This window comes from Temnothorax americanus, unplaced genomic scaffold, assembly GCF_048541705.1.
Source record: "Temnothorax americanus isolate GAGA-0224 unplaced genomic scaffold, ASM4854170v1 Scaffold26, whole genome shotgun sequence".
NCBI lineage: Eukaryota > Metazoa > Arthropoda > Insecta > Hymenoptera > Formicidae > Temnothorax > Temnothorax americanus.
This window is the reverse complement of record NW_027509401.1, coordinates 2,665,161-2,723,155: the sequence shown is the minus strand read 5'-3', so window position 1 is coordinate 2,723,155 and position 57,995 is coordinate 2,665,161. Positions and strand designations below refer to the sequence as shown.

Sequence of the window (57,995 nt, the reverse complement as noted above, 5' to 3'; positions counted from 1 at the left end):
GGAAAAAAATCGCGCGTCTATTGATATCAATAAATCAATCCTATTTACGTAATCATAATTTCTCAATCAAATTTCTTGTTTGAAAACTCGCGGCTTGCCTTCCTACTTGAAGATAATCGCAAGTGCGAAAATTAAAGCTGAGAACTTCAGACGTGTTCAGGCGTTATTAATAAACATGTTCCAGAACGGGATTGCATTTTTTGTATAGGTATAGATATATACCGCGATGTGATGTAAACACATATGAGATCTCATTAATTATTCAAATCAGCCTCTTATTTAAAAACCTGCTTTTTCTACTTAAAGACAATTGCAAAACGCAAAAATTCCAGCTGACAATTCCAGGCGCGTTCCGCGCGTTAATTAACAATTATACTCCAAACTCCAAGGCGAGAGCACGTCGCGAATTATGGATGATGGAAACACACCGAGCGTGCAGGACGTCTGTCAATTGGAGCGGCAAATCCGTGAAAAGTTCTACGAGTTGCAAAGCGACGCGGTGAATAATACGACGGTCTATATTGATTAACACTCGAAGCGCGCTTAACCCTTTATTGCGCCCAGCGCGTGTATCTGTGCATGTTCTTAAATCAATTCACGAAGTAATATCGATGAATACGCGAAGGTTTAAATATTGCAGGATACCTGGATTATATTTGGAGCGTATTTCTAAGGACGACTTCGACTGAACTGCGGTTAACTTAATTAACGATTAATGAGCAATACTTGTACTAGTTCGTCCATGTGGATAGAATAATTAATTTTTTATTGTTTAATACTCGGAAAGAAAGAAGAGGAAATTAAATTGAGGACCCAACGAATTACATGGTTAGAAATGTTGCCGGTTGAATTAATCATTGATTAAGTTAATCGGAATTTGGTCGACGTCACCCTCTGAGTCACGATGATAGAATGTGTACCGACATAGATAGAATGTTTATTTAATATGAAAAAAAAGACAGATTAGAGATTAGAGACAACGAATTAAACCGTTACATTAGTTAGAATTATGCTAATTAATTATAATTAACTCTAATGTATTGATTAAAAATTTTGTTGGAAGCAATTGTGCTAGTGAAATTACCGATTAAATTAATCAAAGCTTGATGCGAAGTCATCTTCAATTACGAAAATTACGCACAGTTGTTTATCTCAGCAAAAGTGTTTTGTTATTCTTTATTTTGAAATTCATAAATAATTCACAAGTGCGTTGATTCTCAAGTGCTGCACACACATTAAAAGATTCTTAATCCTTTTCTCAAATCGAGAGATTTTTAGTAATAATGCTACAACAAAAATTACTCATCTTTTAAAGAAAAGAAATAATTAAGTACTTTTTCTCTACACACAGTGGCTGGTTTGATTGTCAATTATATCATATAAATCATGTAAATTTCGAGGGTAGGATATCCTGCAGACGATGCAGAAGGAACTTCTGGAAGCTCGTCACGCTTTATACAGCACGGAGTTAGAGTTGGAAAAAGAGCGCGGTGTCTCGCACGAATTAAGGATGCGTCTAAGAGCGGTCACGGAGGTGGTGAACGAGTCGCAGCAGCAGCAAACGAAAAATCAGGTCGAGAACGTTGAGCTGCGAGTCAAATACGAGGCGATGGCGAAACAACACGAGTCCCTGATGAGTCAAGCCGCGGCCGCGAAGGTGCACGAGGCCGAGTGTACAATCAAAATTCGGCGCTTAGAGGAGAACCTGCGTCAGAGGGACGCGAGTAACAAGAGAATGGAACAAGCGTTAGAGAATCTCGAACGTGACAGTTCGCGCGTTATTACCGCTATCGATCAGTACGTTTGACCTCGTCGTGAATAAGCCTGTCGAATATTCGCCGTGCTCGACCTTTTATACGCAGCAATTAAATGAAACACTTAATAGTTATACGATATTATTTTACACAGAATCTTAATCTTATACATGCGACTTTTTTCTAATCTTATAACTTATCACAATTTTAATAATAGATTTTCTCTGATCGGTTTTTCTACAACAATAATTTTAATAACAAAGCGAAAATTTAATCTTGTAACTCAATAATTCATCATTGACCTTTTAGTAAAATCGCGAAACTTCAAGAGGAGCATCAACACCTCCAGAAATCCTGCGAAGAGATCATTACCTTCAATCAACGCTTACAAACCGTCGGCCTATGCACGCACGCGATACATCAAAAGAATAAAGCAAAAATCAAAGATTTGGAACATAAGCTAGCTTCAATGACAATCAACAACGCAGGCCCTATGGAAGAATCCGTAAATTATGACACACATCCGAAGATAGAAAAATTATCTTTGCCATCCACATCAAGAACAACAGGATAGGATTTTATCAATAAATATACTGACACGTGTTATGTACAGGATTAATAAAAAATGTATTATAATAATCGTTTGTATATTTAAGTATAAGTTGAACAAGTTTTGATGGTAAAAATGCAAACTTGCAAGATGCACATCACGACAACCAGCGAACGAAATATATTTGTTTATTCTTTTTTCTTCTTTTACTGCAGATCCCTGTAAATGATCCCTATTTCTATATGCAAAGTAAATCCGCCGGAAGATAAGCTTCGCGTACTCATTGCTCGTTCCACTCTTTTTCTTTTTTTTAGACCTAATAAAAATTCTATGACTATCCGTGATATAACAAAATTGTCTCTATAAAGTTCTTGTTCAATTCGTCACAAGGCATTTTAGTTACGTCAATTAATGCTCTAGTACACTTTACGTTTTTCCGTTAATTTTGTGAAAAAGCTATATCTGCTTAGTAACAGTATAAAAACGATCGTGATACCTATACTGCTTAATCTTATTTTTTTTCTTATTTTTAGTCATTGTATGTGATGTTGTACGGCGTGATGTATGTTTCTACATACATATATATACTTTTAAAGACACATGGTCCTCCGATAAGAGAAACACACACGATGTAAATCAGGTTGAAATATGAATTACAGAATTTCGTGCATAAGAAGTTGTATACTTCATCCCATTGCCATAAAAATTAAGTAACACGTACTTTTACACTTAATAGTGATTTTTCGATAAAAAAAAATCAACCATTATACCCTTGATATAAGAAAACCAGAGGAGAAGTTCATTGTGTGTTTAATATATCACATCTGACCTGATTCAATAAATTACACCAGTAAACTTCTTAAGAAACACGATAAGATATAGATCACATTATTAGATCCCGGACAACTTAAATTATCACGGAACTATCTCACCTAAGTCCATTTAATTATATTGATTAACAAGTAGAATATTTGCGTAACAAACTCTGTAGCTGTGGCATTATTAACTAAAACGACACGCACTTTCTTCTCTATAATAAAATGTTTTAATACTTTCTCCTCTGAGGGTTTCTTCGGCAAAAAAAATATACATTCATGCAAATAATTTCTGAGTCTTTAATACGATGCGATAACGTTTCATTGTCAAGGAATAAACCCACTATATCCGATACTTGGGATGTAAAAAGTTCCACAGAACATCGGTTTTGTTCGACGAAATGAACATAAGTAAATAATGATAGTAAATAGATGCGCCTCCTTGAACAGTTGAAAATATTTGGGGGGTCAGAGTATAGTACAACGGGCGAGCCAACTAGGTGGCTTCCTCTGTGGTTCTGAAGCTTTCAACTGATGGCCGCCGCCTTTCGGTGGATTCGATGCCTCCTGCGTAAAACAAGACACGGTATTAACAGAATGCGTGACGCAACTTAAGCAGGTATATTTAGTGCACAAAATCTCATCATAGTCTCACGCCATTTTTGGTACACTTTGCTCATCACCAGACAGTGTTATTTGTTACTCCGTCTAGCAATTAAGATAGTGCGCCCATCATGCGTATTATCATTGTGATTTGTATTTGTTCAGTTATTAGAAATATTCATCACAAAGTTAATTATGAATAACATAATATAACATAAACCCAAACGTTAAGCAAGTTTACAATTAATGCAATAATGCAAAAATGACACATTCTCAAGCAAGACATATAGATCGAAATTAATCAGAGGTATGAAGAATATTTGAGGCAACGAATGTTGTTTGAGTTAATACATTTGATTAGCATAAAGTCGCAATATTCTTTTAGTAGACATTTGCTTGCACGTATGATATTGTTAAAATACATTAAACGGACCACAGATGATATATGATACAAGATGCAATAATCATCACGAAATAATAGTGTTAGTTGTTACGTTATAGATATAGAATTCGAGATACATAATTAAGGGATTACATACCTTTCACAGGGTCAGAAAAATCAATTTTTTAATTATATATTTTTTTTCGATAGAGTACTATCCTAAAAGTATTCCCTGAAATTTTCATTGAAAAATTTACGAAATAAAATTCATAAAAAAAAAACAAAGTTATAGCCCGGAAAAGTTTCACAAAAATAACGAAAATAATTCTGCACGCGACGAAGGATGAGCGGACGATGTGCAAAGAGCAAAAAAAGATAATGAGGAGACTTCTACATCAAAAGAAGGAGGTATTTTATGGCCCAGCCATCAACGATGCTGTGTAAAGTAAAAAAAAAAATGTATTCAACAATTTATCCACAGCATGCATCTGTAACACGTAAAACTTTAAACAATGTTTTTCTCTTTAAACTTTAAACAATGTTTTGAAAATCGATACCAGAAATATCTCGGAGACTAGTGGACCGATTTGCATGCAATTTTTTACAGCTACTCTCAATACAATAATCGAGTGCTTGCCACAGAATTTTTTTTTCAATTTATGGCTGTTTTTTAAGAAATAAATAAATAAAAGAAAACCGATTTTTAGATCAAAATCGCATTTTTCATTAGAAATCGCTGCCATTTTTCGAAAAATCAATATTTTCGGTTAGATATTCTCAAAAGACTACTCTGCAAGACACGTATTTTCATTTTTTAATAAAACAATTTTAGCCACAATAAAAATTCATTAATTTGAATCTAGTTTTAGGCCTGTAAAAGGTATGTAATCCCTTAACTAAAAACGGTGTACGAAGAAAGTTACCTTCTGCCAAGATAGACCAGCACCAAACACAGAGAAACAGAGACAGGAAACAGAGAAACAGTGGTTATTTCATAGAACACGTAAGAAAAAATGTTCATAAGTGAGAACTAATATACATATGTGTGAATAAGCACATTTTTTTCCCCTAATTTATATTAATCTAATTATTAACCTGTCGATTTTAGACGTGGAAGGCTTTACACGTTGAAATATAGATTACAGCATATCTCAATTACACAGAAATATGAATTCCGATTACAAAATAATCTATATTTGGACAATCAATATCTGTAATCTCCTTGAAGTATATACGGTATGATTCATGTTTCCTCACCAGTTTCTTTTCCATTTTTGCTTTGATATCGCGCGCCAAAGTATAAAAAGCCTCTTCCACATTGATACTAGATTTCGCCGAGGTTTCCATAAACTTAATGCCGTACTCCACAGCCAGTTGCTCGCCCCTTTCCTTAGTCACTTGCCTCTTGTCTGTAAGCTCACACTTATTGCCTAACAACATTTTCTCCACGTCCGCCGACGCGTTCTCCTCTATATTACGAATCCAGTTCTTTATGTTTTCAAAACTTTTGTCATTTGTAACGTCGTACACCAACATGATTCCCATCGCGCCACGATAGTACGCCGTGGTGATGGTGCGAAACCTCTCTTGTCCAGCGGTGTCCCTACACAAGCGCAAATACATTCGCTGTGTCGCGTATCGTAAAGATCCAGCTCGACTTTACGAATCTAAATTGCACTCGAATTAATCAGCAGGTGGAGGAGAGAAGGAACATGAAGTATATTTACCATATTTGTAGCTTGATTTTCTTCCCGTCCAATTCGATGGTACGGATCTTAAAGTCAATGCCTGAAAAAACGTACAACACGAGACGATGAGTCAATAATTCGGAGCATTCCCCGAGGATGCGTGGAAAAGTGGATACAAGCGCGTGGCGCGGGATGAATCACGTTACTGTAATCGGCATAATGTGCTCTTTGTCCATTATCGAGTGGCAGAGTGGCACACGTTTTCTCGAGACACACCCCGGCCCGCGCCTTGCGAGCCCCAGCGGATTAATAAAGCGCGCAAACCGCCGCAAACGAAGCGGCGATGTCAAGGGGGGGGGGATAGGTGGGGAGACGGGGAGACACCGGAACGTACCGATGGTCGAGATGAAGGTGGTGTTGAACGCGTCCTCGGAGAACCGGAACAGGACGCAGGTCTTGCCGACGCCGGAGTCGCCGATCAGCAGCAGCTTGAATAAATAATCGTACGTCTTTGCCATTGTCGTCGCGATGATGGCACGGGCACGTCGCGGCCGAGCAGGCCGAGCTTCGCCGAGCGATGATTATCGCTCCCCCCCCCACGATCTTCCCGGGCGATCCTCGCGCGGACGATGCTTCCTGGCGTTCGTGACGGGGCCCCAACGAACTTGCAAGACCAGCTGGCCGAGTCTCTCCGTCTCTCTCCCTCTCTCTCTCTATCACCCTCTACCTCTCTCTCTCTCTCTTTCTCTTCCTCTCCGCTCGCCAACGAAGGAAGATATCTAACCGTCTCGTCCGCGAGACATTTGACGAAGCGCGTTCTCCTTCCTTCGGTGCTCCCTCGCTCGTTCTCTTTCCGTCTCTCCTGATGTCTCTCCTTCTCTGTCCGCTCCGGAGTCCGGACTCTCTCGATGGATGTCGACTCTTCGTGCACGATGACAGCACCGCGACGGGCGGTGACGCGTGGCTTCTTAAGCGCGCGTGGGACCCGCGGGAGAAGGGGGCACACTTGCGCGTACTCTTGCACCACGCTCGCGACCGCGCGACCGCGAATTAACAAAGCGGATTAATCGCGCAAAACATCTGTCACAAAAAGCGGTACATAATACAGACGTGTCATACGGACCGCGACTGGGACCGACGCGATTTCGCCCTCGTGTTGTGGCCACCTTGGCTACCCGCGCGCGCGTGCGCGCCCGGTCGGTGTTTGTACATACCTGTGCACGCGCACGCAACACGTGTCTCGTCGCCGCGGCGATATCGGCACCGCGATCAATGAGATCGATTGAAATCGCGAGGGGGGATAATCCGATAATCCTTAAATTTGAAATCTTTAATGTCCATCTCTACCAATGTAGATTAACTTTAATCTCGGTTTAACTTACTTTTTTATCTTCTTTTAGTTTTAGGAATTAGAAAGAGATAAAAGGTAAGTTTTGAACCGAGATTAAAGACCGAGATCTGCATTGACAGAGATGAACGTAAGTCTGATTTTAAATCCAGTCTTGATTCAAGATTATATCTGTCCAACAAAATAATTATATGACGTCTCAAGATCGCACTTAAAAGTCTTAAATATAAAATCGGACGGTGAATACCATCCCAAGAGTACCGCCCAAATAAGATTCCACACAAAAATGAAGGAAAAGGAAATAAGATTCCTCTTCCATCCCGCTTCTTTCCATAGTAGCAGGAAGTAATGTATTAGAGACACGTCTGACAAGATAGAAAGAAATTTTATTGAAATGATACATTAACTTTACCCTCCTACTATTCTTCCAAATTATATCGAATTTTCTCTTTTTCCTAATGTGAAATATATGTACAAATCATGGACTACGTTGGCACGTCACTATTAAATCGGGTTTAATAACATCAGTAATAACATCAGTATATAGTTATAACTGATACAAAATATATAATGGACTATATATGTTTACACAGCGGCTTACAATCTAGTTTAATAACTACCGTATACTATTTAATCCAAAATTTTTAATCAAAAGAAGAAAAATTTTAGATGCGATAGTACACGGTAGTTATTAAACCGGATTATAAGCCGCTATGTGTAAACGTAATCATAAATGCTTGTTAAAGGCAGTTTTATTTACATCAGTTATTACTCTACACCCGTTGACGAAGAGATGTCGACTTATAAATCTGGTTTTAAAGAATTGTGTAAACGCTAAAATAAAATTGTGAAAAATGTATGTTGTATTTTTTTAACAAAATCAAGATTTCTTTGGAGATAAAATAACGTCTCTTTTTTAGAAAGTTATAACTACAAATGTTACTACTCGATTAATGATGACATGTAAACTTAGTCATGAGCTCGATAATCTTGCTCGGTCAGAGCTCCCAGCCCAGAGCTCTTAGAAAAGCTTAAAGTAAAGCTAGTATTATTTTGAATTTTCCTTTTCTTAACACGAAACATTTCGGATATAAATCATGTAGGTTTCACAATAGTATTGTTCTCAGAGCCATTATTTAAAAAAAACATTAGCTTGTAAAGTCGAGTTCGAGTCTTAATCAAAATTTATTCTGATCTCTCGCATCGTGATTCTTTAAAATCGATTAATCTTTCTGTATTACAATGGAGGGATCGATTGGACAGATCGCCGTAATATCCACTTCAATGACCTTAATCCTCTATCCGACAAGAAAAAAAAAGCGACTGGCCTTCACGTCCTTCCCGTGTCGAAATAATTTTTCGGTGATGGCTTTCTCTGGTCGCGTTATCTTTCACAGTCAAAGATACTCTCAAGGCTAATAAAAAAAAGCTATGGTTCTGTCATTACTAGGTAACTTTCATCGAACATCCTGTACATATATATGTATGTATATATACACGAAGAAACTTTCAGAAATAATTTCCAAGTTACGTTCTCCAAGATTACGAGAAGTAATTTTACAGTTTATACAAATCATCCAAGAAAGCCATAGCATTTTTATTAGTTATAATCTTGATACGAGCTTATCTGGCAATACTCTGTTTACAGCAAATATTAAGTATAGAAATAAATCGAACTACATTGCTTGTGAATTATCTATAAATGAAAAATTAGTCGTCAGTTCAGAAACCGACTAACTTATTAAAATCTTAATACACTACAAATGATCAGTGATTTAATATGACTTAAGAATAACTCACAAAAATATCAAATAATGCTTATCTTACGAATTATCTTATTTTGTTAACTGTTAAATCATTTGTTGTCCCTGTGTATAAATTAATAATTCAAGGGTTTTTACTCCATTTCGAGATGTAAAATTTCTCCAAAGAGATATACTTTTGTGAAAGATCTTAGTGTTTTTATCCTTACTGTTCATACTTAAAAAACAACAAACAGAAAAGAAAATTATAGTTAAAAGATTATAGTTAAAAGCAGACTTATGTGAAAACATAAATTTGTACAAACACATGTTAAAGGAATATCCACTAATTTTCTTAATTCCACTAATTTTCATTTATGGTAATAAACCCGTTATATGTATAGAAAACACATTCCCCTTAGGAGAAAAAAGGACAGCATATGATACACGCGTTTCTTAATATTTACATGAACATAATTAAACAAAATATTCGAAGTGTTCCTTGAAATTCTTCCCTCCCCAACATTTTCAAGTTAATATATTAGTAAAAACGGTTTCATATTTCAAGAGAGAGAAAAACTTATGCGATAAACTACATCAACAAAAAAAAAAAAGATCGAGGTACATGCTATATATAATACAGCATGGATCTTTACGATTTTACATTGCGAGCTTTCATTTGCAGTTCGAATCGTCGATTTGTTCGTACACCCTTCAGCATCATCCGCGTTTCATGTTGCTGTTTTTGCCTGCAAATATTCATATCTCGTTTAAAATTTTATATTAAATTATCTTTAAGTTTTACAATCTATATATATGGTGTATATATATATATATATATATATATATATATATATATAGATAAGAGCAGTATCTTGCGAATAAATTGACCTGTAAAACTTATGAAATATTTTTCTCAAGATAAATCTGATGTACCTTGAAAAACCTGGTTGTTTTTTCAACATAATGTTCGTAGCTTCTGGTTTTTTCAACTTAAACCCAAATCTATTGTGAATACCGTCCCTTGTGTCGGTTGGTAATAATTTCTTCTCTTCCGTTTCCACATCTGCTTTTAGCGATTTTACCGCTGTCTTCGTAGAAACAAGTTCTAGAAAAACAATTTAAAATTTTAGCATTTATAAGAATCCCCAAGGCATGCAGAATAAAAAATATTAGAAAATTACTGAACGCTAGGTGTCTGCCGTGTCTGGCTTCCAAACGTTTCTTTGCATCCACGAGCGATTCTGACTTGGCAAACATCTGTTCATGTATTCTCGAGAAATTTGGTACTTTCTTCGTAGATGATTTTTTTTCTGTAAGTAAATCCGCGTGTGTTATATTACATTATAAAATAAAATCGAAATAAATGTGGAATGTAAGCGATTTTTGGTTTTGTTTTACCTGATTTCTTTTCAGTTGATGCGAAGGTTTTTGGTGTGACTTGAACTCTACTCAATTGAGCTCTCGGTGTGCCTCCGTGGTTTCTTGGACTTGATCTCTTGAAAGGAGAAAATAGCGAGTTCTGAGTAAGCTTTGGAGTTTCAACCTTTTTCGATTTAGATACTGAATTCATAATATTGCTTCTATTTCGTGGATCAACATCATGTGAAATACTTGATCGCGATCCGTTCAACTTGTTAACTGATTTTCGTGCGCTGCCTCCGCCAGATGTTCCAACTGCAAAGCGCACTTTAGCTTTCTTCGCATTATCTTTCGAGCTTAAATTCGCCTCTGTTGAGGTGCGCTTCTTAATCATTTGTCGCAAACTTATTGTTTGCGGTTGTTCCAGTTCATAGGTGTTGTCTTTGTTGCTTTCCTGCTTCTTTTCCATCGTATTATCCTTGTCGTAAGTAGCGTTTCGTCTCGTGACGTTCGAAAGAAGAGATTGACTAGTATCATTAATTTCTTTATCAAACAGAGAAGGTCTAGATACATTTTTAATGTCAGTATTTTTATCCATTGTGTTAGACAGCTGCGCGTTAGATTGACTCCTATGTCTTAGTTTAGTATTGAGAGACGTGTTATTTACAGAAGCAACAGAAGTATCAGATACCAAACTCGTGTCCATTAATGTCACTTTTCCCTCTTGTGGAGTGGACGACATTAAAGGTATTGACGTATTATATTTAATTCTTGGTGATACTCTATTAGTATTACTAGATCGTGATTTTTCCATACTACTGTTCCTTAATTTAGAGCTGGAATTTCGCTTAGGAGACATACTTACAGAAGCTTTTTTGATTGGTGTTAATACCTCGGAACTGCTCCCTCCTCTGATTGAGGGAGATCTCACTTTGATAAAAGTATCTGATCGAGTTTTGCTAGCAACTATATTTTCTTGTTTCAAATTTTCAGGCGATAGCTTCTCCAACAGCACGATCGGTTCCGCCAGCACATCTTTTATTTGCGAAGGCGTCAACGTGTTTGTTAACTTTGAATTTAATAAACGACGTTTGACTGACGATAAATTCTTTCCCTTGGATAAAGGAGACTTTTTTATACGAATTCTAGGCGAGCTGGTATTAAGATTTGACGAAGTACCAGGGCTACTAGGAGACGTTTTTGACGGGCTCTTTTTCACCCGGGATAGAGTTAACAACTTCAGTTTGCGCGATTTCGATTTCTTCGATTTTGGAGATTTTAGTACTATTTTCGGAGATTTCGAGAATCTACGCACAGTTGCCTTTAAATTTATATCAGACTTCTCGCGCTTCTTTTTTTCTATCGGTGATATCAATGTGCTTTTATCAGATCCGGAACTATTATTCGGGCTGTCCTTCTTGCTCTTTCGTGATTTTGTAGCATGAGAATCGCTCTCCGGTTTTTCCAAACTCTCCTCAGTATCCTCGCCAGTGGCAGCAAGAGATAATTTTCTTGGGCTCTTAAACAGCTTTGGTATAGCTATCGAATGCGTCTTTGGAGAGCCTAAAGAGATCGGGGATTTCTTAGGCGTCTTCTTAGATCTGTGAGGCGTAAGACTGAGCTTCGGAGGTGTACTTTTGGGAGTGACTATGATGGGTGATATTTTTGCAGAAATCTTCTGTTGTAACTTTCCATTAGGTATTTTCTCTGAATCCAGATCTTTTGAGCCATTCAACTGAAGAAAGTTGTGCCTGACGAGTTCCACCGTCGTGACATTGTCGCAATATTTGTCTCTCAAGATTCTGATTGCCTCATTGTCCACTTTCTGGTCCACATCTTCAGTTTCCACTTTGTTCAAATAAAGCCTCCGACGAGAAGTTTTCTTCTTTGCGGACTTTTTGAACGTTACCTCCGCATCAGGCGATTCCTTCTTGGCGCTTTGCTTAGCAGCTTCCATATCGCTCTTACCAGACTTCTCCTTCCTCTGCGACTGCCTGACTTTCTGCGCCGACTTAGCCACATCCTGGCTCACGTTATTTATTCTTTGCGCCTTGGATCTAGTGGAAACAGCAGACTGTTCCGCCGCTGCTGCAAAGTAACGGGATACTTAACAATTTACGGATTACTTTACTCGAGGGACTACAACCAAGCTCTACAATTAACTTATTAAAAAAATACTTGCTAGAATATTTTTAACAAGAATAGAATTATTAATTAATTATTGTTTGAAGGTAGGTTAGGAATGTTGGAGAGGAAAATCAGGAATGACAAATTATACAGTAAAAAAAATCGAATAAACAATCCTGCCGGTCAAGTTAACCGGAGCTTGGTCAAAGTCGCCCAAAATGATAAGAGTCACTTAAATAACTTCCTCGATCGATTCGATAAGCGTTAGCGTCTCGAGTCTCGAGTTCTCGAAACACGCACGCGACAAAACACAAAATATACGTCGAGGGTGGCTATATAACCTTGCACCCGGAATGAAAGGGGATCAACAGGACGCCTCGTTTCTCTCACCTGCGCGAGTCCGTCTGGGCGACATTCGTCCTGATCTCCGCTCACCGCTCACGATTGGTCTGCCCGGCGTCGCGTCGCGATCGCACCTCGGAACACTCCGGCGCCGCCGATTTTTGCGCTCTTCCGCCTCTCGCCGACGATTGTGTTTGCGATGTGCGGTGTCTAATTCAACTTGAACGTGGCTCAATGATGCCTTGGGCACGAAGCCAGCTTGGCCGTGCTTGCGCGCCCATTTCGCTGCGCCAATCGCGTCGCCCCGGCGGCACCCACGCGTCGGACGCGCGCGCCCCGATTGGCTGGAGATTTCAAACGGCAACGTAACCGACGCCGGCTGGAGACGGACATGTTAACTCGAGCGACGAATCGCTGATTGGCTGACGGTCACGATTCACGATGTTTCATCGTGATGTGTATTTCTCGTTGTTACGTTAAAGCCGAATTTAAAACCTTCCGCAGGGATTATCCGTTGCATTGTAACAATTAAAAAACAATTGTTTTAGGAGGAAAAAGGGAAGACCCGACCGCTTTGCGTTTTGGCAGCTTGATTGAAAACGCGCCTTAAAGGCTCGGCGACCGTGACACGTCCGGTGACGTATGCAGCATTTCCGGATACTGGCTCCCTCGTTCCTGTTTTCGCAGCTGTACTGTACAGCTGTACTACGTTGAGTACGTTGCTCTTTTTGCACCTAAAATGAGATAGATAATTAGGGACAGAAGGAGAGAATGAGAGATAATTGGTGATAATTGGAATTGGAGAACGAAAGAGAAAAGAGATGAGGAACCCAAGAAGTTTAGCAAAGTTTAGTTTACGAGGAGCAAAACACTCGTTTCTCTAACTTCTTGTGGCTTCTACCTTTTGCTCTTGAAATGAGACAGATATACAATTAATCGGTGGAGAAAAAGAGATGAAGTTCTACCGCCGAAGAATGCATAATGCATCTTTATGTATAAACAAATTTAACAAATTTCTTCCTACACACATGAAAGGAACAGCTGCAATATTGCTGCATTATATCGTTCGCAGTATGACAAATAGAACCGATTTGTAATATATAATACAATAAACTTTATGCGAAACAATTTGTAATAAATGAAACTTTTAGATACTTAATTTTTTTAATTGAAAGAATTAAATTTTCGAGAAAATGAAATAGGAATTTCTTTAGTTGACTCTGAGAATCGGATGCGATGTTGAAAGAGTTGCTAGAAACTTTGTTATGAGAATAATTAGCACTACGCTTTTTTATAACGACGATTTCGAGACTGGAGGTTAAGCAGGATCTGCGGTTTACCGGTTTACTCCCAAACACGGTATCAAACGATAACATCATACATCATAGAGCGTGGGAGTACACGAGGATACGTGGTGTTACGATGAAAAACTGATTTCCACTTGAGAGCGGAGCAACCAAATTCATTGTGCAACGTAGCCGCAGTAAGGTTTTATAGAAATGTGAGTGCAATGTATTAACAAATCTGGAAACTGTGCACAAGTAAAAGATTTTTTTTATTAACTGTACTGACACTGTGAATTTGGAGAAGAATTTTGCAAAAGACTCGTATCCGTTTTTCTGCTGCTGTTATTTATGCATAAAAATAAATTTGAAGCTGATCCTTTATTCCTATTTACTTGGTGCTGCATGTTAAAGCAAATATTAACGGAGCAATAACATGAAATAGAACTTAACTCTGTATTGTACGGTGTATATTTAATATCTGCATATAAAAGTATCTAAAGTTATATTTGTACTTGTTGCAGGTATAAAGTTATTGCTGCTCTCTTTATTATTGTTTCTGTAACACGGGGAGAAGATTATTATGAGATTCTTGGTATAAGCAGATCCGCTGGTCAGGATGAGATTCGGAAGGCTTTTAAGAAGCTGGCCATCGTCCACCATCCTGACAAAAATAGTGTACGTGGGATTATATATAAAGTGCCAATATACCATCGTTTGTCCGCTATGTCGCTAATAATATTTTAATACTTCAGGACGATCCAGATGCTCATGATAAGTTTGTTCGATTAACAACGGCCTATGAGACGTTGAAAGATAATGACTTAAGGAAAAAATACGATCTTTATGGAGAAGATGGTCTTAATAACTCTCACAAGAAACCAACCTATCACTCTTGGAGTTACTATCAAAACAGTTTTATATACGATGACGACGAACATGTTATCAATTTGGAGAGAAGTGATTATTGTGAGTATATAATTTTTTCTGTACCTGTTTTTCTGTTGACCCTGTCATTAAGTACGAAACGAAATATATTGATATTAATATGCTTGATATATTAATATGAGTTATTAAGAATTAATAATTAAAATGTGTGATTAAAGTTTTGCACGTATACTTTTGTACAGATGAAAGTGTTGTTAACTCTGACTCAAGTTGGTTTGTAAACTTCTATTCTCCGATGTGCAGCCACTGTCATCACTTAGCACCGACTTGGAAAGAAGTTGCTAAGTTACTTGATGGTGTCGTGAAAATTGCAGCGGTCAATTGTGAATACAATAGCCAATTGTGTCATCAAGTGGGAATACGTGCCTATCCTACATTGCTCTATTTCCAAAAGGTATATATAAATATATACGGAAAAAATGTGCAATTTCTCATTAGTATCGTATTATATAATATATCTTTTGAATATTATATATATATATATATATATATATATATATATATATATATAATCTGCACATAATTTGATATTTCCATATAGTTAAATCAACTGATAATACTAACTCAATTCTTTGTCTCGAAGAATTCACAGCATGGGGAGCATTATAGAGGAGAAAAAACGCAGGCGGCCATTACACGTTTTGCATTAGACGGACTAAATAGCCACGTACCTGAAATAAGTGAATCGCAGTGGGAGCTGTTCTTACGCGGCAAGAACATTGTCCAAAGACCTATGTTAATTTTTATATGTGGTGATCAACAGAACTGTTTTACTTCCGATGAAAGGCTTATTGTAGCGGCTACATTCGTAAGTGACGTGATTTTATTGAGATACGTTTTTAATTTACTTTTTTAAATTTAGTTTTTAAGATACCGCGATTGTTAAATAGCATTATAACACGGTTCTTTTAGGATAAATTGATTGATGTAAGGGTGTTTGCGTGCGAAAGTGGCAATTGTCATGATAAGATGTCTTATAATGTACACGCGGTCTACTTACCGATATATAATGCATCTTCTTGGGAGCCTATATTCCTTGATAACATATCTAATATAAATACATTGATAGAAAAGCTCTTGGACCAATTGCCCAGTCCACAAGAGTTATTTGACAATGATTTTGAGGTAAACAAAATGTTATAATTTGTTGGTATTTGTATATATATTACTATTAATAATATATTAAATATATTATTAATTATTACATTACAATATTATTAATTTGTAAATGTCATTTGTCATTTGTTAGTACATATACTTACTGTATACAATTCCTGTTTTTTTTTTTTTTTTTTTTAATTTTTATCAGGAATATTTTTTATGGTTTACAGCATATTAGGAAAACGAAGTCCAACGTTGCCTGGCTTGTATGCTTTTACATTGGCGACACGGCAAATTTGCGAGATTTGAATTTGCAAATGAAGAAGTTTTCAGCCAGTGGTGTTAATCTAGGTAATATTTCTGTGATCCGTTGATGGGGATCTGATACCGAATATAAAATATTTTTACACAGTATGAAGTATTATCTTGTTAGGCAAAATGAATTGTGGCAGAAACGGGCAGCTCTGTTCTAAACTGGGTATAAATCGCTATCCAATCTGGGGCATGCTTAAGCCTAGCGGAGCTTTTGAATTGAATCATGGAAAAAATATCAATAACGATATTATTAAGTTCGTACAAATTAGTGTGAAAGCTACAAACGTTTGGGCTCTCTCTTCAGAAGAAGCGTTATCGATATTACAAAGAAATCATGGTATTATATTGTAAACGCGAATCACACTTTCGGTTTTACAATGCTGGATACTAACTCTAGCAAAATGTTATAGCAGATGAAGTATGGTTCCTAGATTGGTTTTCACCGTGGTGTCCACCTTGTATACAGTTTCTGTCTGAACTTCGGAGAGCGTCGTTAGAATTTGATGCATCAGTAATTCGTTTTGGTACCATTGATTGTACCGTTCATAAAACGCTGTGTCATCAATACAACATACAGTATTATCCTACCTCAATGCTCATAAATGGTAGCAATACACATCAATTCACGTTACCAAAGACAGCTGCGAATGTTATTCAATTCATTAATGAGAAAAGAAATCCATCAGGTAAGATATAATATATAAGATAATTACATTAGTGTATTTTCGCATATTTCATTATACCTGATTGTTTCATACAGTTATAGAACTGACGTCGGAAAACTTTTATCATAAATTGGCGAAAAAGAAAAGTAAAGTTATATGGATCGTTGATTATTTTGCGCCATGGTGTGGACCGTGTCAAAGATTAGCACCCGAATGGATGGCCGTTGCGAAGTCGCTGAGCAGTTTGTCGTTTGTAAACGTTGCCAGTGTAGATTGCGAGGCTGAGGCTTCCTTATGCGCGTCGCAAGGAGTGCGTTCTTACCCCAACATTAGAATGTATCCATTAGGAAGCGAGGGTCTAAATACAATCGCGTAAGTTACAACTTTTTGCAATGTTCAATCATGCATTCATGATTAATGTAACAAATATCAATGCATTCATCGTGCATCTTTATCATTTACGCAGCTTGTACAATGGGCAACGAGATTCGTTATCTATATTAACATGGATAACAACATTCTTCCCAAAGAAAGTCCATGATTTGAATTCTTCCGACTATCAGAAGCTGTTGAATAGCAACAAGCACATATGGCTCGTCGATTTTTATTTACCACAATGCTGGCATTGTCAAAAGATGGAACCTGAGTTTGCAATTGCTGCTCAGGTAAATGCCACTTTATTATAATCAATTTACAATCTAAAATTTATTTGACAGTAGCCAGATCGATTATAAATCCTACTTTAATTTCAGTTGCTGGAGAAAGTTAAATTTGGAAGAATTAATTGTAACTTCTATGCGCATGAATGCGCACATATAAAAGTATTCCCGACACTAATGTTATATAATTCTAAGCAGAAAAAACAAAACAGATACGATGGTATCAAAATTTCTGCGGTAACGGCTGAGGTAATCAAGGATGACATTTTGGAGATTATTAATTCTCACACGAAACATGACGAACTATAATAGACAAAGTGCTTAAATTGAATTTAAGGCTTTTATTTTATCATGAATTCTTTTTTTGCAATATACGGATAATTTTTTTCACATGCCATCATGCAGATTTGATATATAAATTGGTAAATACAATTTCTCTTTTCAATACGTGAGTTAATGATTAGTTATACTTAGCCTCTTTATATAAGAGGCTTAATAAGCTCTTTTTGCTGTAAATGTAGGATATATATGGACTAAATTATGCATCTATTTATTAAAGCAACATATATATAATGCATATTTCACAAATCTATACTATCAAATGAATCATGGCATAGGAAAAACTAATCTATTTCAATACATATAAGAAAGAAATTCATCAGATGACTTCTTGCATCTGATACCACAATTTATTTTACTGAATTGTTGCAACGGTTGAGGAAACGGAAGCCTCAACAAATTTTAGTAATGTACTTATCTGTAATTGATATGTTACTCGACTACTGCAACTAATGTTTGCCGTTTACCCCGACGCGGTCCATTCTTCCAAAAGGAACCAAGAAAAAACCAGACCAGAAATAATTTTGGTCCCATTGTGATACTTTTTATACATTTATGTACATAGCAATTAATAAAATCTCTATGAACAAATTAATAAGACCTGGAATTTCAAATATAATATTTGTCGGAGGTTTTGTTTATTTAGTAAGAGAAACACGGATATCTCATTTATTTTATTTATTAACATGAGATAAACCAAAGTTTTTCTTTTTAAATATTTCTGTTATTTTTAAGACAATATATTAAAAAATAAGTTTCTGTAATTCTCTCTTTATAAATGCATTAACATTTAACTCGATGAAATCTAATGAGTTCTTTCTAAAAATAGTGTCTACAAGTATAATTATTACATAAATATAAGAGTTAATACAGAGATAAATACATTCTATAAAAGACGCTGCACCATTACGATTTCGTGCGTATTTGTTGCTGTGTATTTAAATAAAATATATAATATATATCCAAATATTTTATATATAAAATATTTTACATTTTATATATATATATATATATACACATATAGATATTTAAAACTATTCAGTTTCAAGATATAAATATATAAATGAATAAAATATCGAATATTAAAAGTGTCTAAATGTGCCGTGCTTCTTTTTGTAAATTCTCCTCTCTTCTCGTTTATTAATTACTCTAATATTTGTTCAACATAACTTTTATTTTTGCCAACTGTGATTAAACGGATCTATTTAAAGATGGAATGTGTTAATCGAAGAAAAATAATGCAACAACATTACATGCATAGCATTTCGAAACTGTTGACAAATAAACTTAAGTTACACTTTATATATTATTTATGTCAAAAATAATCTTGTTTTGATTAATATTATCTTTTAATATAAATTTGAGGTGAATATTCTTCCGAATAGAGTACAAGTAGTTTTTAATACAAATGTACTTTCTGATATCACATAAACTCGCGGCATGCGAAGGCAGTGCTAATAGAAAAATGCAATTAAGAAATCAATAGTTATGTTATAGCCGGTTTTACAACAGCGTATATAATTAAAGTATAATAAATACATAACTGTTCTAACATTTCGGCTTCTTTCACGATTCATGAAATAGGAAAGAGAAGCTCATTAATATCAAAAGGTTTTATAAATAGAATTTGCCAATCATATAAGTTTTGCTAGTTTCTTAATATTGCACATGTGTGTTATATTTTTATTTGTAACATTGTATCTTTGGTCGATGTCGCAGAAAAGATTAAATCTAACAGTTACGAATCTGACAAGATTTCATTATATAATGGATATGCAATAAACATAGACTGCACTGTAAATTAATTTAAACGAATAAAAAAAATTAAGTTAACAATTGTTAACTAGATAACAGGTATTGCGTATTGCTATCTATTGATAAATAAACGACAAAAATTTCAAAAGTTTTGAGAATATTTTGATCAAGTTGATTAAGTTCTATTCCCACAGAACTCAAAGACGAAACATTCCAATATATAAAATAAAATAAATACCGTTAACTGTTAATAAAAGTGAATTATTAAAGTTTAGGTTAATCCTTTTTTTTTTAAATATGCATAATCTATATTTTTCCAGTCTTTTATCTTCTTCTATATTTCCACATTATCTATCTTCAATTTATCTTTTCTTTTTGTACAGGATATTCCAAAAAGATTTGACTCAATTTTGGAAACATATTAAGTATTAACTTTAAATGTACTGGTTTTGATCATTTGTATTGGTTCGTATAATAAATTTTTTGTTCTATAGAAAGTATTTTCATTAAATTTTAAGTTCATTTAAGCTTATCTCGTCCTGAGAACACGTTTCTAAAGTTAGAATGTATCTCTCGAAAATATCTTGTAAAATATACTTCAAAAAAATCTATTTGCCTTAGTGTGTATCGCACTGCAGTCTCTTATTCGTTAATCAGCGACATTTTGTAATTCAGGACACACACATACATATATAAAAGAATTTCGAAGTTATAAAGCATAAATATAATTTCAAAATCAAAATTCTTGTATCGATATAACAACTTGATATATCTTAAAAAGAAACAAATGTTCTAAATTATTTTTTATACTAATATGTCAGTATAAGTATCATATACTATGTGTATAATTTTGTATATGTATAATCTCCATACATTTCGGAAATACATTATTTGAAAAATACCGATATATCTTTATCGGTGTCAATTGCTAGTTATATTATGCTTTATGCTGGGTATATTATGCTTTAAAATTGCAAATATATATGTCCCCTGGCCTTGATACATTATCAATGTAACATAGTATACACATAATATGATACAGCTGTAAAAGTATAATTTTATAATTCTCGTTCGATCTGTTAACCGCACGCGCGCACGATTAATAAAGTCGTGCTAATTAATAGCCACCATCTCATGATCCTAAACGTGTGTTAACCATTTGCGAAATATGATAAATTATAATACACAAATCGTATATTATGTGTCGCGTTTCGATGGCGGTATTAAATGTTCTGGAAGCTCAGCCGGTAGATCGTATCCTTCGAGCTTTACATTAATTAGATGCATGGCTAAGGCAAATTCGTCAGAATCTAAGAATCCATCTTTATTAACATCTGAAAGCTTCCAGATCTTTCCGAGCACGCTGTTCGGCAATTTGGACTTGACCATTTCTGATTTGGCCGCTGGCAATACAAAATTATGCATCAATTAGAATATTTTATTTTAAGAAGGGTAAATATATAGTCTGTAAAAATTTATCAGTCTTACCTGCTCCCGTAATTTTTCCATCTTGTGGGCCAAGCGATTCGAAGATGCTATCATATTTATACCTTTCCTTATTGACAATCCATTCTGGTTCACCTGCACCCGCATCGATTCCTTCTCCTCTTTTGTATCCAAATGGACTAACTTGATCTTCTACACCTTCAAATGCTCCTCCTTATTAAAAAAAAAATTAAACGAGTAAAAAAAATATATATAATACACACACATAATCTTTTCTATAAATTTAAAATACAAGTACTATATCATATAGTTTCTCACATTAATTTGTTTTAATTAATTAAATTTATTTGTCCTTTATATATATATATATCAAAAGTTTCCTAGAAAACTTGAGTAATTTTTTTTTAAGTATTTAAATTCAAGATTATAAAACGATTTAAATGTACAAAATGTTGACAATACCTTTAATAAGTGGTTCCGAAACGGTGGTGGTTTCTTCATGCGGTATCATAGCCATAAGCTTCGCGATATCTTCAGCGAGCATTTTGTCAACCACTTCTAATAACTTAGGCTTCAGGGGATTAAATTTATTAAAATCGTGATGCGCTAAGCTCTCTTGCATCTTCTTTAGATCTGGAAAATCACCAGGTGAGATCTGTTGCTCTCGTTGAATTTGATCATAAATCTGGCCCAAATTTTTTATCAGCTCTTTCTTCTTGTTATCCTTGCCGAACATACTCGGCATGTCTTTCCGCAAAGCACTTATTATATACGCGTGCACCTGTAAATTGATATAGAATTATAGAACATAAGAGTTTTTCTACCATATCTAGTCCAAGATTTTTAATCGTAGAAAAATTAACGCAGATTCTTTGCTTCATATATGTACCTTTGCTAAACGCGCTCGTTTAATTAAGTCATTAAGTTTCCTTAACGCGGCATTTTTTGGAAGCGACTGCATGTCCTTGAACAAATCTTGCTCTTCGTCTTCAAATAATCTAAAAGAACATCCACGCACAACGTTCAAACATAAAATATAGAGATAATTAATAAAATAAATGATACAAAAACACTCACCTTCTATTAACATCGTATCTTAACGGCTGATCCCAAAACGAGCCAATGTAGACCCTAGCCACTTCTGGAGTTTGCAACACCTTCCCCAACGACCACATTAAAGCACCATATACTCTCATGAGCTGCTGATGGTCTATCATATCAGCTTTGTTAAGAACAATTCTAATTTTATCATCATGACCACGTAAGGCCTCAATGGATCTACGGAATTCATCTGATATATCGAGCTTATGAGCATCGAACAACAAGATAATCCTATCTACTCGTTCGGCGAACCATTCTAAAACACCGGTAAAGTCGTAGCCTCTGTCAACCTGAAGAAAACACATTATTTAGCATTAACTATATTTGTCACAGGCAAATATATATATTTGCGAAAGCACAGAGCTACGCAAAAGCAATATACTTACTCGTTGCTTCTCACCAGACAATATACCAGGTGTATCCACTATAGATATGCCCTTCAAAACAGGCGACGCTACGGTCGAACACTGAAATCTGTTCAAAAACGCATTGCCGAATTTTGAGAGCGGCCTGAACTGTTTGTTCGGATCTACGACCAAGGCGTTTCCAGGAATGACCCCTTCTTTCTCATCGTACATGACCGCTATAAACCGATCCGTAGTAGGCTCCGGTCCGATCCTGATGCCAGGAAACTCCCTCTCCAGCAGATATTTGATAAACGTGGTTTTGCCGGTGGAATACTGCCCGACCAAGAGGATCATTGGCTTCGCGTCGAAGTCCGGATCGTCCAGCTGCGGCGAATGAAAGTCATGGAACTGATAGTACTGCTCCAGCGGCAGCAACTTGGACTTGTATATCCTCTTGAGGCCTTCGGTGACATTTTCGAAGAGATCCTGCTTGTTGTTCTCCTCGCGATTTAGCCAGCTGAACATGTTGGCGATCTGCGGACAAAGGTTTGCGAGTTCTACATTCCTTCTGGTGGACTCGTCATCGCGCACATTCGCGCACGCCCTGAATTCTGAGGCCAAGGTTGCATTTAGCGTCAAGTAACGTCGCGTCCTGTTAATTACGTTTCCCTCATTTAAGCCGGATTACGAGGCTAACAATTAACAATTCTAGATCGGTCGTTCCGCGCTGGAGCGCGGCCTACAAAGGTTAAGGTTATCAGATCGATTATATCGAACCGCTCCGCCTCCAAATGCCACGCTTGTGAGAGACGTGTCTCTTCGAGGCAGGCTGAAAGAATTTGGAAAGGATATCGCGTGGAGAGAGAGAGAAAGAGAGAGAGAGAGAACGTCGTCTCTGCCCGCTGAAAAACTCGGTCAGGTCTTGATCCAGAAAGCGACTTTTGCTACCACCTTCTCTGCCGATATCTCGTTCGGCACCACCTCCTTTCCTTCCGTGACTGGGACCTTAGACGAGACACTCGAAGCGCGTGACGAGGAGCGAAGTGCGAAAATGCAAGAAGTGTGAAAAGGAGCACGTGGACGGGGCCCCGGGCCCCGGGGAGGAGGACAGGGGACAGGGGGAGGCAGGGAGGGGAAGGAGAACTGGACGAGCACCAACCTTTGCTTGGATTATTCGCCGGTCAAGGATGAGCGGGCGCGCTTGACAGAGCGCGACGGACGCGAGGACGATCGCGGACTAGCGGGCTAACGGGAGACACGACGCACGACGACGAGGTGGCCCGCCGCCGACGTGACGTATGCGCGGTTGCGCGGCCCGACCGATCGCGGAAGATCGCCAGCGAGAGAGCGAGGCGAGGAGCGACGCGGACTTCCGGGGCGGACGTGGTGGCGGTGGCGGGTGGCGGTGGCCGGTGACGCGCAAACGGCGGCGGTAGAAGGCGGCAGGCGCGCGTCGCGAACGGCTCTCTCGGGAGCCTCGGGAGAGAGCGAGCGATAAATCTGGAAACTGATGCGGATGTATCCTCGAGAAGATGGGCGGCGCGCGACCGTTGGCGCGGCACGACTCTACGGGTTCCACAGGTTGTCGACGAGTGACAACAACCACCGACACCACCGTACGGCATTGAGCTCATTGTCAGTGCCGACAACTGACAATTGTCAAAGCGCGAACGAGGGAGCGGGAGGGAGAGGGGGCGGAAAAGAATGCTGACTGGAAGACGCACGAAACATGATTCACGGATTATGAGCCGTTCTCGTAAATGTTTTGAACACAAATTTAGTTAAATTGTTTATGAATAAATAAATTGATTGACATAACTGAGTTTATTGAATAGAGATGAGATAAATATATAGGAAAATGTGTGAAGAAGGATGGTTTGATTCAAATATTTATTTTAATTGACTTGCTGTCTTTTTCTTGTTCTAAAAATTAGAAAGAGATACAAAGTTACAGAAACGAACATTTCTAATTGTGCGATTTAAATCGCCAATCTCGAGAGAACAAACGTTCGAGATATACATCTCGTTAATCGTTTCATTGCGATTTTGATCAGTTGCCGAACGCGCGAGGCTCACGGCTCACGCGCGGCAAGTTCAGGTCGATGGTCGAGATCGACAGTTTCATAATTTCGCGGTCGAACGCGCGTGCTTTGTCGGTGCAGGGACCGCAGGGGGCAGGGGGACGTCTCGCTTCGCGCCGAGGACAAACGGGAAATGCAGGAGCAGCCGGACGCGGAGAGGAAACGTCGACGAAATACGAGTTGGTATCGTCTATACTTGATCTCCATTATCTATTTTCTCTCGTATTTTTTTTGTCCCCACTGTCGAACGCGACGACGCGACGACACGGTACGCTGATGGGATCGCGGTGAGAGCTCGATCGACAGAGCTCTCGATCCGCTTTCAGATTTTCACGATTTTCGTCGGATTCTTATCCAACTTTTGCGATTTTCGCGTTGCGAAACGCGCTCGCAAACACGCAAACGTGCATTCATGCGATATTCCCGGCATTTCTGCATCTTGTATGTACTCCTTGCGTGCGTTCCCGCGCGAAGTTGGGTGCTCTCGGTTACCACGCGAAGCTGCCGAGTTCGATTATTTTTCAAATTTCGTCGTCTCGGAGTTGCAATGTCGCAAACGGGAGTCGCGTAATGGCCGTCGAGAGGGAAAGACTCGGTTCGCGAAAGTTGCTCGTCGTTTTCGTCGTCGGTCAACGTGAGGGATGCCGAGGATCGCGGGGACGCATCAAGGTACGATAGATATCGTTCTTAATCAAAGAGTTACGTCGAGATCTGTCTGCTCTTCGAAGAAAAAAAATCGAGCGTTTATCAAATATATGTATATACTTAATTTATAACATATTATTGTCGTGTGTATATATATATATATATATATATATATATATATATATATAATTTATTATATGTATATATGCGCTAGAGAGAGAGAGAGAGAGAGAGATAAATATAAAAAATATTAGATAATTAAATTATTTATATATTGGGCACCTCGCGCGCGCGCGCGCGCGTCCAAAAGGGATTATGCTTCAAAAGCGCCAAATAAATAATGCTTCCTCTCTTCCCCTGTTTCCTCTTCGTTTTCATTTTCATCTGCCATTAATGAAGGGAGCTCTAATTCATTAGTAAATGAAGCTCTCATATTATCTTCTATTATCGTAGTTGTTAAAGCACATTAAAAATTAAGAAGACGCTAATGGCAAGCTAATAGCTCCGTATCCAAAGAAATTGATAGGTTTAATAATTAAAATTGACTTATTATTTCATTGCTTATTAATTTAAGAAATTAGCTTATCACTTCTTTTTCTTTCGCTACGTATGGGTGTAGAATGATTGCGCGACGAGTCAATGAGTCATTAAAGCGGGAAAACGTTGATGGCTACATCCACGCAATCATTTATTTCTTGACATTTGTTTAACGAGAAAATAGATCCGCGGCATCGGGAAAACATAGGAGGGCGTCACTCCCACGAACAGTGAGTTATGTAACGCTGTAATAGTCGACGAATGACAGTGACATAACGGAGGCGTAATGTTGACAATGCGAATGCGCGGCCATTCCATGAGACAATCGATAACTATGACCTTCCCTCATGCAAGCCCGATCGAATCGCGAAACGTTGAATCGCGAGCGATCAACGTGCGGCGGATTCGCGCGAATAAAATCTAAATCGTTGAATGGTGAGTCACGAAAAACGATAAGCCTATAAGCTTTCCGTCTTATCTTTCCTGTTAAATGCACGGCATTGAATCTACCGCAGCCCTTGACTCAGACTGACCTAAAAATGAAATATTGCGGAAGCAGCGTTAAAATTAATTATAGGCGATAACTCGCGTAACTCAGAAAAAAAATTGCAATTGCTATTGATTTCTTCGCAGTGATCTTACCTGAAGAAAACTTTGCATATCGGATCAGAAATGCTATCGTACCGAATATTTATTCGCCTCGACAAGTATTTATTTCGTCGTCACTTATACCTTAAATTACTTTCTCGGCTCGTTCACTCATTCGTAAAATATCATCTTCACTTTCGCTCGCGATACAGTGCTACAGGAATAGTTAATTGTAACCATGTGATGACGAAATGTTTCGTTCAATTTATCCGAAAGTAGAACGCGCATTGAGATCAGAGGTATATCTCCCCATCTGATCTATTGTACCGAGCGCGATTGTTTAATTGCTAATTGCGCACGCACTATTCGGCGCAGCAGACAATAGTTCACGCCAATAATCGTACATGATATTACGCAATGATATGCAAAACGGGTCCAGTGTCAGCTGTTGCATAAGCAAAACGGGCACATCCCGGTTAAACGATTTCATGTCCATTTATGCGTCTTAACAAGCTTCGCTTGAATTACAACTGGTTTGCAGGGATACCGAGTTTGTAACGTGCACATTATGCACTCGACCACAACACACACACTCGCAGCCTCCCTAAGGAGTAGAATGCGGATGTCTTTAGCGATGCAACGTCGAGTTTTGAAATGATTTGAAAAATTCAGCGTTTACCATCTCGTGCTCAAATGTCGGTAGCATTTTATAATCGTCTTTTTTTTGAAAATAATTTATTTATAATATATTTCTTATATATATATATATATATATATATATAGATATATGTTTCAATAATTTATTTATAATAGCTACACATTTTTTGCCATATAAATCTGTAGATATTATTTATTTTAGTAAAACTCTCTCAAATCTTTTTAAAAGGTATATTCTTATCGCTTTAGATTCTTCTATAATATACGATTTCTGCTCTGTTTAAAAAGCGGAAGTTAATTCAGTTTAAAAATGATCTGCAAACAGCAACCCCGCGAGTAAAGAATAAAAAATAAAAAATTTAAATAATAATATCAAATAATTTAATCATAATATAATCAGAAATGATTGAAAAATTCTTTTATAAAAATATATTTTTATATTGAAAAATAACAGACGACATATATATAATAAAAATTAATTTTCTTGGAAAAATAGATAGATTTCTTTTTTATTATTTCTCGTGCAAAAATTTCTATCTTATATTAATGTCAATATAGATATCACTGAAATGACATTCTTATCATTTATCAGTATTGCATAAGAATCTGACGGTCTCGTTTCTGCCACTGATAACTGTTTTGACGATTATCTGCAATAAGATGCCAGAGGCGCCTTCTATACCGTGCTTCTCGTAACGCGTCCACTCATACCGACAAATAAACATTTATTAAACTAGCAATTTTTTAATTAAACTTGCTTAGGTTTAAAATGAATGTTATTTTTACAGAATTTGCACAGCAGATGCTTCACCTATCGATGGATTCTTCGAGTACGCATGACGCATGTAGACGAAAAACGGAGTACGTATTCGAATATTTTGTTTCACTAGAAGATCAACGTTGGTAAGTGCAATAAAATTTTTCACGTTATTGTAGTCACGAAAATAAAATGCTTTTTCTTTCCATTTTATCATTTTAATGCCTATATATTACTTTATGATAATATTATATGTATAAATCTACAGTTTATAGACAGTACAGTTAATTGCTAATATCTATTAACAGTTCATTAGACGGCACAGTTGATTTGCTAATATCTATTAACAATTATGTGAATAATAATTATGAGTATTAAAAATAACTGTTCCTATATACTTAAATTAATTTAAGTATCACGCATTAAAATTTTACATCTTTTGTTTCGCTTTACAAACGTAGCAATGATTTACAACATAACAATGATGTCAAAACACACACACACACACACACACACACACATGAGCGTAATAATGAATTTCAATCAAGTACAATTATACAAAATTCAGCGGGTTTTACATTTTACATTCTGCGTCCCAATCGTTCGGAATCACTTCGTGCCATGCTTGCTTCAGGTTTTGCAATAGGCAAGGACTCGCGCAGTTAGGAATTTCCAAAGAGTACGCATTTTCCGTTCTCGTATTATTCAAATACAGCGCCTTCGATAACAGAGAGAAAAGAATTTTATTAATTATTATTCTCTATATCTATAATAGAATTATATAATTATTATTCTATAATATATAAATCATTAGAATAGCAATTGTGAGAGAAATAAGAGAATCATTCAGATAATACACACGTGTGTGCAACATTAGCATATAAATATAGCATATAAATACAGGCTATTTAGGAATTCTAAACAAATTTCAGCGATTATGTCTAATTGCCAATTATATACTGCCGTTGATTAACTACATTAAACACATATCATTTCTGATAATTAGACATTTATTATTAAGTGTATTTATCTCTTATAATTTGTAATAATAATGTATAATGAAATTCTTAGATAGAATTTTTTAGATGTTTAAAAATTTTCGCGATATTCGAAACAATTTCTGATTAGAAAGATATTCGTGGCTATATCATAAACTTTAACGATAACGATATATAACACGATAACCATATACCTTCACTTCTTGGTCGGCTCCATTATCGACGAGATGTAGCTCCAATATCAGCGTCGCTCCGTAATCTGGTTTAAAAAGTTCGTTCGTAAATCCCATTGTTCTCAGTACGTTGACGATAGTTATGTCGTGAGCAGAATAAAAATAAGATCGTTTTGGCTTGGGATCGTTTCTACTCTCTTCCATATAGTATAAAATCTCTTTCAGCAGCGGACCTGGAAATACCGACATAGTTATAGTTTGCAAATACAAGATCTCGCGATGCAATTTAAAAAGTGCATTCGCAGCGATATCTTTCGCTGCCTTTGCAGAGATATCGCCCGTACCTCCACGAAGACGTTTTTGAATAGTGCCCTCGGTAAAGATAGCCAAGCTACGAGCGGCTATCTCGCGCATCTCGTTGTTGTAAAACTTTTTCGTCCACGCCGGAAGCTGCAAACCGTGTTGCTCCTCGATCTCGAGAGTGTTATAAAGGAACTCGACGTCGGTGATCGTGCTCATATTTTTTCCGGTGTGCTCCGTTAGTTCCTTATAATAATCAGCCATTTTTTCGCCCGATTTATTTGCCTCGTCTATATATGCCTGTTTTAGAGCTTCCTCCAATCTCGGGCATGGCGTCTTCACCGTTATCAGCTACAATAACATCACTGTATTGAAAAACAAGCTTCTTTACAGACCTGCATGTTCTATGACAAGCAACTTGTCTTTCGTTTGACTATTTGGAAATATATCTTTTTGTCATAGGGAACTATTTTAATTCGAGTATTTTCGCAACGTAGGATAATGGAATTTTATGCATAAAATCCGTTGGCTACGCGTATATTATAATAAATTGACTCAAACTTGTTGCGATCTAAAGATTACGAATAACGCACTTTTTTCTTCCTCACTCTAAATCTGAATCGGTGAATAGTCACTGATATATCAGTGTAAAGTAAGCAAGTAATAGGAAGGATCTTTTTAAGACAAAGACATAATGTATGGGACTTCTTGAAGATTTTAAGCTATAGCCTTTTAGCTTAGAATTTAGATTATAAGTCTGATCCTGGATTATACCTTGTCCAAACTTCGTGGTATCGAGTGTACAGGAACGGGGGTCCATGCCAAACCGGGCACGAACATGTCCTCGGGACTCGGCACGAACAATCCGGCGAGTAATGCCTGGGCCGACATGACGCACCGATCCGCGTAGCTGCTACGCACCAGCGTGGCTGTGCTCTCGAATTCACGACCGATTATACCGCCGTATTTTAAGCGTATCCACTGACCCACGTTATACAGTTGAAGCATTCCTTTCTGAAAGTGCGTCGTGAGATTGATAACGCCCGCCGTGCCCGATTATTCGCGCTCGATCGCGTTTTACAACCGCGATACATATTGTGCGCAAGATGCGATCTAATTTATGGCGAATCCAGACATATATTATCGTATTATATATAGGGCTATCGATCTACGTGCATTTCACCCGAACCTTGGTCAAGGCACCCCAGCCACCGGGCCAATCATAATTTATGTAAGGATCCTTAGGATAGGTCTCTGTAGGAGTTCGGTCGCCGTGACGAAACAGCTGTGAGAAAACAATAAAACGAGTTCTGTATGAGAGAAAAATACTATTCATTTAATATTACGCGTAATATTTTTTACACGTAAGTTTACTTCATTTTTCCTCATCTAATAAATTCTTTGACTAATTCGAGATTCTAAAGCAAGATTCGTTTAAATGCTATTTCTCGCCGCTTTAAAACATTGGAGTAGCATTATATATGTATTACATTTTATTAATATATTAAAAAAAAATATTAATACGATAAACGTTATCCTGTTATTACATATCGTTTATCATATTGAAATAATATTCGTTGCTTAAATATTTCATAAAATTGTGAAGTTAATAGATTCATATTTCATTAAGCGTAACATTAAAATTAAATTAACGCTCCAAGGAAGCGGAATAACGGCGTGACGGGCCAACTGTTACAAACGAGATACTCACAAAAACCACCTGCCGCAACGTGTAACGTTCGGTAGCCGGAGACGCGAACGATGCGTACGCTAGCATCGTGCAAGCGATGAAGATCCCGAGTGCAACGACGCTCACGCAAACGCCAAGCTTTCTGGAACGACGATTACCCGTCGAGGCTCGTCCTCTTGCTCGATCCATTTGGCCCAATTACACGTTTCCCGTGACGATTCCAAGTAACTTCTCCAATCGTAGACTGGATAATAAACGAGAACTCGTTAGCGGCTAACGTAATGACTCGAGCACAAACCGATAGTCATTTAGGCGCTCTCCCTTGTGTAAAATAAGTTTAATGCACGATAAAGTTACTTTGCGCAATGGCGAACCGCGGTTGCTAGCTTTATTTATCTCAATGTTTAGAATTATCCCTGAAGTTCGTAAATCATTGTTTTATCAAAATACAATATAGGAATCTAGTTATCCAGATCTAACAATAATGATAAATTAAAGAACGAAGAAATAAAAATGATAATCTTTTCAAAAGTTATTGAAACTTGGTATCCATATTTGACAATAATCTAAATTACAAAATCTCTTAAATACCCTTTCCCTATATTGTGCAAGGGCTCCCACGCTTAAATCAAAGAAGAAATATTAAGCGGAAGATAGCTTTCCTCATTTTCGTAAAAGGTCATGGTTGGCTTGTCCGGCCAACAAATGATTCACTGAATTGCATTAACGTCGGATCGTCTCTCTGATACCATGCATCAGAAAACCACTCGTTTTTCGATCAGATAAAGAGAATGTACACGCGTGTGCGCTTATCACAGACTGCTCTATCATCTGGTCATATCATGGCAAGTTTACCTCTGGACCTCTGCTTACGCACGACGTGGAACGTCGTTCGACCGTAGTCGCACTAAAACCCACCGTGTACAATACGGCACTGCGGTCGCCGTATCCGGAGCACGTCGTGCGGTATCCTCGTTGCGTCTTTTCCGAAGCGTGCGGAGCAGAGGGAGACGCAAGAGATGCGTGACGGTGCGTGTGTGCCCACACGCCGAGCGAAACTCGTGACTCGTGACTCGCAATCCGAGACGTGCGGTAGTCGGTCGGGCTCGCGGTCGCCAATCCGCGATAACACACTCCGTTATTATCGCCCCGAATTACGGAAATCTCGCTCGCACTCTTCTTCGCAGCACGCTTCTCCACGCTTCTCTTCCGTGTCGCGCGTATAGCTGAAAGATCGACCGTGATGGCTATATATATACGTGCGTGTCTGTCTCTGTGTGTCAATACTTGCGTAGATCCCACCATATGAATGGCGCGCATCTGGCTTTCCAGTTGCACCAGTTGTCTCTCGTTTGTACAGCGATGCGTCGTTTTCTTTTTATCGTAAAAGTGATCTCGTGATCTTCGATGACTGTGCGACGTCTGAGTATGATCGAGCAATATCCGTTAATGGCTTTAATGGCTTCTTAGTGACCTTTGTCTCTTGGTAACGGCGCTGATAAAAATTGGATACCGTTAATGGCTTTGTAGAAAGAATACAGACGATCGCGGGTTATAGAATTTTTGAAATATCCCACGGAAATGAATGTTATCATAAATACATTTTTTTTTATCAAGTCGTTTCTGAGAGCGTGACCAAAAAAAAAAACTTTTAATACGACGGCTGAAAGTGCCCAGAATATTGTCAAATAATTTTATATGAGTCTCGACGAATCAGTCAATAAGATTTTGACGTCGACTATGTTAAAAAGTTGCTGTCTCACGTAACTTACTAGAAAAAAGTGTGATTAATCCGTATTGTCCCCCTACTCTAAGTGACGAATAGAAGCAGGTGGTATTTAGCATTGGATGTGCATTATATAGAGAATACGGAATGTATTGGTCGGAATAAACATACGCGCATAGCTGGGTTAAAGTAACTTTTATTTACGATCAGTTTTTACTAGAGGCGCAATAAATCTCTTTATAATACACAGAAATAACGCAGGTCGACTTCACGCGCTTCGCTGTCTGGGTGTTTGGTGATAACCAAACCGGATTTCGCGATTAAGAGCGAACAAATCGCTTCGTCCGCGCACATTTATTTTTGAAATGGTAGGTAATTTATTCACTAAACGAGATCCGCGTACGTCGATCGAACGTACGATTACGTCGGGTATTGGAGCAACGGGGGAGTTATTATATGCAAAATAGTTATGGAAATACCATGCGTGGCAAATGTTATCATCCACTTTTGTAGCGATTGATTAATAGCCGTTCAATTAGCATTATCTTGTAGACTTTTTGAACAATATGTGTTAATATTTCCTGAAAGACAAACGAGCTAATTATAATTATCTCTATATTGAATGTCGTTCTATTTTCAAAATAATATATACGGATTTTAGATCGTTAATCTTGTAAATAAGTATAATTTGAAGATTTCGCATAATTTAACCGGGTTATTTAGTGGTTGCTCCAAGTCTTACCAATTATATCGCGTGTTATCGTCGAGTACGATTAACCGAACCGTTCTCGACACTTACTGTACGCTTTGGTTACCACCTGTTGACAGGAATGCACAAGCCAAATGTCAAAATAGGTCGCATTCAGTTGAAAATTTGAATTTCGTTACGACTGAACTGTTTGCAGCGTTTGAGATGGTAAAAAATCTGCAATCTGTTAATGTACTATTGAAAACTGCTCGCTGCTCGCTACAAAAGCAACGAATTTGAATATTTCAAGTAGTTCATTGAAAATTTGATTTAATTTCAGGCCAGGTTAATTGAATTTCGGAAAGTCGTGCGTAACGTTCGATGTTTGTTTTCTCGACATGATTTGTAATATAACAACATGTTGGAATATCGAGCTGCTCTGTTTCTCCTTTTCTTATTTTAAAATAAATCGGACATTTCTTTTTGCGCACCCCTGACCTACGGACTAAGTCTAAGGTAGTCTACAACACGAAAGAAGGACGAAGTTTTACTACCTCTACGTCGCTTTTTTTTTATATGATCTTGTTTTATGCAAGCGCAGCGTGCATCCGTGCACGTTGCCTGTTACATAAGATGTAGATAGACGTCGGAGCTAGTAAAACAAAATGACCTAAATAGCAGGGTCCTCAAACTCCTCAAATCGTTTCGCGCGATACGCATGCCGACACGAAATGCCGTAAAACGCTCGATACGCATGAAATAAAAAATACGATCGCCCGATGTTTCTTACGTAAGCTCTTTAGCCGACCGACGAAATCGGATTGATTTGCTGACGAGGTATTTACGCACAACGCGGATTTGCTTTATCGTCGGCGCGGAAACGAGGTTTGAGAACGCCTGACCTTAAGAAACGCAACACCGATTACGATTATCATAGTAAGTACGACGAGTCTTTTTTTTTTTACAAGAGAGTCACTATAGAATATCGGAGAAGAGAAAAAGACCGAGAGACGAAGGGGTGCGAGCGATCGTACAATACATCGTCTGGTATGAAAGTTTAACGAAGCGAGCGTTCGAAAGCCGCGGAAGAAAAATTATTCCGCGCGCGTAAAGGATTAAAGGAAATTTCTCTCTCGCGCGCGGCGTTCGCTCGGGGGAACTCGCCGCGGTGTATACGATTTCAATTGCAGACAGTAATGACTAGAATAAATGCAGCCCGGAAGTGGAGCGTCATCGATTCGCGGAGGCGCGACTCGGAGGAGCCCTCTCGGTGGATCAGCGAAATGCTACCGTCTATCCACTTCATTTAACTTGCGGCATGAATAAAGTTGCTAATCCGTACGCGGCTCACGCGTAACAAATAAAGATAACGGAAGAACAAAATGCAATAACGATACCTGGCGAAGAATGCCTTTACGGTTCTCTCGAGCTGCACCGAGTTTGTCCTCGTCGGTTGAAAGAGGGAAGGAAAAGTTCAATTGTAAAAACAAATCCGAGCGATCCATTCCGTAAAATTAAAAAAATCTTGATGTCAGTACATGGATCCACGAGTGAAAGAATAGGTACTCTAAATCTGACTTAAATCTTTCTTCAAAACTTGTCATTTATATTATTAATCAATTCTTAATTAAAGATTGAACCGTATTCTAGCCGAATTAATATAAAACACAAATAAACAATCTACTTAATGCACTACTTTGTGCATGTCTATTATAAATTAATCATTTCCGCCAGGAGCGATATTATCGCATCCGCTTCTACGGAACCGATACAGAATGAAGAGTAATTTAGCAACGCAGTTGCGAACTGCCAGTGGTGCAACTAGAAGGAGTGTGCAAAATTCCAAGTGCAAGGACTAAACGGTAGAATGTAAAATCGAATTTATCAACATCGATTAGCTACAATCGTATCTATAATCGTAATCTTTTTATTAATAAGGAACTTATACTATTTGCGCTTTGAAGGAAGTGCATATATCTATACTCTATAGGTTTACTTGGGGCGGGGGGGGGGAAGGAGGAGAGGGGAGTAATTAATCGCTCGAGTGCATTTAGTTACGCCACTGGCAACGGACGATTCTGAATTTCGGTGGTTCAAGCTCGAGGTAGAGACAAAGTGGAAGGATCGGAGTCGGGAGTGACATTATTACGAGTTGTATATAGTAATCTCTCTGCATCAGCGATCGTTTCTGCGATCTACGCCTGTTCCGAGCGACGCCTTCGTCCAGGACCGCCAGCGTAGTTCGCCGCCGCGAGTCCCATCAAGTGTTTCGCCGACTGAGAACCGCTGAAGCCACGATTGAGACCCAGATCCAATCCTCGTTTGGTGCTGCGGACGTGTCGATTGGACGCTTATCACATTACTATATTTGAAACGACCATCTTAGAAAGGGCCTTGCACCAAGAAACACTCGTTCCTCGAGAAACGCATAAAAAGGCAATCGGGCCGCGTCGGCGTAACTATATAAAAGCCAGACATCTGATCCTGTCGCGGCTCTTATATCAATTGATTGGAACGAAGTCTCTTCTATATACGAATGTGTGTCGATGTAAAAAAGGACACGTACAGTAAAAATCCATTATCGACATTTTTTAAATAAAGACCCTTCCTAAAAATGAGTGGTCCATTTATAACTGGTGGAATTAAAGGCAAATAGGAGAGCCACTGCAGTACGGAAGAAATACCAACGGAAAAATAATGTTCTGAATATAAAGCGCTCGAAGCATTCAGGGGATAAATTTCCTTTTGAAATGCTTTCTATTGTTCCAAAGTTTAATTTGAGATTCAACTTTTATGAATTAACTTTTTAATAAGCTTTCTTGGAAATCAATCGCACACTGAGAAAAAAAATTGTTAATCCCAAAAAATATTTAGTCCGATATGAGCAACTAAACATGTTAGTTAACTAAACATTAGTTGAATTAATTCTAATTTAAAAAATTTAAAGGTTGACATATAATTGTTGAAGCAACTAAAATAAAATATCATAAAAGCCATATAAATACAATAGATAGGAATAATTATTTATATGTATAATATATATATATATATATATATATATATATATATATGAATAAAATTAATATTTCGGACATGCTGGACATTGATACATGTGCATAAATTATGCATTCTAACATTAAGATCATTGTAGCGTTATCTTACTTTTCCAACTCAGGGCGGCTCATGATAGCGCGACTCATACGAGAGAGGAACTCTAGAAATTCGTCTCGATCTATGTCATCCTGCTGATCCCAATAATTTTCATGGCTGCGTGCGTCGGGTAAAATTGGAATTGATCGATTACTTTACTCGCGCTCAGCAATAAGCATCGCATGACGACACAAAGAACACGCGCGTGGAAAATATAATTTAACTGGGAACATGATCAAAACACGATCAAAACTTACAATCTTTGCAAAATATATTTTGCTCTTACGAGAAAGAGACTCTGGAAGCTGAACTGAATGATACGCGAGCTCATAAAAAACGACTGACAAAAATATAATTCTGTGACGTATATAATTCAGGCGTTAATAGATACGTTTGCATGTAATTCGAAATTATCCTTCGCGATTGTCGGAAACGTCGTTCGGCGAGTCATTTCAGTTACCAGGAGTCCTTTCTATCGGTTGGCGTGTCGTCAAACGGGAACTAGGTTAAACTGTTCGACCAGATGCATATTTCTGCTTCTCATCCAATACTTTCATTTAATTGTAAATACGCGCTCGGAGCAATTGCGATATTTGCATTGATTCTATAAGTATATTTAAAAATTAATTTCGGGCATCGTAAGTATTGTTGAATATAACTAATCCAGGCAGCGACACGTAGCTAAAAGATTTACTGCTAGCGTTCATCAGCTTTTCCATCAATCATGTTAAATCCATATTTTTATGTAATATAGAAGTCTTTAAAAAAAAAGAAAAAAGAAAGGCAGAGAGAGAAAACTCGCGAACATTCATATGTGACTCGATAAACGGGATTTATTAATTCATTATTTAATTTAATATTAGGATTTAATATTAATTTATTATTATTATTATATTCTCTAAGAGTCTTATTATTATTATTATATATGCTCTGTTATTAGAATACTCATAGATATATTTTTCTTCTTCTCTTTGATTTATCGTTCAGCTATAGCTGATCAACTTATCAACTTATAACTAATTTAATTTATATTACCATTACAATAAGATTTATATTACCTATGCGGTATTGCGTCGGCTGTGAGACTCGAAACTGCGACGACGACTACGAACGTCACTAGCGTGCACAAGACGGTCATCTTGGGCTGCATCTGAAGCAAATTAATCGTATAGTTATATAATAATTGATTGTATAATTATAAATCGAGAGCTAATCATATAAGTATATAAATCGTGAATGATAATCTATGTCAAATAGACGAGATTCTTATCTAATTGTAAGATAATCTGGGCACGCGGCACATAAAAATGAGAACGCCGATCATGCTTTTATATAAATATGAACGTAGCTATTCGGATCTCGTCTGGAGATTTGAATTTCTGCATTACAGGAATAGCGCTCGGCATTCCAGGCAGTCACATTTAGCGTTAAATTCGACGATAAATGAGCTTGAGACGCGGGAATACAAAGCGACGTGTTCACACGCATTCCCTTTGTAATACGTAATCCTGCGATATTCCTCGTTCCACTACTCTACTATCTCCATTATCGTTTAATGGCAATAATACGAAGATGTCGATGGATACGTTTCACCCATGCATATGGAGCGCGTCTGCGGGCCTTTAAGGAGCAGCAAGTCTCTCGGGAGAGAAAGGTTCTTGATTACGAACAACCTTACTGGTGCAACGGGTTGGACAAAATCTTGAAACACTCGCGCAATTTCATCTTCGTGGAAGTCTAATTTGACGTAGCAAAATTCAACCCAAGTACGAAACTTGCTCGAATACGCAACAATAATTGTGTTGGTTGGCGGTTGGCGGAATGGTATATAAGGAAGATACTATTTTGGAAAAATACGTTCAGAGCTTTTAAAGTTTACATTTGAAGCTTCAATTAGTTGGCAAGAATTGTATATTAATTCTAAATATTTTGTACGATAAGAAAAGAGAGAAAAAGAAAAAGAGAGAAGATAGAATAAAAAATAAGATAGGAAATATGTGCATGGGGAATACGCAAGAAAACTTTAAATACATTTTATCAAGACAGTATGCTTGGCTGCTCAGCTACCATTTGATTTGTTAGTTTAGGACAACTTCTTTTATAAATATGCAACGTGACTTTGCTGATCTCACATCGCCAGACACAAGTCGTAAGGATAAGAAAAAGCTGTATAAGAAAAACAATGTTTACTAAAAAGATGCTAATTCGCTCATATGTTTTCGAAGGCAAAATTCCCAGACACTTTCTCAAAATATTGTATCGCGTCGCGATAAACGCGGCAAGTGATCGTTGATTAAGCGACGGTTGATTTATCTACATTTATCGTATTTTAGTCGAGCAATGTGAATATTGTTCCCGAAACCACCGTGGGGCGGTCAGTATCTTTTCAAGTATCTCTCAAGACACGGAAAATTCGTTGAATGAAACGCCGAGTAAGGTGGGAAGGAGGACGAGATCGCGGCGGTGGTTGAAGGCGTGAAAGATGAAACAATGGCCTCTCCGGAATATGGAGAAAAGTAAGCGCGTTCTCGGCTAACAAACTATTCAACTCGCGATTCGCGACCCACGAGGAACGTCCCGCCGTCATCCGATGGTAATGCATATGCGGGGTAGAGGCAGCTTTCTGCAGAGTTAATAGCGCACCCACATAACAGTAACGTTGCAATCGAGGATTTAGAACTAACGTATGGTCTCTAAATGGAACGATCTCTATTCCAATAACGCGGAATACCTAATAATATTCCACGCTCTATTAACAACGCCGTCAAGAGATGCACTAGCAATGAGAACCTTAGACGAGATAATTAGTATGGAATTAAGATAAAAGCTAGGATTTAGTCTGGAAATTAAAAATAACGAAAGTAGATCGTTATTTTTAGTTTGGAGACTAAATAATATCGATGAGCAGATCTGCGCGAGCGCGATATACATTTTCAAATACGCTAAACGGAACGATGCGACATTTAGAAACTCTAGCTGTAGTCGAAGTTCTTATTTTACCCTCTTTTATTCTCTTTATCTCTACGAATTTCGCTTATTTTTCTCTCGCTCCCTCACTTTGGTATTTATTCAATCAGCATTTTATTGCGGTATAATCACAACTCGCTTTGAATAGTGCCTTGAAGTATGGGTAGATAATTGGATTCGCCGTTCGCGAATAATTGATGGCTACAGACTGATATTCCATACCCACGTATTTATTTTCGCCCGTGAAAGACGACGCGTTTATGCTTTTTTGTTGTGGAACGCTATTTCTCTCTTTTACAGTGTACCAACTCCGAGTTACTATATGCCACGTATAATCAATAATGCGCGACAAATAGCTTCGCACTGTTTTGTTATTATAAACGCACAAAGCGTTTGTTAAAAATTTGATGAGTAATCCTATTTATTAAATTCGTATCTTTCGTAAATTGTGTCCGTATAAAGATACACCCACATATATGGGGAACTAAAAAAGCACTACTCTTGTTAATCTGCATTATGGTTGATCGCAGACAAAATAAATCTTCATATTTCTCAAGTTATACGATTTCTCAAGTCATTCCTCCGCTCGTAATGTCCACTAAATGGATCATTTCCACACTTTAACTGCATACTTATAACATTGAAGGGAAACAGAAGACAGAAAGACGCACTGTACAGAGTTAACGTCCCGAGAACACTTAAAGTTTGCGTTTAATTTTCCCCGGTTGCCATTAATGCGGATTAGACGACTCTGGCGCCGTCGTCTTCGCTTTACTGTATACCCGGGAGAAGCCGCGAGCTCTCTCTTCTCTTCTCTTCTCTCTCTTCTCTCTCTTCTCTCTCTCCCTCTCTCTCTCTCTCTCTCTTCTCTCTCTCTCTTCTCTTCTTTTCTTTCTTCTCTCTATAAATCTACGTAATTTCGTCGAATTTATCGTCCCCGGCTTACTTAGGCGTAACTCTGCGCCGAACGAGGTGGGTGAGACAAATCAAATCATATCTATCTAAAAAAGAAGCCACGTGACAACGTAAGGGTATGCTAAGTATATCGTGCGGTTAATGTAGTTGGTTCCCGATGCAAAAATTCATTTTCCTAGAAAACACGTTTCCGATAATTGTTCCCGGTAGTGCCGTCGTAACCGCGAGGCGAATCTAATAACGCGATAATCGAGTTTCGATCCAGAAACTGTACTTGTGTCGATCGTTCAGTCTTGCGATCCCGTCGGTTTTTTCCTACCATCGTTCTTACGCGCTGAAGGGCTTTTATTTTTGTTTGTCTACGAAGCGAAGTGGTCGCACTTTGCCGAAAAAAATTTGCCAACCATTAGGAATAATGCAAATCAATCTTATGATGTATAAATATCGTAACATTATTTAGAAGATGTGTTTCTATAGCAATTTGAAAAAAGTGTTATCTTAGCCAAGATATTTCTTAGCTAAAATTCAGTCTGTCATTCTTTTCGTATTTCTTATTGATTATTTTATTTGTATCAATATTGTTTGGTATTATTGCGTTTATGTAAAAATTCAAAACATCGGCGGTCTCATTACGATAGAATACAGAAGACAAGGAAAACATTATTTCTGAAGTAACGAGGCGATAACAGAAAAAAAAGAGTCAATGTGTTGATTTCACGATACGCGACCGACTACGCAATTGTAACACGATTCAGTCTTCTCACCTTTTAGTTTGTTCTTTTGCGTCCATTTCGTTATTAAATGCTCGCATTTCTCTGTAATGAAATATATGCCGCGATCGGCGCGATCGAACGAACGCGTTTTACACTTCGCTCTCGGCAATAACATTGCAGTATTATTCTATCTACTCCCTAAATCGATTCGATCGCGGCAGCGATCGTTTTAGTTCCCGAGCGATGTCGTCAACAGCGATAGTTAACGATTCCTTCTTTATTACTCGTATAATATGCGTGATATCGTGGCGGATGACGAAATTTGCCCCCGGATGATGATAAAAGCCACGCATGATTAAATCCGAATGAACGATCGCTTATCACAAACGCTATTTCGAGCGATATTTACGGAATTTTGGGCGATATCGGGCAGTTTCGGTTGAGCACGTGAAAGTTAACGCGCAGCTATTTCGGAACTTCATCTCGTATGATTAGGTTTATAAATAGAATAGTCTTTTGTGTAATACACACATCTCTGTCTCTTTTGTGGTTTAATTATCCTATATCTGCAGGTCGAACGTATTTTTACATTTTTCAGAATTATATGCAAATTATTTTTATTTACTTTATACAATTTTGAATTTATCGGTATTATAGAATATACTTTTAAGGAAAAAAAAGCTAAAATTTTTAATTGTTTATCATATGAAATATGAATTTGCGAAATCTATGACATTTCTTTCATACTATTCACTTAATTTCGCTTCAACAGTTCTATTTGACTTAAGGCTAAAACTATGGGAAAAGTCACGGCGCGCGGCGTTAGGAATTTCGAGACGGAAACTTTCGCCGACGTACGTGTCAGTTACGTCTTTTTCATGAAATGTTTCCATACACTCGATAAAGTGGCAACTAATGCAATCGTTGAGGCCGATTCTGCAATACATTGTCCGTTGTCGCAACTTCGCCGACATTGTAGATGCATTTAATGCGCTCTGCGCAGTTATCGCGACGGTGTATCGTGCACGCGTGCATTTACCCTGTGCTCGCATATTGGAATGCAAAAATAAAACAGACGCGATTTGCGAGACAATAGAATGACGCACAATAATGGAAACCCGTCGTCACCGACGGGCGCGGTTAATCTTGCAAGAATTGAGCAAGAACATCATCGCGAGCCAATACGGCGCAGATTGCGCTGTTTGATCAGCTCGTGTAGAGTCCCTCTAATCAGAGTCTGGCCAACTTGCAGTTCTGGCAAAATTCTGCGAGAGAGAAAGAAATATACACCTATACTGTGTAAAATTAACCGGACAACTTCAACGTCTCGAATTAACTGGACTACCAACGACCACCAATTAATAAAAATTCGATCTGATTAGAGGGACTCTATAAGCTCGCGTTGAAGAATTATATTTTGGAGCGCGTTCCTCGACGTTAATTACTCTTAAATAGGATATCTCAGGGATAATTCCTATTTTCTTCTTGTTTACACACGTAAAGCAACGTGATCCTGTAGAACTTTCATATTTCTCTTTTACACGCTAAAAAGTTATGAAATGATTTTGTTATTCCAATATTCTTTATGTATACACTCGCGATGAATTATCGGACCAGAAAAATAGAGCCTATAGTGTTGAGGAATTCTGTTTAACATCACTACAAATAAACACGATAATTCCCGGGGTAAGAGGAACATACGGATAGGTTTCGAGCGAGTAAATATGGCTCTGCCGGCGACGAGCTCGATCGACAAATCGATTCAGGGTGGTCATATACTTTCCAATAGAGTAAAACGCAAACCTACAGTAATGCTGGTGCATTATATCCTATTCCAATCGTATTAATATTTCGTAGTCATATTTCGTATTAATACTCCAATTTGTATTAATAACCTCATGCCATAAAAATAATTACGACGTAGTAATATAAATAAACGCGACTTAATGAACCAATCGTCGATGGCTCGTGACTGTATTAATAAGTGAATAATATTGCTCTATATATGTGTACAATGCATATTAAGCACGCATTTAACCTTTCTATCGTGCTGCGATATAATCATTGGTGCAAAACGAACGACCGTTGTATTTTAAAGATTCAAACCAATCCAACAAATATACGAATTAACGACCCAATAAAATTGTAATCAAATTAAATGCCCGCGCGTTGTTATTATTGATTGTGCAGCCATATTGGCATTTTTCTCGTGGATGTGGGAGTCCAGTAACAGTAGCTGATGGATAACGAACCTCATTAGCATAACCGTTCTCGCGAAACAGCGATGAATGAACATACACGGTGTCTTATCACACATCCTTGGCTTTCGTTGTACGATGATAAAGTTAATTTTTCGAAAAAAAAATCAGACATTTCTTTTCAATATATAAATTTTCTTAAAACTGGCGTTAGATTCGGTTATTGAATCATTGGAATTGAAGAAATTCTTACGATAGACCCTCTATACAAATCTGCGCGTTGCCGCACGATAGGTGATACATCGTGTGGCACGTCATTCGTTCATTCGCGTACGTCACACCGGGAAAATTAAATTCTCGGCGCAAGTATTCGCAGATTATAAGAATGGACGGATGAGACCGGATGAGATGAGGACCTTGCCTTTCTTCAGGCTCCTCCAATAACGAGTTTAGCGCGCGGTTTTACGAGCGTTTAGGCGGTCAATACACGACTACGCGAACGGGCAATGCGTTGGATGCCCTTATGAGAATATCTGTTTGATCGGAGACGTCATCTTGTGCGGCTGGAAAAAGCCGAGAGAAGCTTTTTGTAACGTCTTGATGTCTCATTCCAGCCTTTATAGCTTATCTCGATTTTATGGGATTATCTTCGTTAATGAGGTCTTGACTCTGGCATATATTTATATTGTCTTTTTCTCCTCGACGCTAATACGTGGAATTTAGAGGATACGTCGGATTTACGAGTAACGTGAACCGTTAAAAAATTCATACCTCGTAACATGCGTTTAAGTTTGAGAGTCTTGGTACACACGAACACACGTTATCTCTTGCTCTTTGAGATTGACGGCCCGAGACCGCGAATTAGAATTCTGTGGACTTACTCGACGCTCTGTGATGTTCGGCATGTTATACGCAGTTGCGTTTCGGACGCACTAATGTGATAACGAGAATTTATTGCCGAGTGGCCCTAGCCTTAACGCTTAATAATAAGCAGACGGTTCGCCAACGTGATATGTGTATATGATTTTATATGTGTCTGGCTAGCTAGGAGCTGAATAGGAGAGTCGGTACAGCTGTAGCAATTTTCGTAAATAATAGATCATCAGCTTCTCCAAAAACCACCGTCTGAATTAATAAAATATTGTCGTGGGGGAGTCGCCTAGACCGACATAGACGCGTTATTTTCATCACTCTCACTCTTTTTCTGTATGATATAAGAATTTTCCAAGTCATTCCGACAAAAAGGTTCATGATTTCGCAAAAAGTTTCTTTATCTAAAGATATGTCCCGCACTCAGACATGAATCACCGTTTCCATTACTACTATATCGTCCGTTCGAATTAATGACCGCACATTTTTAATATCTAAAACCGCGCAACATTAGACCCGTTTCTAGCCTGTCAGAATTAAAAGTTATGAAGCAATTTATGTTACAGTTGAAATTAAAATCAATCATTATAAACGATTCATGTCACAGATAAATAATATAACATAATATTAAAAATTCGTTAATTTTTGAAGATTCTTTAAATAAAATGGTTAGGAATAACATCTTTTTCGTATAGTTTGTTGTGTGCAAATTATTTAATCTTAAACTTCGCTCAGAACACTCAATGTTTTAACTCTTCTCGAAAGTTTGTCAGACTTTAATGGAAAACTGAATAAAATAATTGAATAACATTGCAGTTGTAATTAAGAGCTGTACTATATTTATCCCTTTCGTTCGTTTGTCCTTAAGATTCACAATACTGATTATATTCAGTGAGATTGTTACAAAGTACAATCCATCGATGGCCATATGTTAACGACAATACATGTTGCCTTGAACTTTGAATTTTGACGTATCTTATCTGTCAATAAGAAGACATTGCTAAACTTCGTAATTCGAAATATTGACATTTGACTTCTCATCGTTACGATATCCACGCGGAAGTAACTTTCTGTTCGATATACGATTTACGCGACGGTACATGAATCTTAAGAATGCTTAACTTCGTGCTCCACTTAGGGAGGCGAACTTAGGAAACGCTTGACGATCCAGTGCACGTCCGACAACCAAGTACTGTTTTTCTTCTCAAGAATCGCAAATATTATTTTAAAAAATTTACGTAGCTAGCTCGGAGATCTCTTTTTGACCTTTTCGGTGCATGTCCCGTTATTTTCGATCTTTTATACGATATTTGCATTTGCGTTTGAAAGGATATTATTTTGAGAAAAAGTTAAAATGTGCGAGGTATATAGAGAGAACACTTGACTAAAATAATTTACTCCGCTATTTTAAAAAGAGGGATTAAGGATTTTTGAAGAGTATAATATACTATTTTATACATTAAATATTTCAAGAAAGGGAGGAGAAGAAAATGAGAGAAAGAGAGAGAGAGAGAGAGAGTGCATGGCGACAAAAATTCTTCGAAGGATTATGGGATTAAAAAAAGATGTCGAACGTACTTGCTAACATGGGACCGTAATGCATTTTGCGCACACATGCGGGGGCGAAATTCCACAACGTACTGGAATTTCGACAACCCTTCGCTTTGCCAGTGTCGCGGGTGAGGCGCCTTTGTTTCGAGAAAGTCCTTTTTCGCTCGTCGCTCGTCATTGCTGCCATTGTTATCGTGGTTGTCTATCCGCAGTTTCGCTCGCTTTGAGAATTTCGCACGGCACGAACGATGAACATGTCCGACACGATACGGATTCGCTATAAAATTTTGCACGTACAAACTCAATAAAAAAAATCATATAAAAGCGAAGACGAAACTTTCTAGACATTTTTCAACATTTTATTTAAAGCGCAACAGTAAAACGTTATTTTAAACTCGTTAAGCTAAAAAAGATGGATTACTGGCTTCTCTTTTAAATGGCCTCTTTTGAATATTACGTTTTATCTTAAAATACTCTGTAGGATTTGTTTTAATCACTTTCTAATTAGACATAAAATAACCCCACGACAGATATCAACAGAGGGAAGGTATTAATGAGAAGGGCGCATGGCTTAATAGAACTCTCATCGCGTGTATCCTCTCGGAATGATGTATCTTTCCTTTGACATTTATATATGTATATTAATCGTCGTTCGTACATGCCACTTGATCGAAATTCACTGTAGAGAACATCCATCGTGCGCAAATTAAATTAATTCATCATAAAAGTTAATCCAAGAAAGCTTCTGCAGCTGATTAAACAATCCTCGTTTTATAATGACGACTTTTAAGAGATCAACGTAAGAATTATGCCGCCTCAATGCTCGAGGCTAAAATTATTATTGGTGATGACTGAACTATAAAAAAAAATCATATATATTTTCAATTATGATCGAATCGATGAATTATCGAAATGTTAACAAGATGCCGAATATTTATTCTTTTATTATAAGTAATTAATTAAATACAAGCCTTAAATTATTCCTATCTACGCATAAGATAAATTTGCTGCATAATGACCGAAGTGATAACGCTATTACGTCATGATAAAGCTAAAGCTTGCATGAGAAAATTACCATTCTCGCTGTAATCTTGTGGTGATCTAACTTTAAGCGCCCAAGGGATTTGCAGGCATATACTGAATACACATACAGCGCGCACAGCTGTTGTGCACCTAAAGCCGAGTATGGTGCGCGTATACCGTGATAGGTACACAATTTTACGGGTTTTATAACAAAATTGCGAGCTCTTGGACCCGCCCGTTGGATCGGTCCCGCCGGACCTGTTGGCGCTCTGTTAGATGTACTAACGACTTTTTAAGTAAATATAGGATTTATTTTAGGATCAGTACAGATTTGAAAATAAATAAATGTACAAAGAGTGCACTTTCGTCACGTAAATATATACAGGAAACGAATACATTTTATACAGGAACAAATTGTTTTCGAAATCTTATTTTTTATGTTTACATTTATTTATCATAAATATCATAATTTTATTTTATTTCTACCTTATGTTAAGTAAAGAGCAGCTTCTCAAAAATTAAGCAGTAATTGTATATATCTTATTTTGCAAGCAACTATATCCGTATCACGTTTTTAATACATTGTACATGAGATGGTGCAGTCCTTGTATGAAAAATCCTATTGAAATCTTCTCACACACAGGAATGTAATAAAACTCACTTATTCGCTTCGCCGTTTTTGTCTAAAATATTGCTGCATCGTGTAGCTTAGTCGTGTAGCTTAGGAGATATTTTCCACGTTCATAACATCGCGTTTTAGCTTTTAATTAATTAATCTAGAATTATAAACCCACAGTTTGTGAAACGGTTGATAGTGTCACAGAACATGCTTTCCGCATATTCAATCGTACTTAATTATCCAATTTCCTTTCCGCGGCGTAACTACGATAACACGCAATTTCAAACACTTCCGGTAATCATTACCGTCAGTTGCATATTATTTTATTAACACCAATAAACAAGACTCTATCTAAAGTTGTTTATCATATTTGAAGAGTGATTTTTACTATAAAAAAAAACGATCTCACTTTTCGATGTCACGTGTTTGTGTATTAATTACGAAATGTGTCAAAAATTAAATACTTATCTATCACATTTCTGCTTTGCAATAATAGAATAACTTGTTCATATTAACGATACTTTCGTGTCATTATGTTTTGCAAACAAGAAATATTAACAATTTTATCAAAGCAATTAATTCGTTTCTCTATATTTAATTGCAATTTCTATGTGCATCGACATATGGTCGGTTTTTTTTTTTTATAGAAATAAAATAAAGTAGAGTAATGTTAAAATCAATGAATTTCTTGAGTATAGTTATCCGTATAGAAGTAAACTAGATGCGCCTGTACCGCCATTTTTCACGATACGCGTAAGCCTCGGCGGCTTTCATCATGCTCCGACCTCTATTATTAAGAGGCTGCCGTATCTTTTCGATCAAGAAGACAAACTGGCCTCCGTGTTTACTTTATGGAAACAATATCTCGATGATGTTTTCCTTAGGAGAGCGGCATTTCGGCAATTTCAATTCTCATGTTCGCCTTGTTCCCGAAAACTCTCGTCACACATTTCGATGCTTCACGGCGTTACGTCATGTTACACGGAATATTCATTTTATGGGGATAATCTCATTTTACTTTCTAAGAAGTGATGGTCACGGAATATAAATTGTTTCATTAACTGCAATGAAAAATTTTCAGATTTTAACTCGAAAATTAGTTACAGAGATATGAAAATATCGCGGGCATATTTAATGCATACAATTTAGAAGAGAAATTACGTTTAGAGTAAAAAATCCATAAACAAAGGAAAAGTGCACCCTGGGTAACCCTGATAAACGACCAAGCACGACGATTGCGGGAGAAACGTCGCCGCCGTTAGATCGGTTATGTATCGTACGTCCTTACCCGGTGCTCGTACCGCTCGCGCTAATATTAAAAGCTACTACTTTTCAGCCCGCTGGAATTTCTACGATCTCGCTGCAATAAATAAAGCGACCGAGTTTACTTATAAATCAATGATACTCCGCCCCAAGTGGCTCGCGCTCCAAACGCTTAGTTCCCGTGAGAATTTTCGTTGCGGCGGAATGTCAATTTGCCTGTATTTGACTGCAAAAATGATTAAAGAGGTCGGTTAAATGTAAATCGGAATAAAATCACGCGGAAAAGACTAAAAATTGCGTCCCTCTTCTAAAAGTTTAATTATTATTGGATATAAAAATAAAGTGAACTCTTAAAAATAATATCTACATTTTTAAAAATTACTGTTATCATTATTACTTAATAAGTTTATGCATCTCTGATGCCATTTCATTTTACGTTTTCATTTACGGTTGATTCATCCAATAATTGATTATTGCCTTTTGTTGTATTCTATTTTATTAACAAATTCATTTTTTAGTTTTCTTTATCCTCTAAAATCAAATAAAAATGTATTCAGCTATACTGAAAAAATAATTGTAATCAAAATCACATCCAAAACAGATATCGCTTTTTATCGATTCTATACAATTCGTTGATAATATTTTCCCAAAGTTTCTCGTGTAAAGTACATCTCGTAATGCGGAAAAGCGCGGCGCGGAAAATTAAATTAAGGTATTTTGAAAATTAACGCGAGATATACTCCACGACATTTATTCTATTAGCACGAGCGCGTTTAAAATTGCGTAAATTCTGAAACGAATATATAAAATATACATCCTCTACCTGCGTATATGCACGGACACCGAGCGTTAATACTTTAAACAGTTTACCACAGCGAGAGATATACTATATATCATGTTCGTAGACGAGATATACCCTTTCGCGGCTTTCATATCGTTGAGCGTGAAAGTTAAAATGTGTTCCGGTGTACAGGTAGAACTCGCTACCATCAAGAGTCCATTCATACGAAACTCGCAGACGTATCATCGCAAAATGACATTACTCGCCACGTCCCGTCGAGCGTTTTGTGCGCAGAGCGCAATTTGCTTCCCGTCGGGTTTATACAAATGCCGTTATTCCAAAAAAGCATCATCTCATTTAAACCTAGGTTAAACCTTTACACTAGTTCCTATTCCTAGGAATAGGGACTAGTGTAATTATCCGCATCATTGTATAATTTACCGATCGTAAGCAAATTTAACAATCTTAAAGATTAAAGTTTTATTTATCATTTCTATTTTTTGGGTTGTTTATTTTATTTCCTCGTTGTTACTGTTATTCACAATTAAAATATTTAATGGTTTGTATTTTTAATAAGCTCGAGTAATAATTTTTAAATAAAACGAGAGAAACATCGTAAAATATCGTTTTATCTCAAACTTCTCTCTCTCTCTCTCTCTCTCTCTCTCTCTCTTCCTCATCTCTCGCTTTAAAACAACGTTATTATTAAAATTGCAAGTTATTAGGGTCGCGAGGAAGAATATTTCCTGTGAATCGTAAAAAGGTGTATCCTAATTTTATTTGTAGAAAGTAATTAATTGCGTCTAATCTTTTTATTTCTGGCTTAGTTAATGTCGGCAAAAGCGCGCTCACAGACAACATTGCTTTTTTATCGCTAATCCTGGAGCCAATCCTTTCGCCCAACAATTTCCTGCCGGTGCGGCGTGGCGCCGTAACAGTCCGAGTGCGCCGCTGACCATCGTCGTTAATCGTTTCGTAAATACGGCGAATACGCGTCTCTATCTAAAGTCAATCGTAAAATATTTACTCACATCGCCGCGCGCGAACCATTGTGCGCAAATATTTGACCATCGATTATAACAGCTACCGCAGCAAAATTTGGCTTTTTAAATTTCGTCTTCCCGATGGGAGGCTTAACACGTTTCTGACTATTTTATTGCTTTTGTTATTTTAGAATTTAGTCAACGGCCACATCATTCGCATTTCGATTTACGTGGGAAATTATAAGAAATAAGACAAAAACAACTTTGATTTTACAAATAATTATTATAAATTAACGTAACCGTATCTTGTTAATTTAAAGATAACATAGAAGCTAATTTAAAGATAACGTAGAAAGATTTTCCTCTCGTTCATAATTAATATCCAGATCTAAAAACAACTATTCATAAATTTTTTAGGTATATATATATTCCTGTATAGAAAATCTCATAAAATTTAGATTTTCCTCGTGACAAATAAAGGTTACAGAGATGCAAAAGTATGAAATGCGTTATTATTAGTTAATTAATCTGCCTCAAATGCCAAACTTTCAAAAAGCAAAGTGTCACAATTTTTCGTTCTTTCTTTCATTACACTGACGAAATGACTTCCCGATTGGCGGAACATTAATGCTTTTTGTGGTATCGCAAAGTCGTAAAAAGTTTCAGTAAAGTTTCAGACGAAGCCGTATACCTAAAGGTGCATACTAACAGGCTTTTACTACTTATACGCAAATATGCGTTCTCGGGTCGCGAATTTGTTTTACATTTATAAAATTAAATTTCCAAATTATTTTAAGTAATTTTTTTCTAAATTATTCGTCGGTAAATTACTTGTTAAGAAGCTTTTCAGCGACGTTTTTAAACTAATAATTATGCAGTTCAAACTGATTAGTCGGTCTTATTAATCGATCGTGCCAATTGAAGAGGAAATTACGAGGATACGCATCGCGGAGCAACCCTGCTACGCATGTAATTTCGCGCTTCGCGATAATGTCCGGGGGCTGTAATTAGATATTAATCGATTGCAAATTATCATAATGCGCTCGCTGCGGTTTTGCGTTTTGTGTTTCGAAATACACGTCGATTTTTTTGTCTACTGGCAATAGCGTTGCGGAATCACGATTGGTTATTGCGGTGCAGGCGTCTCATTAGGTGCTTTATCTGTCAACAATTGATCCTTTTGTTGCTACGCGTGTTATGTGCCCTCTCGACCGCGATCGCGCTTCGCTACACGGGTGTGGAATGAACATTATGGGTATGGTAACGATGAATATTTTGCCGCAAAAACGCGCAGCGATTTCCATCCAGGTAAAATTTTATTCGTTAATGCAAAGGTGCTTTAATATATCCTGTATCAATTTTGTAACAAGAATTTTCTCCATAAATTTAAAATCGCTTCTTTCTTTGAAAAATTTCGAGAAAGGTCTTGGTAAAGATGTAATAATGACTTAAAAAGTCATTATAAATTTTCTCGTATTTCGCATCAAGAGACAATAAAATTTCTCAACGATGAAATTTTATATTTCCCCAAAGGGGAGAAAATCCTTTTAATTTTCAAGAGCAAACAACGAGTTTTTATTATTTAATTATATCACAGTCCCTAAAAGCTCTTCGATGGATGGTCTCGACAGGATATTCAGTACTTGATTAGAATGAGGCCTTCTCTTTCCGCACTGTCTCGTTTCACCTGTTCGACAAGCCCGAGAGCTTTTAAACAAATGTAATTTCGGCGGATTTATGAGGCCCATTTTGTGGAGTAAGACAATGCAAAATCTTGTTTAATACTTAATTGATATATTTTCTAAATTTTCTTAATACGCATTAATCGGTATTTGAAACATGACAATTTAATCATTCTGTGTTTTTATAAAATATTTCCCTTCATTTCAATAAAACTTTATGTAAAGCCTGAATTTCTTAAGAAATTTTTTTGTTAATTTTTTCTCCACGTAATATCAAATAAAGTCGACTTAGTTTTAACTTCCAAAGTAATATAGTCGCGAATTATCCTATTTATATATATACAGAACGAACAGAGACTCTCCAAATATCCTCAATAATTTCTACGGTTGACAAACTGTGCGGGAAGTTACTGTTGTACGACGTAACGTAGGGTCTTACTACTGTCTGTGAAAATACAGGGTCTTACTACTGGGAGACATAGCCCGCTGAAATTTATTATTGGATAACGTAACGAGCGCGGAGTTATTTCTCCAACTGTAAGGGTATGCGCCGCGATTATGCGTGCAACTTATCATGCGATTTGAAGGATTGCCGTTGCTAACACTGCATTGTTGCAGCAGAACTTTGTATCTTTAACTATTTCAGGAACTCTCTTTCTCTCTCTAAATCTTTGCACAATCATAAAACAAACTTGAAATTAAAAAGGGGGCGATTCTATCATTCACTTATTTATTATTTTCGTATTTTATATTTCTATATCTTTTAAAAAGAAAGATATGAATTCAGAAGCTACTTAACTTTTGGTTTATAATATCGAAATTATTGACACTTCAATATTTCCGTTACGGAAAACTTTACTCTTTCTCCAAAGTCACACGACAAAAACTGCTGATAACACTTGCGGGAGGACGTTTCTTGAAACGCCGAGAAGATAATCATGCGAATAAGGGAAAAATTGATATATACAGTTAGAAATGAGCACGTACCTTGACGCTGATGGTGGTCGGGTAGCTGACAAAACCGGGCCTGCCAAATATCTGCGGAGATGGTGGTGTGTCGTCCAGCGACGGTTGATACGGCTCTGCGAAGGCGAACCGTCCGCCGCGCGTTTATATAAGCCCGCGCGACTTTGCGACTCTCGCACCCCCTCACACCCCATCGCACGTCCCCCACCCCCGGGACGGTTGGTTCCCACCCCGTCGTCGATTCACCGCCAAAGCATTCTCGTCCAATCAAACGTACCCGTGTACCTCGGTCACGGCGTTCCCTCCTGCTTCTGTCCCCGGTGACGACGACGCGGCCACCCACGTTCCCGTGCGAACTCGAATCTCGCCGCGATGTGCCGACGACGAGGCTCGCTCGGGATTTCTGGGTATAGGTGTATTCCACAGGTGCTTGCCCCTGAAAACTTCCGCGCGAGGAGTCGGTCCCTTGATAGATTATCTGACTGGCGGCGATTCGCGTCGCCGGGAAAGCGTCGATGGAGCGTCAAATGGATCCCATTGTGCGACGAGGAGGCGATCGATTTTTTTTTTCGCACGTGGCATTATGGGCGCTGAAAAAAAAAGTATCTTCTGTACTCGATATCTTTTGCTTACAGAAAAGAAATCGCGACATAATAATTTATCATTATTCTCCAGATTGCAAGCTCTGACGTAATATTTTTTTAATATTTTTTTGTAATCGCTTTTAAAATTCAGTAAATGCTTTTAGAATTAATTGTCGTTTGGGAGATATTTGCTCTCCAAATAACTTTCAGTGTCAGATGTGGAGAGTTTATCTCACCGTACTCGACTACCGGATTGTATTCCCTCTATCTCGCGGAATACAACCCGGAATCAACTACGGTTGGCGGAGACTCGTACTTTCATCTACGGGAGAACGGTTGAACCGCGATTTCGAATTTCAATCATTACCTTCGGGGATCTCTAAGTATATTAGTTTTTGGAGTCGCTTTAGAAACGGGATACCGGAAATGCAAACCGGTCGAAATGCAAGCCACGTATCGTTCCTCTCTGATCCGCTCGCGTCGGCTATCTCGCATCGCAGATCTCGACCGGCCACGGTAAAATATGCCCGACTTATGCATGTAACTTGTTGCAGCACGCAAACGTGCACCGAGGAATCTGATACGTCGGCGATCATTGAAGGTAACGAATTGCGTCACTAGCGCTAGCCCTTTCGAAATCATTCCGAATCATTTAGCAGGCACATTACGCATTCGTATAAGAAAACGGCGGTAAAATTAGGCGAGTCACTCGACAAACGTTTCGCGGAGGAGACGAACGCGAAGGAGGGAAAAAAAAGGAGGGAATGAAAGCAGGTTAAGAGAAAAATATCGAGTCACTGGTCGTTAGTCACGTTCGCGCCATCAATTTTCGATATAAAGCTCCGAGCCATTCTATTCCTACGTCCGACTGATACTGACGCACGTATTCGAATCGGAAACAAAAGTTCAACAAGACTTCAAACAAAACTTCATATCAATCTACCGAGCCCAGCTGAGTGCGTTATACATTTTAATTCGCGACGGATCTTTAAATATGATACGCGATGAATATTTTCTGAGATTACGGAACGTCGAGTTAATCATTTATTACGAGATAAGCGATTTGTATTAATAACTATAATATGTGGTTTCAATCTTGTCTTTCGATTGCATACTGATAACTATAACGATATATTCAATTTCATTTGCACACTGATGACCTCGGTAATATATTCAATTTCCCTGCCGCCGTCGCATGAGCGATTTAAACCCGCGACTTCCCTCTAAAAAGAAATTACCACGGCATGCAATTCGTGGTATCGATTACCGTGGCTGTTTGTGCAGTAAAACCTACGGAGGATCGGTGTACACAGATACAATCGGTTTCTCGTCACCACGCCTGAAATCCACGAAGAAATATATCCAATTTGTTACGAATGCAACGAGTACTGTTTGTTCCCCTTGAGATGCGAGTGGGTCAGGTTGCCATTCTTGTATTGTATATATGCGCTAACGTGGACAATCTCTCTATATAAATATTTCATTGAAAAGAGCGGCGAATTCCTTATACCATTGTGAAATAGAAAGGCTTTGTACTTTCACCGACCTCAAACTTATTCTCAAATTGTTCTTAAAAATGGCAGAAGTATTACATTTACATATATAAATGTAATTGAATATTTATATTACTTAAGCTTGTTAAATAATAATAAATTTATACAGCTTGCATGTAGATGTTTAATTTCTTCGATATTACAAATCATTTCTCGCTATCAATATTATAAATTATTTTTCACTATCGGACAAAGTCAGATTTAAATGTTTCTAACTTTTAATTAACGTACTTTTGATAATCATAAGCATTTTAAGGGCCTAAGCAGAATGGCTGTCTTATAACTTTAAGGCGGTGTTTTATGCCTTAAGCTTTGTCTTATGTAACGCACAATACTGCGTTACTACGCAAGACAGGAAACATTAACACAGTATCGTGCGTTACATAAGACAAATACTTAAGGCATAAAACACTGTCTTAAGGTTATAAGACAGCCATTCTGCTTAGGCCCTAAGAAGACAATTATGTAGGTATATATATTCTACATATATAAATTTCGCATGTTTCGCGTACAAAGATAAGAAATATTTCGTACGTGCTCAAAGAGCAAAAATACATGTCAGGGGTCGTCGTACACCCCCTGATGGCAAGAAGCATGGTTAAAAATAATGATATCTTCCCTCGCTTTTTTTATCCCTTGCATTCCTGCGTCTCTCATCTTTCTTTTCTTCCTCTTCGTAGAGTTCTCTCGCTATCTATCTCACCCGGGTATCCTCGAACCCGAGAGGAGCACCCTCGACTTTCCCTTTCCCTTCGTCATATCAAGAATTGCCGTTATTACCGTTTAACGCGCGGCCCCTTTTTCAGGGCGCCGCCTTACGCCATTGTCGCCATGCAAATTATGCGATAGCCCATTTTAATAATGCCCGCGAAACAGCGTTGGCGACCACTCGAAACAAATAGCCATCGAGGACATAACGTGGATATAATAAGCAAGTAGATGAAATACCAGTGTGATGTATTTGATATACGGCAATGGATGTGCTCTGGTACTGCGTCGCAATTCGGTGCTTCCGCCGACGCGACACATCCAAAAATTCGTTAATTTTATTGTGCACCGTTCTCGTGTTATAATATTATTGTCTATTTATATTTTATTTTGAATTATACTTATAAATGTGTGTGTCGAAATAGAACCATAGTAGAATTTACAGAAGATTTAGAAAGCGTTAAAAAGATTATATTTACCTAACTTCCCTTATTAATTAGTCATTTAAGACATACATCGATAATTGATTAATTATATAACATTTATTTAATGTAACAAGCAGATAATTAAGAAACTCAAGCTTTGATCGTGATAATCCTCTTTTAAGTGACAATATACTATGATGTAACATTATGCAAGAATGCGAAAAGAATGTAGGTATGTAAAAAAAATGACTTGACTAGAATAATTAGCGAAAGACATTATATATAGTACCTGTTCTAATACATATCATCATTTACACATTTATGCATCGATATCTTTGCATCTCACATTCGAATAATTTTAAATATAAATTACGGCAATTATTTATAGTTTTACATAGCGAATATAACATATACAGAGAATGGCGAATAAGCAGTAAGCCACCTTATCAATTCTTATTAATGATATACATATCGTATAATCTAGGTATAGGTGCTACTTTAAATTAATTTCCCTTGCGATTGATTCTTGAATATTCGCCAGAAGATGTGGGAAAATTTTGCATGGTAACGAGATATTCACCACCTGTGAACTCTCGAAAGCTAAAATCGGAATTTAAAACGTATGGTATATTGAAGGGAAAAGGAGATGATTTGCAACCACCGGGTTATTAACAAGATCTCCTGGTGCAAATTCGTTTAATTGGCAAAAACCAGCGCCTCGTTTCGCTATCCGACGAATCGTCGGTCGATTTATCGGGGTTATTAACTTATTCCTTGTCAACGTCGCCGTAAAACGAAGGTTCCGTTTAAGCATTTGAAAAAAAATACAGATTATCGAAAAACCGGTCTGAGATTCTTAGCTAACGGCATTGTTATACGTAACTTATTTAATTACGTAACATTATTCTTGATTAGACGCGCTAATAATAGCAAGGATAAAATTGACTCGTCCTTGTGCGACGTCGATGAGACGAACGAGTTATTCTAACTGGGAAATGTCGCTCGCAGAATAAATAGTTCCATCATTGCGCGATCGGTTTGAAACCACGATAGAGTAAACACGAACGAGAAATGCGTGCGGGTGGTAAGCGTAATGGAACGCATTACTCTGTGACTCCGAATGTAACATAAGTAATATGCACTGCTTAGGACAGATCGTAATTGCGCACGGGAAAATGCGGTTAGACTAGAGAAGAAAATACAGACCGCAAATACAGAACTACTGTCTCTGATAACTTTGTGGAATATCGATAAATTATATTATATATGTGGATACTAAAATAAATTATATATAAAATTAACGATTCACGGAATTAGATTTTACAGATAACTAAAATACGTCGCGCAGTAAAAGTATTAACTCTAAAATTAATATTCTTTCAAAATCTTGTTATACTAAAAAGCCAATATATTTGTAACATATGATTCAAATGTGTTTGATGGAAGTCGTATCTTTTTTATATTCTCTCACTTATTACCTCATTTTTTTTTTTAGATTTTTTCCCCTCATATTTCGGAAAATTCATATATCA

At 37.5% G+C, this 57,995-nt stretch overlaps 7 protein-coding genes across 16 annotated transcripts; 2 read left to right on the top strand and 5 right to left on the bottom strand.

Moving 5' to 3' along the window:
• Window positions 1-358: 358 nt before the first annotated feature.
• On the top strand, window positions 359-2,573 carry LOC143899322 (uncharacterized). The gene is made up of 3 exons (XM_077409538.1): window positions 359-1,797; window positions 2,064-2,259; window positions 2,520-2,573. The coding sequence occupies exons 1-3, from the start codon at window positions 1,421-1,423 to the stop codon at window positions 2,571-2,573; spliced, it is 627 nt and encodes a 208-aa protein (XP_077265664.1). The 5' UTR covers window positions 359-1,420.
• Window positions 2,331-6,946, bottom strand: Rab8 (RAS oncogene family member Rab8). The gene is made up of 5 exons (XM_077409409.1): window positions 6,520-6,946; window positions 6,187-6,489; window positions 5,832-5,892; window positions 5,362-5,707; window positions 2,331-3,686 (listed from the first exon to the last, which is right to left on the bottom strand). Exons 2-5 carry the CDS (start codon window positions 6,308-6,310, stop codon window positions 3,588-3,590), a joined length of 630 nt encoding a protein of 209 aa, XP_077265535.1. The 5' UTR covers window positions 6,311-6,489; window positions 6,520-6,946; the 3' UTR covers window positions 2,331-3,587.
• Window positions 6,947-7,506: 560 nt separating this feature from the next.
• LOC143899142 (uncharacterized) lies at window positions 7,507-13,134 on the bottom strand. 4 transcript variants are annotated; one of them, XR_013257401.1, is made up of 5 exons: window positions 12,762-13,132; window positions 10,284-12,332; window positions 10,072-10,195; window positions 9,819-9,990; window positions 7,507-9,631 (listed from the first exon to the last, which is right to left on the bottom strand). XR_013257401.1 is itself a non-coding variant. In XM_077409151.1 (5 exons), exons 1-5 carry the CDS (start codon window positions 12,784-12,786, stop codon window positions 9,535-9,537), a joined length of 2,469 nt encoding a protein of 822 aa, XP_077265277.1. In that variant the 5' UTR covers window positions 12,787-13,125; the 3' UTR covers window positions 7,507-9,534. The 4 variants fall into 4 exon arrangements, 3 of the variants coding, with proteins under 3 accessions (XP_077265277.1, XP_077265276.1, XP_077265278.1); XM_077409151.1 differs by having other exon boundaries at window positions 10,067-10,195; window positions 10,284-12,329; window positions 12,762-13,125; XM_077409150.1 differs by having other exon boundaries at window positions 10,067-10,195; window positions 12,762-13,122.
• Window positions 13,135-13,485: 351 nt separating this feature from the next.
• Window positions 13,486-18,985, top strand: LOC143899144 (dnaJ homolog subfamily C member 10-like). Of its 2 annotated transcripts, none has more exons than XM_077409154.1 (12): window positions 13,486-14,214; window positions 14,521-14,674; window positions 14,752-14,965; window positions 15,127-15,338; window positions 15,528-15,752; window positions 15,857-16,069; window positions 16,276-16,396; window positions 16,479-16,697; window positions 16,774-17,046; window positions 17,121-17,397; window positions 17,492-17,690; window positions 17,778-18,985. In XM_077409154.1, coding segments are annotated over exons 1-12 (2,325 nt in total). In that variant the 5' UTR covers window positions 13,486-14,212; the 3' UTR covers window positions 17,994-18,985. The 2 variants fall into 2 exon arrangements, with proteins under 2 accessions (XP_077265280.1, XP_077265279.1); XM_077409153.1 differs by having other exon boundaries at window positions 13,489-14,214; window positions 16,771-17,046.
• A 546-nt stretch (window positions 18,986-19,531) lies between these two features.
• On the bottom strand, window positions 19,532-24,289 carry Past1 (putative achaete scute target 1). 2 transcript variants are annotated; one of them, XM_077409155.1, is made up of 7 exons: window positions 23,832-24,289; window positions 22,712-23,206; window positions 22,302-22,615; window positions 22,114-22,222; window positions 21,687-22,005; window positions 21,267-21,437; window positions 19,532-21,181 (listed from the first exon to the last, which is right to left on the bottom strand). In XM_077409155.1, the coding sequence occupies exons 2-7, from the start codon at window positions 23,195-23,197 to the stop codon at window positions 20,976-20,978; spliced, it is 1,605 nt and encodes a 534-aa protein (XP_077265281.1). In that variant the 5' UTR covers window positions 23,198-23,206; window positions 23,832-24,289; the 3' UTR covers window positions 19,532-20,975. The 2 variants fall into 2 exon arrangements, with proteins under 2 accessions (XP_077265281.1, XP_077265283.1); XM_077409157.1 differs by lacking the exon at window positions 23,832-24,289 and adding an exon at window positions 23,624-23,778.
• A 3,935-nt stretch (window positions 24,290-28,224) lies between these two features.
• Window positions 28,225-32,645, bottom strand: LOC143899150 (lysosomal acid phosphatase-like). Of its 5 annotated transcripts, none has more exons than XM_077409166.1 (8): window positions 32,401-32,644; window positions 32,017-32,345; window positions 31,120-31,342; window positions 30,598-30,693; window positions 30,183-30,422; window positions 29,453-29,759; window positions 29,130-29,341; window positions 28,225-28,655 (listed from the first exon to the last, which is right to left on the bottom strand). In XM_077409166.1, exons 3-8 carry the CDS (start codon window positions 31,285-31,287, stop codon window positions 28,512-28,514), a joined length of 1,167 nt encoding a protein of 388 aa, XP_077265292.1. In that variant the 5' UTR covers window positions 31,288-31,342; window positions 32,017-32,345; window positions 32,401-32,644; the 3' UTR covers window positions 28,225-28,511. The 5 variants fall into 5 exon arrangements, with proteins under 5 accessions (XP_077265292.1, XP_077265291.1, XP_077265293.1 ...); XM_077409165.1 differs by having other exon boundaries at window positions 32,017-32,324; XM_077409167.1 differs by having other exon boundaries at window positions 31,954-32,645.
• A 359-nt stretch (window positions 32,646-33,004) lies between these two features.
• Dh31 (diuretic hormone class 2) lies at window positions 33,005-53,402 on the bottom strand. The gene is given in 5 exon segments (XM_077409170.1): window positions 33,005-35,840; window positions 36,675-36,779; window positions 37,721-37,812; window positions 53,215-53,279; window positions 53,282-53,402. Coding segments are annotated over 5 exon segments (501 nt in total). The 5' UTR covers window positions 53,388-53,402; the 3' UTR covers window positions 33,005-35,707.
• Between the last annotated feature and the right edge of the window lie 4,593 nt (window positions 53,403-57,995).

Coding starts and splice junctions, on each gene's coding strand:
- Rab8 (XM_077409409.1), bottom strand. CDS start 6,310: ATGGCAAAGACGTACGATTATTTATTCAAGCTGCTGCTGATCGGCGAC. Junction 5,708..5,831: donor AAAATCAAGCTACAAATATG/GTAAATATACTT, acceptor GCGCTTGTGTAG/GGACACCGCTGGACAAGAGA. Junction 3,687..5,361: donor CAAAAATGGAAAAGAAACTG/GTGAGGAAACAT, acceptor TGTTTTACGCAG/GAGGCATCGAATCCACCGAA.
- LOC143899142 (XM_077409150.1), bottom strand. CDS start 12,786: ATGTCGCCCAGACGGACTCGCGCAG. Junction 12,333..12,761: donor GCCCAGACGGACTCGCGCAG/GTGAGAGAAACG, acceptor GTTACTTTGCAG/CAGCGGCGGAACAGTCTGCT. Junction 10,196..10,283: donor ATCAACTGAAAAGAAATCAG/GTAAAACAAAAC, acceptor ATTTACTTACAG/AAAAAAAATCATCTACGAAG.
- LOC143899322 (XM_077409538.1), top strand. CDS start 1,421: ATGCAGAAGGAACTTCTGGAAGCTCGTCACGCTTTATACAGCACGGAG. Junction 1,798..2,063: donor GTTATTACCGCTATCGATCA/GTACGTTTGACC, acceptor TTGACCTTTTAG/TAAAATCGCGAAACTTCAAG. Junction 2,260..2,519: donor CAGGCCCTATGGAAGAATCC/GTAAATTATGAC, acceptor CTTTTACTGCAG/ATCCCTGTAAATGATCCCTA.
- LOC143899150 (XM_077409167.1), bottom strand. CDS start 31,287: ATGGATCGAGCAAGAGGACGAGCCTCGACGGGTAATCGTCGTTCCAGA. Junction 30,694..31,119: donor CGTTGCGGCAGGTGGTTTTT/GTGAGTATCTCG, acceptor GTTTTCTCACAG/CTGTTTCGTCACGGCGACCG. Junction 28,656..29,129: donor GAGCCGACCAAGAAGTGAAG/GTATATGGTTAT, acceptor CTGTTATCGAAG/GCGCTGTATTTGAATAATAC.
- LOC143899144 (XM_077409153.1), top strand. Junction 14,675..14,751: donor ACCATCCTGACAAAAATAGT/GTACGTGGGATT, acceptor TTAATACTTCAG/GACGATCCAGATGCTCATGA. Junction 17,047..17,120: donor TGAGAAAAGAAATCCATCAG/GTAAGATATAAT, acceptor TGTTTCATACAG/TTATAGAACTGACGTCGGAA.
- Past1 (XM_077409155.1), bottom strand. CDS start 23,197: ATGTTCAGCTGGCTAAATCGCGAGGAGAACAACAAGCAGGATCTCTTC. Junction 21,438..21,686: donor TTCGGAACCACTTATTAAAG/GTATTGTCAACA, acceptor TTTTTTAATAAG/GAGGAGCATTTGAAGGTGTA. Junction 21,182..21,266: donor TGGAAAAATTACGGGAGCAG/GTAAGACTGATA, acceptor TTGTATTGCCAG/CGGCCAAATCAGAAATGGTC.